This window comes from Strigops habroptila, chromosome Z, assembly GCF_004027225.2.
Source record: "Strigops habroptila isolate Jane chromosome Z, bStrHab1.2.pri, whole genome shotgun sequence".
Lineage (NCBI taxonomy): Eukaryota > Metazoa > Chordata > Aves > Psittaciformes > Psittacidae > Strigops > Strigops habroptila.
In genome coordinates this window covers 269,022-341,110 of record NC_044302.2, presented here as the reverse complement: position 1 = coordinate 341,110, position 72,089 = coordinate 269,022, and the positions used below count along the sequence as shown (strand labels likewise).

The following is a 72,089-nucleotide window of genomic DNA, read 5'->3' as shown; positions in this document are numbered from 1 at the left end:
AGATGAATAGCAAGGTAGAGTTTCCTCTTCCTGCATAATGCTTTTACCGTAGAGTTGTGAGTTGTAGTGACAGAACATCTTAGGCACACAGCTGAAGTGGTGTGTCCTCCTCCGCTTTTTTTCTTAACAATTGCACATTGTCCTTAAGGGTTTTTTTATGTCTTTTTGGTTTTTAATGATTTTTCTTCTTCTCTTCCAGATAAGAGCTTTTTCATTCAGTTTGTAATACTACTATTACACACTGTGATGAAAATCAGTTGCCATATAAAGTTTAGTTTGTTTTCAAATGCACTGCACAATTCTCAGCTCTATGTGGTATTGTTTTGGCCTTACACAGGCACTAAAAGGGATCATTCAAATTCAATTCTTGTTTCAGACCTTTTTTTTGCATTCTTTATATGAAACAAATTTAATTTCTTTTTTAAGATGAAGCATTTTACATTACATTAAATGGTTCTTTAGAAACTAAATAAGTACTGATTATGTTTATCACTGGAGAATTGGAAGGAGATGTTTCATCTTACTGCAAAAGAAAAATAAACCCCTTCAAGTTTATTTATCAAGTTATTTTATGTGTTTAACATGGTTTTACCATGAAAATATACGCAGGTGGCACTGACTCCTGCTTAAATCTAATACTATATAATCAAATTTTGATTTTTAAAAAAGTACTCTCTTTCAGCACTCCTGAAGAAGAATGTAGTTACTCTGTGAACAAATTACAGAGCCTACATGGCCATTGCTTTGAACCTTTTTGGTATCAACTTTCATCAAATAAGGCAGTTTGTGTATTGTGCACACTGTCTGTCTGATTTCTAGAGTTTTTTGGCTATGGAAAGAAAGCAAGCCACTGAAGAACAAAGAACCAGAAAATCATAGAGAATTTTAAGACTAGCTAACTGAAGAGCCTGCTAGAAAGCGAGCAGCTGCCTGTGCGGGCGGGTGTAGAAGGCGCAACAACCAGGACTTGTGTGCTAGCCAGCTGTCCCCTTGCTGGTCAGGAAGAGCAGCCTGCCTGCCCCTGCCTCTGTTCTTCTGACCAGGGAAGTAGGCTGGATGTTTGTGTTATGGTTCAACAAGTTCGTTTTATAGTCCTGCCCCAGCTGTGGTGATGAAACTCAGGGCTGCCTGACAGGTACCTCTGTGCAGCACCAGTAACACAAGTTGCATACCTTATTCCTTTTGCCCTTTCCTGGCCCTCATTTTTTGCTGTCCTTACACCTCTGTTTGTCCACCCCAGTCTCCTCCCAAATAGTCAAACCACCCTTAATTACTTATTCCCCATTCGTCCCAGTTTTGTACATCTGTACTCAGATTCGGGTAATTTAGATAATCTCAGCCTTATATGGTATTACTGATATGGTTACCTAGGTGCTGTTCGCCTTGCATGACTTAGCTCACTAAAAGGTCCATAGTAGTCCCTTCCAATCATCTCTGATGTTCGTTAATTTCTCCTGTAAGTGCCCCTTAAGCACCTGTGGGATCCAGCCACTCTCACAACACTGTCTGTAACTTTTGTCACCATCTCACAGTGTTGTTTTTAATTCCTAGTGATACTTTTTCATGTTGTGTCCAGTAGCTTTCCACATCTCACTCAACTAACTGAATCTCATGCCGAAACCTAGTCAGGGGCCTGTCATTTGCTTGCAACCCTAACTGAGCATAGCTGTGTCCTGGGTTCAGCTATAGCAGTCATTTTTCTCCTTCTTAGTAGCTGGTGCAGTGCTGTGTTTTTATCTTTCAGCCTGGGAACAACGCCGATAACACCGATGTTTTTAGTTGTTGCTAAGTAATGTTTATTCCGACCAAGGACTTTCTGAGTCTCATGCTTTGCCAGGGAGGAGGGGAAGCCGGGAGGAAGCAGAGACAGGACACCTGACCCAAACTGGCCAAAGGGGTATTCCATACCACAGACATCATGCCCAGTATATAAACCGGGGGGAGTTACCCGTAAGGCCCAGATCACTGCTTGGGTCGGGCTGGGTGTCGGTCGGTGGGTAGTGAGCAGTTGTATCCTCTCCCCTTGTTATTTCACTAATCATTATCATTGGTGGTAGCAGTAGTGGTTTTGCATTATACCTTAGTTACTGGACTGCTCTTATCTCAACCCGTGGGGGTTACAATCTTTCGATTCTCCTCCCCATCCCTCCGGGAGCGGGGGGAGGAAGAAGAGGGGGGAGTGAGTGAGCGGCTGCATGGTTCTGAGTTATCGGCTGGGCTCAAACCACGACAAGCTGATAGAAACCCAGAATGTTATAAATAATATATTTAAAATATGATCTGAATTCAATAAATAAATACTTCCTTTTAACTGAGCGCTATGCATTTTTCCATTACAAAATGAAAGCAGGTATCAGCGAAGAGGGGAACATTGGCAGGTAGCATCATAACAAGCTGAGAAGACTGTACTGTAGGAGTCAGTTAAGGAGAAGGGAGATAGCTTAAGGGATTTTCCTTCTAGGTAGCAAGAAGAACTTAGGGGTTCCACATTTTTAAATGCCAAATTACACAGGCAGTTGAGCTCTACTAGATGTTTCCATCTAGTAGATGGAAGGATATGTGCGAATCTTTTTTCCTTGCAAGTGGAGTGTTTTGAGTTTGGATCTAGGTTTCGGGATGTGGTGTCAAAGATCACAGAGCAACATGGGGGAAGGGAAAGAGGTTTAATTTCCTTCTCACTAAAGAGATTTCTGTATGATCAACAGTGTTTAGTATTATGTATAGACCTTTTTGAAAATTGCAAGGGGATCATAGAATCATAGAAGAGTTAGGGTTGGAAAGGACCTTAAGATCATCTAGTTCCAACCCCCCTGCCATGGACAGGGACACCTCATACTAGACCATGTCACCTAAGACTCTGTCCAACCTGGCATTGAACACTGCCAGGGATGGAGCATTTATCACTTCTTTGGGCAACCTGTGCCAGTGCCTCACCATCCTCACAGTAAAGAACTTCTTCCTTACATCTAAACTGAACTCGCCCTGTTTAAGTTTAAACCCATTCCCCCTTGTCCTATCACTACAGTCCCTGATGAAGAGAAAAAATACAAAGAAAAATCAACTTTATTTTTTCTCTTCCCAATAAACTCTTGGTCAGGTACCTTCCTCTGTGAGCCAGAGCAAGATAAATTGAAAGATTCAACACTGGTTTGGCGCACAATTTCTGAGCTAAAGTTATGAAGTACTAAGGTTATAAAGCTGAATTTGGTCTTTAGCAAGATGGAAAGCTTTTTTAATAAGTTCAGGAGAAACCTCAAAAGAATTGTTAGTTTATCCAATAGTAAAAGCTGAATGAGTAAAGTAAAAAAAAAAAAAAAAGCATGTGCGTAGATAAAAAGCAAAAAAGTGTGCATATGTATATACCAAAGAATTGACTTTGGAAGCAGTTTCCTTCCCCATTTCAGTTGCAGCTGCTTGGAACCCATATCATTGATTTCTTTGTAATTTTTGTATTGTGCTAAGCAATGTCTTGTCTTTGTCTTGTACTTTGCATTGTACTAAGCAATGGCTTAGACTGTGTATTTGCATCCATGCCTATGCCTTAACACTGGATAAGCATTGAACTCACTAAGATTCCAGCTCGTTATTCTAAAGAGTTTTTCTTGCCTGTTGTTCCTCATGTGCTAAAACTGTGCTTTTGGGGAGATTTTTGTGGACTACAGAGCTAATTGCAATAGGAGCCTTATACAAGTAAGTTATATGAATGTTAGTAGCAAGCAAAGGTGTTGTGAAAATAGTTTTGGCAAAGAGAGCAAAGAGTGAATAGTACAAAAATTTATTCACAACTCAAATATACACCGAATTTTTGGCAAAATAATTCCTAAATTTCAAAATCATCATTTTATTTAAAAAAACAAACCGAAGTTTGGAGGAAAAGGAAAAATCATCACTATTGCTGCTGAAAAAAATCAGCTAGCCCTGTTGCGGTCTCTCTATCATTTAAGTTCCTGAATGAGGTCCAGATTCCTTCTTTTTCTCTTGTAAAGATCTCAGTGTTACTGGGAATCTTACGAGACAAAATGTTTTTAATAAGGTTTGTCTTTGGAAAAAGTGTTTCAGTTTATTAGGAGGTTTATAGTGCATGTAACAGCTGAGATTTAAGACCCTTGACATGGTGTGAAGTAGCCTTGTCCTGAACTTGTCCTTGAACTGAATGAACTCAGTGAACTTTATAGGGATGGTCCGTGGACTAAGGAATAATATCTGTCTCTGTGTGTGTGTATATATAATTTATTTATTTATTTATTTTTAAAAAGAGCGAGGGTATACTGACAAAAATTGCAGCATGTTTCACATACATTAATAACCTGGGTGATAGTGTCCACTGTTAAGTCCACCCCTCAGTCACAAGCCCATATATATGTTGCATCTCTGCCTTGATGGCCTGAGGTGTCATGGGCCCACCGGGCTAAAAATAACTCACCCTTATATTGCCAATCTAAGTCCATCTGAGCCACTTCAATCTTAGCAGCCTGATCCACTTCTTGGTGGTTCCGATGTTCCTCAGTGGCTTGACTCCTGGATACATGAACATCTATGTGGCATACATCCACCACCAGGTTCTGCACCTGGGCAGCAATATCTTGCCACAGTGCAGAAACCCAGATGGGTTTACCTCTGCTCTGCTAGTTACTCTGCTTCCGTTGCTGCAACCACCCCCAAAGGGCATTTGCTGCTATCCGCGAGTCACTGTAGAGTTAAAGTGCTGGCTATGTTCCTCATTCAGCAATGTCCAAGGTCAGCTGGATGGCTTTCACCTCTGCAAACTGGCTTGATTCACCCTCTCCTTCAGCAGCTTCTTCAGCTTGTTGTAGGGGACTCCATACAGCTGCCTTCCATCTCCGATGCTTTCCCACACCACGGCAGGAGCCATCAGTAAACAGGGCCTGTTGCTTCTCACTGTCTGGTAGGTTGTTGTACAGTGTTGTCTACAGCACACATCACCTCCTCCTCTGGTGATATTCCAAAATCTTTGCCCTCTGGCCAGTCCATGGTGACTTCTAGGATTCCTGGACTACTGGGATTTCCTATTTGAGCTTGTTATGTGATCAGTTCAACCCACTTCATATAGCATCAGTTGCATGATGTGTAGAGGAGACCCTGCCTTTGAACATCCAGCCCAGCACAGGCAGCCGGGGTGCCAGGAGGAGCTGCACTTCAGTGCCAATCACTTCCGAAGCAGCTCGAACCCCTTCAGAGGCTGCCAGTATTTTTTTTTCAGTTGGTGTATAGCTGGCCTTGGGTCCCCAACTCCAAAAGCTGAGAGGTCGACCTTGAGTCTCCCCTGGAGCTTTCTGCCAGAGGCTCCAGGTAGGACCATTCTCCACAGCTGTAGTGTAGAGCACATTTTTCATACCTTGCCCAGTCCAGACTGGTCCAAGGGCTACTGCATGAACTATCTCTCGTTTAATTTGTTCGAAGGCTGCTTGTTACTCAGGGCCCCATTTGAAATTGTTCTTCTTCCAGGTCATGTGATAGAGAGGGCTTACAACTAGACTGTAATTTGGGATGTGCATTCTCCAAAACTCCACAACACCTAAGAAAGCTTGTGTTTCTTTCTTATTAGTTGGTGGCGACATTGCTGTTATCTTGTCGATCACATCTGTGGGGATATGGTGACGTCCATCTTGCCATTTTATTCCCAAACCCTGAGTCTCCTGTGCAGGTCCCTTGACCTTACTCTGTTTTATGGCAAAACTGGCCTTCAGAAGGACTTGGATTATTTTCTTCCCTTTCTCAAAAGCTTCTTCTACTGTATCACCCCACACAATAATGTCATCAATATACTGCAGGTGTTCTGGAGCTTGCCCCTGTTCCAGTGAAGTTTGGATCAGTCCATGGCAGATGGTAGGGCTGTGTTTCCACCCCCGGGACAGTCAACTCCCAGTGTACTGGATGCCTCTCCAGGTGAAAGCAAACTGTGGCCTGCACTCTGCTGCCAAAGGGATTGAGAAAATGCATTGGCAATACCAATTGTGCCATCCCACTTGGCGCCTTTGACTCCGGTTCAGATTGAAGTTCCAGCATGTCTGATAGGGCAGCAGTCAGAGGCAGCATGACCTCATTCAGGCCACGATAGTCTACTGTTAGTCTCCACTCTCCAATAGCACAGGCCATATGGGACTATTAAAGGGTGAGTTGGTCCTGCTGGTCGCTCCTTGGCTCTCCAGTCGACGGATCAGCTCATAGGTGGGAATCAAAGAGTCTCGGTTGGTGCGATATTGCTGCTGGTGCACTGTTGTGGTCGCGAATGACACTTGTTGTTCTTCGACCTTCAGCAGCCCCACAACAGAAGGATCCTCTGAGAGACCAGGCAAGGTGGACAGCTGTTCATTTCCTCTGTCTCCAAGGCAGCTATACCAAAAGCCCATCAATACCCTTTTGGGTCTTTGAAGTACCCTGTCCTGAGATAGTCTATGGCAAGGATGCATAGAGCCTCTGGATCAGTCACAATGAGGTGCTTTTGCCATTCCTTCCCAGTCAGGCTGATGTCAGCCTTCAGTACAGTCAGCTGTTGGGATCTTCCTATCACTCCAGAAATACAAGTGGGTTCTCCCCCTTGATAGCTTGATGGTATCAGGGTACACTCTGGACTGATGTCTGCTAGAGCCTTATACTTCTGTGGGACTGATGTGCCAGGCCATCTGATCCACACAATCCAGTAAACCCGATTGTCCCTGGCTGCAGGCAGGGCCCTTCTAATAGTGATCATAAGATTCTTCACTTCTTGTACAAAGTGATTAGCATTCCTATTCCTAGGAGTCAGAGTAAAATCAGGTCTTTTACTCCATCTGGGAAACTGCTCATCAGAGACTGGAGCAGCAACTTTCTTGGGAGGATCACCGCTGACCATTGTTTTCCTTTTCAATTCACGTGCCTGTTCCTCCAGAACTGAGGTAGGTTTTCCATCCCACTTTGTCATGTCTTCTCCATGATTCCGCAGGTAAAACCATAGGGTGCCCCATGGCGTGTACCTCCTGTATCATCCCTCTTGAGGTGCCTTCTGTTAATAGCTGAGGTGTGGGTCTGTACATGTGGGGAGCTGGATAGATCGTCTCTCAGTTGCTTGAACTCCTGTGACAGGAGTTTTTCTACAGCTGAAATGATGGAAGGGGCGAGATTGTCTTCAAACTCCCGGAGCTGATGACTCACTTCATCCGCCACTGGTGCTGCTGCTTCCCTCCAGCTCATTGATGCCAATGAGTTGGCATATGATGATGGCGCACTCCATGTAAGTTTCCGCCACATGGGTCGTGTGCATTCAACTTCATCTGGATCTACAGGTACATTCCTGGCATCCGGCTGGTGATAGGTCATCTCTAGAATGGCTAAATCCCTCAGGTCCTGGAGGCCTTTATTGTGGTCCACTTGCTTGGGTGACATATAACATCATTCTTGTAGGGATACCTTTCCTTCACAGTTGCCAAGAGTCACCTCCAGAGGCTGAGGACTCGTTTATCTTTCACAATCACTTTGTCAATTCCCCCTTCCCTAGCAAGTGATCCCAGCTGCTTGGCTTCCCTACCTTCTATTTCATGACTGGTGGCCCCGTTGTCCCAGCATCGGAGCATCCAGGTGATGATGTGCTCATTTGGAAGACAGCTGAAATCTTTCCACATATTCTGCAGCTCAAACAAGGACAGAGATTGAGAAGTTACCTCTTGTTCTCCCTCTTCCTCTGTTTCTTGTACTAATTCCTCTAATTCAGGTGTCGCCCCCTCTAGTTCTGGCAATGAATCTTCTTCATCTTCCTTCACTACATGAGTTGCTTTTCATTTGCTTTTCCTCTTGCTTATAAGGGCAACTGAAAGTGGCATGGATTGGTCCTTTGGTTCAGCTGCAGTGCCTGCTGCCGGGATTGGAGTGGCTGCAATGTCTTTCACTGGGTTGGAGTGGCTGCTGTGCTTGTTGCTGGGGGATGGAGTAGCCATGTTGTCTGTTGCTTTGCCATCAGATCCAGAGACATCTTCTTCCTCTTGAGGGTACTAGATAGTGTTGAGCAGGGCTCTGTAGGCATAGGCCAAGCCCCAGCACGCTGTGATTTGTCCCTCTGTGGTATTGCCAGGGTGACAGCACACCTTGTCTAAGTGTTTTACTAGTTTTTTGGATTTTGCTCTTGTTCAGGGGTGAAGTTCCAAAGCACTGGAGGTGCCACTGGCCTAGGTGCTTGCCCATATGATCCCACACACCTTTCCACTCATGACTGTCCAGCCTTGGGGAAGATCTCTTGGTGGTATTCTTAGTTATTTAACCTTAAACAAGACCTCAACCATATTCAGCAAAATGCTGGTTCCCAGCAAAAGGAGCAGGCTGGTTTCAAGGGTATTCACAATCTTTAGAATTCTCAAATGCTATTGTAAATAGCCTGGTGGGGGAGTGGAACGTGCAGGCGGATGTCTCCTCCATAGGTTGGCCCATCAAGGCAGGGGGGAAAAAGGAGGTGTAATTGTTAACAATTCCTATTACATGCCTCCCAAAGTATAGAGGCAATGACCATGCTGGGAATGCATACCAGATCAGTTTCATGATCAATAATTCTATTGTTTCACAAGCCATTACCATGAAGCACAGTGAAACGAGAACCTTAGCCCAGGCCCCAAAGCCAATAAACGCTAAAACAGCAAATACTGGCTCCAAGTAAGGTGTGACATAATGAAACTCTGAGACCAAGTGCAACAACTCTGAATGCAAATAAATCAACATTGTGGCAAGTGGCTATTAATCCAATACAGTGAATGCTTATCACAAATTCATTTTGACACACTCTGGTCAGATCTGTCGTTATTTCAACCCTTCGTGCCCTGTGTTGGGTGCCAAAAAGGACTGTCGTGGTTTAAACCCAGCTGATAACTCAGAACCATTGAGCCGTTTGCTCACTCCCCCTTTCCTCCCAGGAGGGTAACTGGCTCTTTACAGTATTTTGAGGCTAGGATATGTATAAAATGCAATGAAAGTATTCTGTAGAAACAATCAGCTATTCACTCAATAGCTTATTTATTCTATGGAAGAAACCACAACTGTTCATTAGCTTACCAACAATCCATCAGTCAGTGGCTGTCTTAAAAGAAGCCAGTCCATCTTTTGACAGAACCTTGTTCTTGAACAAGGTAAATACATTCCTGAAACTGTTGCTGAATTCCAGCTTGAAGATGGCTTGTGACTGACCATTTCCTCCATGCTTTGAGGAATGCTAATTAATCTTATTACAGCCAAGAGTCAAATTATTGCTAGATAATGACTTTTATAATCAGGGTTTAGGAAATGCATACAAAATTTATTAGAAACTGTTGAATATCAGCTTTTTATAAATATTTCCATTGCACGTGCTTTTTCCAGTTAAATTGTGTCTCGAAGCAAATAATTTAGATGAAATGTTTCACTACAGTTATTTCTGTGAGTGCAAAGACTGCAGAAGAAATAAGAGAAAATAATGCTTTACCTTAAGTTATGAAAGTATCTGCATTTTCTTTCTTCCTTTATGTAGACAAAATTTTGATGTCTAGAGCTATGTGTTATTTTGGAGAGAGATCATTGGGTAAAAGTTTTATGTACAAGATAGATCTTAGTGTTCAGATAAATGCAGAGGATTGTCACATTTGAGCTTTCCAAAGTGAAACAATTTTACAAGCTGGAGCAGTACTTCTCAACCAACTTAAAAGTGCTATTTCAAAGCTGTGCACTAAAGGGTACATCTATCCTCATATATAGATTTTTATGAGTTTGTTTAACCATCCACCAATATCTACAACATTATTTGGTTTAGTTCTAAAGGTTACTTCATAACTTTAACTTCAGTCTTGTTCCAGCTGATCTCAGTCTTACTGTTGATTTCAACAGAAGTGGAAGTCTGGAGCTTTACCAAATGTCTGTCTAAGCTCTGCCAATTTGAAACATGGTTGAACAACAAGTTAAAATGTGAATAGCTTTTCATCTGTTACTGAATTAATAATGTGAACAGAGTAACTGAAAGTGTGAGATGTCTGCCTTTCAGCTACCGACAAACTCTTTAGTCTTCAGGAACAATATGTAACTTAGTGGAGAGAAATACTGTCTTGCAGTTCCTCTGTAGTATTAAAAGTAGAAGTTGTTTATTCATCTATTACCTTTGTACTCTGTGAAAGTCTGAAAAAATAACTGTTAACTTGTCATCATACTCTTTCGCTTGAATAAGGACTCATTTCTGACTTCTTATAAGAAGTTTGGGAAGGAGGAAAGGTGAGAAAATAGAATCTCTTCATTTGTTATTTAATGACATTTTTATGCAATTGAAGTGGGGCAAAAAGGTCTGAATAAAAACCAAAATGATTTGTGAGAAACAGTTATACTCTAAGATTTTTAGACTTAGAGTCCTTAAAGGTGTGTCTGATTTGATCATACAGTTCTTGTAGAAGACTGGGAGATTTAAGGTCATCTAATCAAACTTATGAAGTAAAGGCCAGCTTCCTGCTTTCTCATCTAAATCTATTTGCAGCATAATAAATACTTCTTGTCTACTAGAGGTCTGAGTCTTGAGAAAGGTAGACTTCAAGTCCAGAGCTTTTCCTTGAGTGCTTTCTAGCCATCTCTGATTAAAGCCAAGAACAGTTCTTTTGGATCATGTGCTAAAAAGGCTGCCATCATCAGGCGGTGTGCTTTGTGTTACATTACATGTCAGCGGCTCCCTTTATGAAAAGTCTGTTGTAACGGACTTCACCTCTTGCCTCTTGCTGCTTACTGAAGCAAGAAAACATTTTTTGTGGATCATCAGAAATTTGCCATGTGGAGGTTAGGCAGAGACAAACTGGCTCTGTGTTGAGGAATGTGCGTATTCCTAGTACTGTATTAGAAGGTGAGGTGATTTACTGCTACACTGAAAATAGCGCAGAATGGCCGTGCTGTCTTGCAGAAGTCTTCCTGTTATCAGAGAAACAGTCATGCTAATAAAAGAACAGCTGTTGTGGTTCTTCTTGGATATCTTTAAGATTCAGAAGTTTATCTGAAATCTATTGTTTCTATCAACAAAGAAATTAGTCCCCTAAAGCAAGATGAAATGAGGGCAATACTTCATTACTGAATAAAGCTGAAGTGTGAGCTCAAAGAACGCTCATGATCCTTTCTCATTTTTATTAGCAAGTCTTGAAAAAAGGGAGAAAAGCCTGGTATTCAAAGTGTGGCACTCTTCCAAATCTAAATGGTTTTGTTGGTGGCAATGGCTTTTGTTTATTTTTTTAAATACTGCATGTGCTGTGAGAGTTTGTGGTGCTGCTGACCTCGGAGTTGAATTCTGTTGCCTTAGGGGTACCTTATGAACTTCCTTATGTTCTGGTTACTATGTTGTCCCTCTTAATCTTGTATCCTTTCATTAAAGGAATTATTTTTCCTCTGTCATTATTCTTGTAACTGTCTGGAGAATGAATGCAATAGGCAAACGAGGGAGAAGGTGAGTGCTGTAAGCAGGTCTTCGCTTTCATTATGGTGTCACCGGCCGCCTTTCTTGTCGCTAGAGGGAGCATTTGCTCGTTAAATTATTTTGCTCCCACCTGTACGTGCCTCTAACATGCCCCTACGTAAAAGTTTCTTCAAAAATCAAACCAGAACAAGCCCTTCACTTTGTCAGACGAAACAATTTTCACTGAAATTACTCATCTGAAACTGTCTGTCAGTTATGGCAGAAATATCAGGATGTTGAACTGTTTCCATAGTAACTTAGAAATAGATGTTTAGGAACACAGTCTACTAAATAAACTAAATAGGAACACAGTCTACTGAGAGTAAATTAAATTTGGAATAACTTTGGTAATTATAGTGAGTTTAGTGGGACTTCTGTGAATTCAATAACATGTCAGTTTGAGGAAAATCTGTTCCATACTGCCTTGTCAGCCAACTCAGGTAGTTAGCTATATTGTACTATGTGGGAAACCTTTTTGAATACAAGCCAGTGCTTCCACTTGTGAGCTGGTAACAGAAATAACAGGAAGAAGAAGGAGGTCACGCTTTCAAAAAAATGAAAATAATACATTTTGAAACGTATAGATAACAGCTGAAAAGGAGGAGAAAAAAAAAGATCAGTAGATGCCAGACATTAAAATTAGAGGCTGACTTATATTTGCTATACATCTTAAAGTAAAAGGAAAGTTTAGGTAAGTGCTGTGTTGTGGCGAGTGGCTGCCAAAGCTGCTTTTATGTTTTATTTAATGCCAAATGTAATCATCTTTCATGATTATCTCATGAAAAAAGCTAGGACTTGTGACACTATATTGTCTTTTAGTATTGAACACAGCTTTGTGTGTTAAAGGTCTTTTCACTTCTTGGTCCATCACTGAGGAAACAGAAGGAAAAACTCACTCCTTTAAGATTATCTCCTAGGGAATGAGAAATAAATTTATGAAGACACCTGTAACTCCTAACCCTCTTTTATGTTACTTAGGTGACTTTTATATGGAGTAGTTAATCAGAAGATAATTTTGAACACCTAGAATAAAAATTTTCTGTTTTCCTACTGGTCTCATTGATAAGCGTTAATGAAGAGAACCTGTTCTATCTTGCAGTTCTGTAACCTGTAAATAAATATTTTGTGGAGCCTTCAATTTAACTTGGAAGATGAAACTAAGGAACTAAATGGAAGGCAGAGGAAGATTTTGCCTAGTATCCAAGAGACACATTTGGCAATAACCCTGGAGCTTCTGATTACTAGCTGAAAGGAGAAACTTAATAATTTAAAGTACAGCAGAAACTGAGAGGAGCTTTTTCTGTAGTAGTCTTGATTGTAGGAATGTAGTCTGTCATTTAACAGAGATAAAGCACTCCACTGTCAAACCATTTGATGGGGAAAAACAGAAATTATAGAGTAAAAAGTGTGAGGACGAAACAGGATGATGCACATTTTTTAAATTCTTTTACTGTCTCTTTTTAAAAAATGAACAAAGGAACAATTTCAGTAATATTTTGTAGAAACCATATTGCTTATTTCTGGCCATTAATATCAGCAGATCTTTAAGGCAGCATCCTGACTGAGTTATGCTTGCTAAAAAATGTGACCTTTTCATTTTAGAGTTATAACATACAATTTGCTGTGAAAATTTTTATTTGCAGGTGAGTAGGTTAGCATCACCTCGGGTATAATTTCAAGGGAGTTCAGATATTGTGGACAGACTTCTATAAATACATCCTTTTAAAAGAGTCAGCTTTAGTCTTTCATCTTTCATAGCCTATGTAAAAATGCAGCTAAGATTTGTGGACAGATCTTCTTTTTTGATATTGCAGCTTAGAACTAGTGTAGTAGTGGCTGCAGACTGGTTTTCTAGCTATACTCACTCGACAGTGAAGAAGAGCTTTTTTCACCTGCATATGGGAAGACAGTATGTGTGTTGATAAATGTTTGTTACCTTATTAAGCTTAAAAACAGTTTGGCTTTCTATACAAGGAAACAGAACAACAAATCCCCAACATCTGAAAGCAGCTTAAGGCCTTTAATTTATTCAGTTTTATTAGCTAAAACCAGAAACAATCACAATTAATCAAACAAGCTTATATTACTCAATAAAATTACAGTATATAGATTGGGTATATGGATTTGGCATACTGACAATTCAGCACGCAGCTGACTTACACCGAGTATATTGAGAGTCTCAGAAATAAGATGCCCTGGTGGAGGTAAGGTCTCATAACAATAAATATGCTGTTTGCAGATGGAGAAGTGACTCATGAGCCCCGATGCCCTTCAGCATTGCTCAAGCTCACATTCTACCTTCAGCATTGCCTTTTCCTATCAAGTGTAGGAACCTCTGGGCAATAACAGCTCAGTGCTCCTGACAGGAAGCACCTCGGCTAATGATGTATGACAAAGGGCTGTATACTAGCACTGCCATAACATGTAGGAGAAGGAGACTTCATTGCCAGTTCTGAACTGACAGAGAGAGCAAAGAGCCTAGCTACAGCACAGCACCAAGATGAGCTAAATCAAATAACAGTTTCCTACTACTACTGGCAAAAGCTGTATCAAAAGAAGGGTGATATGACTAGGGGAGATCGGTAGAGGAGGGAGTTCATCCCTTACAAAATGATTTAGTAATTCTTCATAAAGAAAATGTACTGTGTGAGTCCTGAGAGACAAGGTACAACATATAAAATAGAAATGTGAAACATTTCTAGAAAATAGAAATATAAATGTGAAAAAGGTGTTTTGTTTGCTTTTTTTTTTTTCCCCTGTAACTGTTTGCATGAAGTCTTGCTAAGCTAAAGAGCATGATTGGAGCATATCTGTATATGTGGGTTCTTATTCGCCCCTGCTAGTTGGGCAGCGATGCTGAACAGACATGAAATTACTCAGCTGAAGTGAATGTTGAGTAACTAGGCAGGCTTTCATGAGGTAAAATGTATGAGAACCTCTGTCTCTGGAACTAATGTATTAGTGAAGTGTTCAAAGCAGATGGTAATGTGGATTGTAGAGTGCTTTACAAGCACAATAAGATTTAGGGCTTCATAAATTTTTAGTAAATGCTTATCGCCTAGGGTTGTAGTGTCCTAAAGGATGAGAAATCATAACAAACTGCCTTCCCCACCCCTTGCCCTGAATTAGGATTTTATACCTAGTGTATTCTGCTATCCTGAATAGTTACAGTGAGTTCCTTAGGCCTGTGCACTAAGATTCCCATCACTTCTACTCAAGTAGTAAATAACTTATTTTTCAGAACAGTAGTGAAGTGATTTAAAACAGTTACTGAGGTAGCTTAAGATCTCTTGCACAGCCAGCTACACTTCATTTTCCACTCTGGCCCAATATCATGACTGATAGCAGTAGCAAGATTTACAATTTGTTTAATGAGAAGGAATGATGTTATGCAGATAAGATACTACATCAGGTATAGTGCAGGAAACTTGCTTCGTAAATACCAGTTACGTGCAAAACTGTACAAATAGAATCTAAATTTCTTCTTCACATAAATCCAAACCATATATTTTTTATAAGCTTTTATAAATTGCCGAGGTGAGTATCTCCAGAGAGGACGCCTTTAACACCGGAGCGGGGGGAAGCACAGCGTCCAGGAGCCTCAGTTCGGAGCGGCAAGAGCGACCGACGGAGCCCCAAGTCCTCGACAGGACTTGCCCAGGAGCCAGCAGCTCAGCTGACACGAGCAGCTGACTCACAGGGGGCGGTGCCAGGAGTGGCGGCACCAGCCCTCAGTGGGTAAAAACCCACCCCAGGGAGCGCGGCGAACAGGAGCGCGGCACGTCAGTCAGGGCGTGGCGCGGCAGTTCGCGCAGGCAGGGCGAGCGGGCACCGAGCGGAATGGTGAGCATTCGCGTCAGGACCAGGGCCCGCTCTGGGAGCTCTGCCCCGGCGGTGGCCAGCGTAGGCACCCAGACAGAGCCGATGAGAGGGGAGGCTGCGGCGCAGACCTCGGAGTGTAGAGAGTGCCTCGACTGGTCTCTTGAGGCGAGGGTGCACAATGGACAGGGCTGCACTCGGTGCGCCCTGGTGGAGGTCCTCCTGCAGCAGGTGGCTGAGGTGCGGGAGGCTGTTGGAGAGCTAAAAGATGCCAGGGAAGCTGAGAGGAAGCTGGGCTGCTTGCTCCAGGCCCAAACTGTGCAGGGGCTGCAAACGTCCAGCACTGCTCATATAGGAAAGAAGGAGGGCAGCAACCCAGGAAGCTGGGAATTAGTCATGAGAAAAACTAACAAAAAAAGGAGGAAGAGGACAATTAACGACAAGGGGCTTCCTCCTAAATCTGATGTCCCTGCCCAGAACTGCTTCGCAGTTGTGCAGGGGGCTAACGAGAAAGCACCCACCACACCTAATGAGCATCCTGCTGATGCACCAGTAAAGAGGATCACTACTGGTGCCTCCAGGAAAAAGCAGAGGGTCACAGTAGTAGGGGACTCTACTTTGAAAGGCACAGAGGCACCCATCTGCCGGCCTGATCCAGTCTCGAGGGAGGTGTGTTGCCTGCCAGGGGCTCGGATCAGGGATGTTGCTGAGAGGCTGCCTGCTCTAGTAAGTCCTGCTGACTATTACCCCCTTCTAGTGGTCCATGTGGGTGCTAGAGATATAGATAGCAGTAGCCTGGAGAACATTAAGAAGGACTACAGAGCCCTGGGAGAGGTGGTTAGGGGCTCTGGATCTCAGATAGTTTTTTCATCGATTCTCCAGGACAAAGGGGAGGACCTTGAAAAAGCTAGGCGCGTTTGGCAGGTTAACAAATGGTTAGAATGGTGGTGCCATAGTCAGGGGTTTGGCTATTTAGAACATGGGGCTCCATTTGGGAGGCCAGATCTACTGGAGGCTGGTGGAGCTGGTCTGACAAAGAAGGGGAAGAGCTGTTTTGGTAGGAGGCTTGCCAGGCTGGTCAAGAAAGCTTTAGATGTGTTGCGGGAGGGGAGCATTGATCCATCCCAACACTCCTGGTCAGTTGCCAGCACCTGTAATAAGTGCTTGGAGCAATGTAGGGATGTTTCAGCTGCCCCAGCCATTGAGTCGGCTTCATTTGGAGCTCGGCTAAGGTGCCTCTATACCAACGCCCGTAGTATGGGGAACAAGCAAGAGGAATTAGAGATGTGTGCAAGGCTATGGGAATATGATGTCATTGGTATCACAGAAACATGGTGGGATGGCTCCTATGACTGGAGTGTCGGAATGGAAGGTTACAGGCTGTTTAGAAAAGACAGGCCAGGCAGACGGGGAGGGGGCGTTGCTATCTATGTCAGTGATAGGCTAGAGAGTATGGAACTCTGTCTGGGGATGGGTGATGAGTTAACAGAGTGTTTGTGGGTCAGGATCAAAGGGAGAACAGCAATGGGGGACATTACGGTGGGGATCTGTTACAGGCCACCTGATCAAGAGGACTCTCTGGATGAAGCGCTCTACAGACATAGGAGCAGCCTCACGCTTGCAGGCCCTTGTCCTCATGGGGGACTTCAACCATCCTGACATCTGTTGGAGGGACGGTACGGCCCGGCACAAGCAATCGAGGAGATTCCTCGATTGTGTGGGAGACAACTTCCTCTTTCAAGCAATAGAGGAGCCGACGAGGAGAGGTGCCATGCTTGACCTCGTGCTCACCAACAGGGAGGGACTGGTTGGAAATGTGACGCTCCAGGGCAGCCTTGGCTCTAGTGATCACGAGATGGTTGAGTTTGAGATCCTCAGGACAGTGAGAAGAGCATGCAGCAAGCTCACTGCCCTGGACTTCAAGAAAGCAGACTTTGGCCTCTTCAGGAACCTGCTTAGTAAGGTTCCATGCGATATAGTCCTAGAGGGCAGGGGGGCCCAAGGCTGCTGGTCGATATTCAAGGATCACCTGCTACGTGCTCACGAGTGTTGCATCCCGACTAGAAGAAAGTGCAGCAGGAGGGCCAGGAGACCTCCATGGATGGACAAGGAGCTGCTGAGGAAACTTAGAGGGAAAAAAGAAGCTTATAGAAGGTGGAAGTGAGGACAGGCGGCCTGGGAAGAATATAGGAGCATTGCCCGGGAAGCTAGGGACCAGGTTAGGAAAGCTAAGGCCCAGCTAGAATTAAGTTTGGCAAGGGATGTAAAAGATAACAGGAAAGGATTCTATAGATACGTACCAAATAAAAGACAGACTAGGGACAACGTGGGCCCTCTCCGGAAGCTATCGAGAGAACTGGCTACCATGGATTTGGAGAAGGCTGAGGTTCTTAATGACTTCTTTGCCTCAATCTTCACTAGCAAATGCTCTGACCACACCACGAAAGTCTTGGAAAGCAAATGCAGGGACTGTGAGAATGAAGACCTTAGGCCCACTGTAGGAGAGGATCAGGTTCGAGACCATCTTAAGAACCTGAACGTGCACAAGTCCATGGGACCTGATGAAATCCATCTGCGGGTCCTGAAGGAGCTGGCGGATGAAGTTGCTAAACCACTGTCCATCATATTGAAAAATCCTGGCAGTCAGGTGAAGTTCCTGATGACTGGAAGAAGGGTAATATAACCCCCATTTTCAAGAAGGGGAAGGTGGAAGACCCGGGAAACTACAGACCAGTCAGCCTCACCTCTGTGCCTGGCAAAATCTTGGAACAGTTTCTCCTGGAAAACATGCTAAGGCACATGAAAAACAACGAGGTGGTTGGTGACAGCCAACATGGCTTCACTAAGGGGAAATCCTGCCTGAGCAATTTGGTGGCCTTCTATGATGGAGCCAGGGAACTGATGGACAGGGGCAGAGCAGTTGACGTCATCTACCTGGACTTGTGCAAAGCGTTCGACATTGTCCCGCACGACATCCTTGTCTCTAAATTGGAGAGACATCAATTTGATAGATGGACCGCTCGGTGGATAAAGAGCTGGCTTGATGGCCACACGCAAAGAGTTGTGGTCAATGGCTCAATGTCCAGTTGGAAACCTGTAACGACTGGTGTCCCTCAGGGATCAGTGTTGGGACTGGTCCTGTTCAACATCTTTGTCGGCGACATGGACACTGGGATTGAGTGCGCCCTCAGCAAGTTTGCCGATGACACCAAGCTGTGTGGTTCGGTTGATACGCTGGAGGGAAGGGATGGCATCCAGAGGGACCTTGACACGCTTGTGAGCTGGGCCGATGCCAACCTTATGAAGTTTAACCAAGCCAAGTGTAAGGTCCTACACCTGGGTCAGGGCAATCCCAGGCACTGCTGCAGGTTGGGCGGAGAAAAGATTCAGAGCAGACCTGTGGAGAAGGACTTGGGGGTGTTGGTTGACAAGAAGCTTAACATGAGCCAGCAGTGTGCGCTTGCAGCCCAGAAAGCCAACCGTATCCTTTTGATGGGCTGCATCAAAAGAAGCGTGACCAGCAGGTCAAAGGAGGTGATCCTGCCCCTCTACTCTGCTCTTGTGAGACCTCACTTGGAGTACTGCATACAGTTCTGGTGTCCTCAACATAAAAAGGACATAGAGCTGTTGGAGTGAGTCCAGAGGAAGGCCATGAGGATGATAAGAGGGCTGGAGCACCTCCTGTATGAAGACAGGCTGAGAAAACTGGGGCTGTTCAGCCTGGAGAAGAGAAGGCTGCGTGGAGACCTCATAGCAGCCTTCCAGTATCTGAAGGGGGTCTATAAGGATGCTCAGGAGGGACTCTTCCTTAGGGACTGTAGTGGTAGGACAAGGGGTAATGGGTTCAAACTTAAACAGGGGAAGTTTAGATTAGATATAAGGAAGAAGTTCTTTACAGTGAGGGTGGCGAAGCACTGGAATGGGTTGCCCAGGGAGGTTGTGGATGCTCCATCCCTGGCGGTGTTCAAGGCCAGATTGGACAGAGCCTTGGACCACATGGTTTAGGGCAAGGTGTCCCTGCCCATGGCGGGGGGGTTGGAACTAGATGATCTTAAGGTCCTTTCCAACCCTTACAATTCTATGATTCTATGATTCTATATGTAACACAAAACCTAGCTAGTGTCAACTCAATAATGAGTTTCATGTAGCTTAAAGTAGTTCATCAGCTGGTTAATTCTTTGCCTTCATTTCGTGTTGTTAGTCTCAACAGTGGAAAAATGTCAGAAGTCTTAGGGTCATTTCTGGCATCGAAAGATCCTAGTGGCTTTATGTCTTTGGGAGATAGGTTGGAAGTAAGATTGGTTTAGAATATTTTTTTCTTATTTTTTCTGCTTACAACAAAGAAAGAAGTATATGATCTGGAATGGTATTTAGAACTTATGTAGAAAATCTGGATTTCATATAAAAATATGTATAATTGTATACCTGTTCTGCATGTGTTATACAGACTCCTCTTGACTGAACTAATAGCTATCCTATTCACTTTTAGTGAGGACGTGAAGACTATAGAGATTATGAGATTTACTTTTTTCCTGAATGACCTATTTTCTTTTCAATACTATTCAATAACCTTTCTTTCACTGTCGTTTGCTTTGTACATTAAGGCAAAATTGATCCCTGAACAGGAGGTTGACGCAAGAGTTACATGCCTTTTAAATTCTACGTAAACTCCACCTGGTGAATGGGATTTATAATGATATTTTGCAAGGAGCTGAACTTCACCTTCAAGACATGGTTAAAGCGTTCTTATCTTGATATAGTAGGCCATTTGTGAGGAGAGATACTGTTTAATACGAGTTGAATCAAACTTCACTTTTTTTCATCCTGAATTTCTTGGAATTTTGAATAGCAGTTGTAAACAGTAATCCCTATTTTCCCCTTGTCACAAGACTTTGTTCTCAACATCTGTTACCTCATACCTACCGACTGACAGGGACTAAGAAGGTATCATCTTTATGTTCAATGTTATTGTCATACTAGATCAGACTATCATTTTGTCTGTCCCTAGGTCCTGATTGTTGTGATGCCTATAAACAAACTCCTGAAGAATGTGTATCCTTAAAGGCTGAGTTCAAATATGTAAAATTTGGGGATTTAATTAAAATTTGAAATGGAAGTTTTTATATACTTTGCAATCCACTTACATTGATGAGTATTTTAACTTGGACTCTTCATCTGTGCTGTCAGTCAGACATGCTTGATGTGCTTAACTGGTGGTCTTAATAAGTAAGTTCCACAGCTGAACAATCATCTGTTCTTATGAATATGGGCCGATTCTTAAAACAGGACATGTTTTCTGCTTTTGCACTTGCTTTTATTTACTAGGGTGGGGGTCTTTGGTCTCATTTTTGCATTAGTTCTTGTACCCAAGGCCAGAATTTAGTCCAAATATGTATTAGTATTAATTCCAGATGAAAACAGTGTGGAACAAAGTAATATTTTCGTTCACATAAAGACTTCAAGTTGCACAATAATATCTACTATTTTATTGTACTGTCATTATTCAGGAAATAAAGTTTGTGTTAGCTTTTAAAAACTAGCACAATAAATCATATTATAGTGAAGGAGTTGAAGCTGGCATGGTCTTGGATTCCAAAAACATACAAGAATCTATTTCCAATTTCTTTTTTCTGCAATCATGAACCAGTATAAGCACTGGAAGAGTACACACAGTAGCTTTGCAGGCAAGAAATTTAATTAGAACTGGGTTTCAAAAATTTAGACCTGTGCCTATACATAGACACACGTGTCTCCTGTCATTATTAACAAAATTGCCTTTAATAGATTTTATGAAAGCTAAATGAGCAGTGGTGATTTTCACTTTGGTAAATTTGGACAAATGCAGAGTATTTATAAGTATTTGCAAAAATAGTTATTTGAAAGCATAACTGAATTCATGGTTCTGACAATGCTTTTAAAACAGCATTCTTGTAAGGCTTTACTATCTGATCTAATGTTGTCTAAACTATGAATGGTCTTGCAGTCTTCCAAGACAGTTGCTCAACTTGTTTCAGGGCAAGCTCATTACTACTTTTCTGACCTTTATCTATAGCTGGTTCCGAGATAATATCTTGGAAGGCTTGCTGGCTAATACATCTTTTTGACTTAACAGGATATCCTTGGTGTTCCAGGCTTTTTTCGTTGTTGTTGTTGGTTTATTTTTTTTTCTGTGAGCTATCCCAGCAGCACATGACTGCCAACACAGCACATTTTAGCTGTGTCCAAAGATATCCTAAATATTCTTCTTACTTCTTCCTATTTACCATGGAGAAAAACTACTTGTCTGATTCATACAGCTTAGTTCTTCAGCTCAGTTTGTGAAATTGGCAGCCTTGGTCTCTTAGAGTTCCAGGTCTAGAATCAACTAGATAAAGCAGATCAGAACTGAAATGTGTGGACAGAATTTGAAGATGAAACTTGTATAGCACCCATCAGCAACTCGCCTGCTTTGAAAATGTCACTACATTCATTAGTGCTGATCTGATAGTTGAATAACTGCAGTTAAAAGTTATGATAAAGGAACAATCATCCCCTCTAACTTTCTGTAAAAACCTAGCACAGAAAGTGCATCAGTGGTTTGCATCTCTGTGCCTTTTGGACTGTATGACAGCACAGAACAAGAGTTACAGAAATAACTTCAGACTATAAATAAAATATATTCAGAAAATGATTAATGCTTTATAAATCTCTATTGTCTTGACAACTTTATGTGCTAAAAGGGAATTCTTATTTCTATAAATATTAGTGGCTTAGAGTTCAAACTTCTCAAAGTGGCTGCTTCGGGGTGATAGCAAGATCTAGTTGCGTAGTAGAGGCCTTTTGTTTTAGCAGAAGTTAAAAATACTGTACTGAAAACTACTCATAGGATATCATCCAAGTCTGAGATAGCTATAGATAAATGTTACGGTTAGCTTCTAGTATATTTATTTTCTGTCTGTTCCAAATCTGAATATATGTCATACAGGAGGAAAACAGCATGACCCAAAAAACTTTGATGCTTCATTTTTGAAGGCACTCTCAGTCGCTGTGCTGGGCTCCTAGATCATCTGGGAAAGGTGGGACAGAAGGTCTGTTGTCAGCTTACTTTGCAGTCGTGTGTCTGCTGACTGCATACTTTTGAATAACTTTCTCCAGCTGAGTAGCACAGATAATGACTGTTGATATCTTTCTGCCCCTATCTGGACTTTGATAACTATCACATTCTTTTCTGAGTCTGTTTGAAACCCTTAAAGTGTATTTTCCCAGCATCCTGTAAATTCTAGATCTCCTTTAACTTGAATGAGTTAGGGAGGGAGGGCATAGAGCTATGATGATAAGCTGATAAGCTGTTTACTGTCATATGCTTTGTAAGTTCAGCGTCCTTTTTCTTGCCTCAACATTGTTTGTAGCTTATCTGTAACTAATGCTGAACCAAGAAAAAGAAAATAGAGACAAATAGCAAAGAGTTTTATCCCTTTTTGTTTTAAAACATCATATGTATTTTGGGGTTGCTTATGCTTAGGATACATTGCTTCACAGTGTACTACTTGGACAGATGTGATATATAGTGCTTTGCCAAAACAAAGTCTGTAATATTCAACTATCTTCTCTAAAGCTTATGTCGGAAGGTTGGATGAGGTAGCATTGAGACAGTTTTGTTTTGTCAGGGTTATCTGGAAGTAAAATTTTTAAAGTAACAGGGATGGGGAATGTTGTATTTTAAGTGCATGAAAGCAGCATTAGTAAAATTTGCTTGAAATAGCTTATGGTAGTCCATATTTTGTTTTCACTTAATACAGTATAATTTAGAGGCATTCTTTTTACAGGAAAAAAGGGGGGGGGGACGGGACCAAACCCAAGGCAGAACCACATCTAGTACCCAGTTTTCTGGGAAGAAAGAATCCAGGGAGGCAAAGGGGAGGCAGATAATGCCTGTTTTCAAGGAAGTAGTACTGAATGAAAAGAGCAGGAGACCCCACAATGTTTGCAAATGGATTTATACTTTGTGTTCAATCAGTGTAACGTACTTTGTTACACTAATCGTGCATGGGATGTTATAACAGAATTATAAACTCCATGAAGGAGTAGCAAACTGCTATGACAAAACCAGTCGTGTAAGCAAAGCATCAATCTGCTACTATTCAGAAAGATAATAATGTGGCCTCTTGCTTGGAGGTATGGATAAGAGTAGGGTAGGATAATTTGGCCCAAAATGCCTGCTGACAGGAGAAGAAAGCCTTATCCTGTGCCATCCTTCCTCCTGTCTTCTCCAGAAGCCCCTCCTGCTAGGTCTTACAGAAGCTGACAGATATGGGTGAAAAATTTGTTTTGTTTTTGTAAAGGAACCACATTATTCCCTGATCCTGTGGAAAGAAAGCAAGCAGGTTATTACAGGGGTCATTTTTTCCTTATGGAGATGGAGTCATTCCATAGGATTACTGCATAGAATCTCTCGCTTTTTAAGGATGAGACACGGGGAGAGGAAGGAGCTCTAAGCTATAAAACTCCACAAATTCACCTGTCAGAATCTCTGTGTAGAGTTTACCACTCATAGATATAGCAGATGGCAGCACTATTGCGAGTTGGCTGCCTTCAACAGCCTCTGGATTAGGCAGCCGTGTGCTTTGCACATGCCTAGAGCTCTCTCTGCTCTTTGGTTAGAACATGCAGTTATTTTATGAGCACCTGAAAATAAGTATTTCATTCATTATAAAAACTATATTTGTTTTCCACAGTTGTTACTTGTGTGAGTAGATTCATCAAAGACAGTAGACTTAACTGCACAGCTGAGTAAGTCATAATATATCTCTTATCTCTTGTCAAGCAGCTGGTATCTTCAATTGAGAACTGCTATAGACATTTAATTACCATAAGTGATTGAGACAATAATTATTATACTATCTTGTATTTGAATGTTCTGTCATTAGAAATAAATGTAGAACTGCTTGAGAATTATTAAAGGATTATTTATACTAGATTTTATATACTTCTTAGATTGCTGTTAAAAAATATAATCCACAAATTGTTTACAATACTAAACCAGTTTAAAACCTATTATATATTTAGTTTGTTTATTTGTTCTTTTGATATTTGCTGATAAAAAACCCCCAAATCCCAGCCTGTTGTTGAGCCATGTTTTGAAAGGGTAGGTATCATCTTTAGAGTTCAGGATTTTTATTCTAGCCCTCTCCCTGTGAGAGCAAAAATGTGCGTGTGGCCTTTTGAGCCCTTTGTGGCTCAGGATATGCAACAGTGGAACTTGCAGCCTTTCATCTTCTTTTTTTTAACCTGTTTTCATAGCCAGGTATAAATGAAGTCTTTGTTTCCATTTTCTCTAATTTTCTGCTTAGTTTCCCTCAAAACAAGCTCTTTGTAGAGGCTTTAAATAACCCATTACTGTGATGCTTTTTTCTTGAAGTGTTACAGGCTTTGTTTCACCAGAGAATGGACTATATGTTTTGTTCAGTACTGTAACCTATAAATTACTTTCTTTCTGGAAGTGGTTCCTTTACTTTCAACTGAGGAGATGACTGAGCATTAGATATAGACAATCATTTCCTGCCTCATAATGTAACAGTCCCAAAACAGCAGTACCCAGAGGCAGCCTTGTATTTCACAGGTTTCTTAGTCAGCTGCCGTACGCCTCTGGAACATGCGCAGCCCTGTGCCAAGTGCTGCCTCAGCGTGACTCTCATGAGCGAAAGCACCGGCTTGTGGCTGTCTTTTGATAGATAATATCAAGTAGTTGTAATGGAGTATTTCACTCCAAAGTAAACATTTCTGTAGACATTATCCTCATCTATAGTCAGTGTCAGGTGTGGGAGAAGACAAGGGAGCAAGATATGCATGGGAAAGATCCCAGTTAAAATTTTGTAACAAGTTTTATATGTAGTACATTACATACATTTAGCAAACACCCAAATTTGTGCAGTGTTCCCATGTGGTAGTTACTTTGGCCAGAGATGAGCTGGATCTGAGCATAAGAAAAAAATAACAACCCAGCAGCTGAATGGATTTAAGACAGCAAAGTGAGATTCTTCAATTTAATATCAAGTATAGTAACTAACCCTTGCTGCCATTCTCTGTGACCATTCCAACCTTTATGGAATTGTGTTATTTAAATAGAATAAAAATTCAAAGTTACTACAAAGCCTGGAGTTTCGATGATGCTACAGACAAGATGTTTGTTCTTTTTTCCCACCTTTTTCCTGGTTTTGGTGGGTTTGGGGATTTTTTTGCTTCTGAAAGACAAAGGAAACATAATTCACCTGGCTTTATTAGCTGCCTCTGCTCCAGAACAGGTTTTTCTCATTACTGTTATCCTCCTTTCTGTGTTTAAACAGTTTAATATACCTTGTGACTATTTTTTTCTTTGGTATTTCTCATATCATCCTCATTAGAAGTGGAGAAATGTGCCCTAAACCAGATTACCTAAGTGTATTCTTGGCCAGGAAATGGCAGTTTAAACAGTAATTTGTTTACAAATATTTACTCTAGAAAAATATGACCTGAATAATGAACATCACCTGTTCATATGCTGCCAAAAAGCTACCATCAGCATCATCCCTATAGCAATAACAGTGCCAGTATTCTGGTTGCAAACAACTTGGAAAGATCTAACACTGATGTACTTGGTGTATTTGCAATTTTGCATGGATAGTAACTTCTTTTTTTCTTTTTAATCTAGGTTTCTTACTAAATACATCCTGAAATCTCGTATTTCAGCACCTGGATAAAAGAAAAAGTAGAGAGAACTTAGAAAAGAGCTACATAGTCAGGACTAATGTCTTCAGACACCTTAACATTTTGGCAGAAAGTTGTATTTACCACCTTGCTGTTTGGTTGTTCACTTTGGACAGTTTTAAACCTAACTTCAAAGACATATTCTGTTAGTTACTTTCCCCACTGATTTGTCTTTTTGTTTCTTTAAACTGTCAATTTTCTACCTGTGATAGAGACTTGTTAAAAGCATCATGCCTTGCATAATGAAAGAGACATTGTGGTAAGATTTTTATTTTTTTTTCCTGCTCTTTGTTGCTTATATGCCACAAAACAATTACAATTCTTTTTTTTTTTTCTTGCAGCACAGATGAGAGCAGTGGTTGCACTTTGCCCAGAGACAGCAGGAACTAGTCATACATATCAAGTGGAAAATGGTTAGCTATTTGGTAACTGCTGAACTTTTTGTATGTTGGTAAGGTTTTTTCTTCCCTTCCCTCTAGTCTAGATAAAGCAGTTATTTGTATGTGTTTTTTTAATCCTCCTCTTTGTTGTTGTTTTTTTTTTTTTCTGTGCTGGAAAAGTAGCTCTGGCAAATTGCCACAATCTTGGTTTTGAGAAAAATATAATAAGGAAAAATGCAGTTTCTTTTCAGTGATGTGCATGCTGTTTTGTATCAGGAGCACAATGCAGTCTAAAGTTGAAAACGCTAAGAAGAATCTTCCAACTCTCCTGTAACATTAACAAATTGGATCACTTGATCTCAAATGACCAAACCATGAAAATGCAGCGAACAATGGTAGAAATGGGAAAAAAAGCCATGACTCCTGGCATAAAAGTTAATGCTCTATCTTTTGAATTTGGGCTTCATCAGTATCCCTTTCCAATCAGTATTATTTTGGTATTTGATTGTAGTACAGTTGTGAGCTTAAAATTATAGACCACAAGTACAGACAAAAATAATCTTGAAATTGTTGAAAAAGTTGATGTAAAAAGGCACATACATAAATGCAGCTTTATTAATGACCTTTACTAATTAATTTCTGAGTCCGCTAATGTAATGGGTACTGTAATTATGCACTTGACAGATAAGACTCTTCTTCCATATTAATGCTATGAGTTAGTATCAGTTATTACTAGAACATCACATCACTGCAAGTAAGTTTTTCCTGTCTGTTCTTTGCTTATTTATGTTGCCCCCAGTGTGCTTTAGCTGGTGTTAGTGGAGGAACATAAGTCTTTCATTTGTATGCTTATCAGGCTGTAAAGAATGTTTTGCTCTCATTTTGACCACCATAAGTTGTGACCAGTCTAATGAAGTAAGTGAGCTATGTAACCTCGGTAAATGAAGTCTTGTTAGTAGAATGAGGAATTTAGATACATAAATAATTTTTCCACAGTCAGAGATGGGAAAAATTATTAATACAATTGCAAGGGGGCACAGCATGACTTTTTTTCTCAATGCACTTCTGCCTTGGCCCCCTGACTTGAAAGCCTCAAATGTACATTGGTGTAACGATTCAGTGAACTACTGTCCAGTGAAACAATTTTCTAAAAACCTCTGTTTTGGTAGGGCTGTAATTGAGGCATTATTCCTCCTTCCAGAGTAAGTCAGAATTTAGAGGAATTTATTATTTTTATTATTGTTGTTGTTACCTCTTTTTCTTTGTACGAGCTGTGTATCCAACTTAAAGGATTTATTAAGAAACCTTTTCACTTGTGTTTGGGGGGGTGTATGTGTGTGTTATTTCTTTGATGATCCCAAGCCTGAAGTAACTGTTCCTTATCTTTTGGGGTTTTGGCATTGTTAATTTCTGTGTAGTCCTATGGTAAGCATAATTTGTGATGTCTATTTACAATTCAAATGAAACTGGATTCAATTACATATTTTTCCATTGATCACTCTGCGTGTCTCTGTTGTTTCTAAATGATGCATGAACTTTTTAGGAATGGGAAAATTAACGTAGAAATACCTTCTATGATCTTTCTACTTCTCATTAATGTTCCCCTAAGCCTCGAGGGCTGCTTGTGAATTTGAGCTCCCTGTTGGGTACGGTTGCTAAAGAACAGCTCGTCATAGCCTTTAGTTGTGTTCCTGGCGGAGGAGAGAGTATGGAAAAAGAGTTGGGTTTGTGCTTTTTATTTCATAGAATCATAGAATCATAGAATAGTAAGGGTTGGAAAGGACCTTAAGATCATCTAGTTCCAACCCCCCTGCCATGGGCAGGGACACCTTGCACTAAACCATGTCGCCCAAGGCTCTGTCCAACCTGGCCTTGAATACCGCCAGGGATGGAGCACCCACAACCTCCCTGGGCAACCCATTCCGGTGCTTCACCACCGTCACTGTAAAGAACTTCTTCCTTATATATCTAATCTAAACTTCCCCTGTTTAAGTTTGAACCCATTACCCCTTGTCCTACCACTACAGTCCCTAAGGAAGAGTCCCTCCTGAGCATCCTTATAGACCCCCTTCAGATACTGGAAGGGTGCTATGAGGTCTCCATGCAGCCTTCTCTTCTCTAGGCTGAACAGCCCCAGTTTTCTCAGCCTGTCTTCATGCAGGAGGTGCTCCAGCCCTCTTATCATCCTCGTGGCCCTCCTCTGGACTCGCTCCAACAGCTCCATGTCCTTTTTATGTTGAGGACACCAGAACTGTATGCAGTACTCCAAGTGAGGTCTCAGAAGAGCAGAGTAGAGGGGCAGGATCACCTCCTTTGACCTGCTGGTCACGCTTCTTTTGATGCAGCCCATCAAAAGGATACGGTTGGCTTTCTGGGCTGCGAGTACACACTGCCGGCTCATGTTAAGCTTCTCGTCAACCAACACCCCCAAGTCCTTCTCCGCAGGGCTGCTCTGAATCTCTTCTCCGCCCAACCTGTAGCAGTGCCTGGGATTGCCCTGACCCAGGTGTAGGACCTTACACTTGGCTTGGTTAAACTTCATAAGGTTGGCATCGGCCCACCTCACAAGTGTGTCAAGGTCCCTCTGGATGGCATCCCTTCCCTCCAGCGTATCAACCAAACCACACAGCTTGGTGTCGTCGGCAAACTTGCTGAGGGTGCACTCAATCCCAGTGTCCATGTCACCGACAAAGATGTTGAACAGGACCGGTCCCAACACTGATCCCTGAGGGACACCACTTTTTACAGGTTTCCAACTGGACATTGAGCCATTTACTACAACTCTTTGTGTGCAGCCATCGAGCCAGTTCTTGTTGACCGTTTCTCTTGTTGACCATTCGTATTGGCCAACTGTACCATGGCAGCATTATAGGTGATGCTGAAATGTTATCATTAAATCCTGATGTTAAACATCTGGCAACGTGGTGTAATGTAAACTATTTCACGAATGCATGTAATGTAGCTTTTGATGCTTTTATGAATCGACATTAAAACCAGGTATTTTATAATTTTAAACACAGTAATGCAATATTTAAATCTACCTGTTATAGCTCTTTGTAGGCAAGAAATCCACGTGCTTACTTTAGAGAGCATTTTATCTTATGGTGTTAATGTTGTTAACCCAAACAACTTAATATGTGTTTTCTAACAATTAATAAGAAATGAATCATGTTTAGATTCTGCTAGTTCGAGTAAAGAATGTGTTTCCCTTCTGTTAATGTCTGTCCTTGCTCCTCTTCTGACGTGGAAATTGCGGTACAGTAAAGCTTTCCACGTTTGCAGCTTTATTAGTTCTGGATCTTAAAGGCAAATAACTTAATTTTGCTGTTATTACTACTTCTCCTGCACAGATTTAACATTTGAGTGCTTGTATTCAAATTTGTCAAAACAGACATAAATGCAGAAACGTCTGGGAGAATATGGTAACCTTAAGAATCATACAGAGCTCAAAATATTACCTAAGATTATTTGAAGTATCCATTACTTTTTGATTTGCTTACTACACACTTGAAATTTTCATAGATATTTTGTACTGTTCTTGTATATTCCAGAATTCCCTTCACTGTTAAGGATAAAACTTAACCATGACAGAAGATGAAATGGCCTGTAAGAATCTTTTGCCTCTGGGAAGTGCAAAGCAAACTTCTTCACTGTACTAGATCTCTTTGGTTTTCATTACTATGGAAAAATGAAAATAATTTGGCTTTGCTTCAGGCCTTCCATTGCTCTGTTGGGTTATTAAACATACAGTGGAGAGCCAGTAATGACTGGTATTGCTTATGTACCTTGTCTGTTCTTTACAAATAGAAGATTCATTACACTGTTTAAGACACTTGGGATTTATTGACTTGTCTTTCTAAGAATCTCTTATTCTCATAATTGCTTTCAAGAGTATTTTCCTGCTTTTTTCACCCCCATTAATCATTGAATCATCTTTTAATATCATAATCAGTAGTAACTGAGAATGCTATCCAGTAAACTTGGTACTGACAGCTGGCTTCTTCCAAATTATTTGGAGTATTAGAGATGTTTAACGAAGTGAGGGAACCTAGCATATTGGTTAGGTAGAATTGAGTGCTTTATTACCTTGAGAATAGTTGGAGAGTGTTGAAGGGTGAGTTAAACATTATATCAGAAATGTCCAGTGGTTAGTATTTTACTGTATCCATTTTGTATTTGAAACAAAGAATTCTTTAATTTTCAACTCCTCTCCTGACTCTGCAAATAGCTTTTTAATATTTTTGTGCAATCTGATGTGCTTTGCCAGTGGAACTGAAAGGAAGCTTAGCTCTGGATTTCTGTGTTATTCGCAGGCCAATGTAGTAGTTACTAAAGACAAGTGTTATGAGCAAAGAGTGTGATAACCAAGGGCAAACAACCCTTTCACATAAAAAACATATGCTCTTTTAATTCTGATATTCCCCATAAAATACTAAACCTTGAGTATTGGAACATTGATGTACTCTGTTCCAGTTTAGCCATATTCATTTGAGGTTCAGGAGATAATCCTGTGAGCTTTGACTTTTCCTTGTTGTCTCTTTTCAGGTGAAAAATAAGCTGCAGTATAAACTCAGAAATTAACATAATGCTTAAACTCTGAAATGTTTTATTTTAATGGTAAATACTGCTACAATATAGTTCTTGCTTCTGAATGCATCTGGAAGGATGACAGAAGCAACCCTTATGTAGGTGATAATGTACATTGAGTTTAATTATAAGATGTAAATAATATATTTCTACACATAAATTGATCAAATAATGAAATAAGATTTAACACTTTAAAGACATCTAGGAAATCTGTGTTTGGGAGAAGCAGTTGTTCAGAGAAGATGGTATGTTGTGCATCCTTTAAGTACGCTGGCAGCATTGACCAGCTATTAACATAAATTAAGTGATGGTAATGAAAAGACTTAAAAAGACCTCATGTTCTTACTTTGTTTCCCCCTAAGCCTAGCTCTGTAAGAACAGGCTTATAAAAATTAAGTTGGTTTATCTGGTAAATGGTAGATTATCTTCAATAGCTAGATAAGCGGGAACAATTTGACAAGTCACAAATGGCTGTTGGTGATGTATTGAACAGATGGAAACCAGATTTTTATTAAGCTGATTCTGTAAAATGGAGTGTAGCAAAGGAATTTGAATGTGAAAATAATCTTGAAGTTCCATGGTGACACAGAACCACAGATTAGAGCATATTGACATGTGATTTGTTTGTGTATTTGTAGGGGAATTTATGCTACACAAAGGTGGTGATTGGAAACCACAGGAACAGAATTCTTAAAGGTAGTAGCTTTTACATTGTTAGATTGAGATAGATGCTAGAAATACTCATTTTCAAGGCATGAATCAACTCAAAAAAAGGTTTTTGATTTTTAAAATCCTTTCTCCCTGAAAGGATTAATTATTTTTTATTAATTACTTTATTATTTATTAATTATAATAATAAAGGATTAATTAATTTTTATTAATATTAATTTTATTAATTAATTATTAATTAATTAATATTCAGTTGTAACAGTGTGATCTCAAAAAATGTAAAATCAACATCTTCAGGCTGAAGATAAAGGATTATACTTAAATAGTTTGGAAAATTAAATGTCATTATGATCATTGTTTTATAATCTTTTTTTAAGGACTAAATTTATTTGAAAATAGGGCAAGCTTTTTTTCTCATTTAGAAGAGTTGCTGCTAATGCCCAGAATTCTTTGTACCAAGTACAAAACAAAACAAAGTGTATTTGAATGACTTGACTTAAAAATTCTGTGTTCACATGACAAGCACCTTTTCTTGTAAGTCAGTGACAGCTCTTTTCATAACCTTTCTTTGTATTATTAGTTTAGTAAAAAAAGAGAGTAATTCTTATAATATGCCATTATAATTTGTATGTACTGTGAGGGCCATCTTGTCTACAGTAGACAGGACACTTTTTATGCACTTTAAGTACAAATTAGTATTTCTGTTGTCGCTGACCTCGTGCTCACCAACAGGGAGGGGCTGGTGGGGAATGTGACACTCCAAGGCAGCCTTGGCTGCAGCAATCATGAAATGGTGGAGTTTGGGATCCTCAGGGTGGTGAGAAGGGCACACAGCAAGCTCACTGCCCTGGACTTCAAGATAGCAGACTTAGGCCTCTTCAGGAACCTGCTCAGTAAGGTTCCATGGGATAAAGCCCGAGACGGCAGGGTGGCCCAAGACTGCTGGTTTTGATATTCACGGATCACTGGCTCCAAGCTCAGGAGTAATGTGCCCTGACTAGAAGGAAATGTGGCAGGAGGGCCAGGAAGCTTCCATGGATGGATAAGGAACTGCTGAGAAAACAGAAGAAAAAAAGCAGCTTATAGAAGGTGAAGCAAGGACAGGTGGCCTGAGAAGAATACAGGGACATTGTCTGGGAAGCTAGATACTAGGTCAGGAAAGCTAAGGCCCAGTTAGAACTGAATCTGGCAAGGGATGTGAAAGATAGCAGGAAGGGCTTCTACAGGTATGTTGCAAACAAAGACTAGGGACAATGTGGGCTCTCTCCAGAAGCTATCGGGAGAACTGGCTACTCTGGATTTGGAAAAGGCTGAGGTTCTCAACGACTTCTTTGCCTCAGTCTTCACCAGCAAGTGCTCTGGCCTTGCTGCTCAAGACTTGGAAGGCAGACCCACGGACTGGGAGAATGAAGATCTTAGGCCTGCTGTAGGAGATGATGAGGTTCGAGTTCATCTTAAGAACCTGAATGTGCACAAGTCCATGGGACCTGATGAAATCCATCTATGGGTCCTGAAGGAGCTGGCGAATGAAGTTGTTAAGCCACTGTCCATCACATTTGAAAAACCATGGCAGTCAGGTTGTAGGCTTAAATTGTGGGTTTAAACTAACGATAGTGTGTATGACTTTAACATAGCAGAATAGAGAAAACTGTTCTAACTTGCTGACACGTAGAGAGAAAGGAATGTTCAGCTGATGGGGGAAGGAACATCACGGGACTGATAACAACTAAGGGCACAGTAAATAAGACCAAGGTTGCTAACCTTCAAGATAGAGTGGCGCCCAACATGGAGTGAGACTGGAACAGAGCAGAAGCAAGGACATACCAGCTTCTAACTCAGCACTAGGACCTTGAGAGCATGCACAAGCACTGAGGTCATTCAGTAAACACTGTGAGGAAGACTATCAGCGACCACCAGAGACCCTCACTCAGCAAGAAAGTGTGTGTGTAATTAGAATGCACACATTATAATTGGTTCATTAGAATCTCATGAATATGTAAAAAAATTTCTGGAAAAGCTGTAAATATGCATGCGTATGCTAAATATATAGCTGCTGCCAGCAAGTAACGGGCACACTCACCTTTGCGAAAAAAATTGCACATGTGCCCAGAGCTGCAATAAAGAATGCTGCTTTCAAAAACTAAATTGAATCTTAGAGAGTTTCTCTGACCAACTTCTATGGTAACAAGGTGAAGTTCCCTACAACTGGAAAAAGGGAAACATAACCCCCATTTTCAGGAAGGGGAAAATGGAAGACCCAGGAAACTACAGACCAGTCAGTCTCAACTCTGTGCCTGGCAAAATCCTGGAGCACATTCTCCTGGAAAGCATGGTAGAGCACATGAAAAACGACGAGGTGGTTGATGACAGCCATCATGGCTTCACTAAGGGGAAATCCTGTCTGACCAATTTGGTGGCCTTCTATGATGGGGCTGCAGAACTGATGGACAGGGGCAGAGCAGTTGATGTCATCTACCTGGACTTGTGCAAAGCATTTGATACTGCTCCGCATGACATCCTTGTCTCTAAACTGGAGAGACATCAATTTGATAGATGGACCGCTCGGTGGATAAAGAGCTGGCTTGATGGCCACACGCAAAGAGTTGTGGTAAATGGCTCAATGTCCAGTTGTAAACCAGTAACGAGTGTTGTCCTTCAGGGGCTAGTGTTGGGACCGATCCTGTTCAACATCTTTGTCGGCAACATGGACAGTGGGATTGAGCGCAATCAAGTTTGCCAATGACACCAAGCTGTGTGGTTCAGCTGATATGCTGGAGGGAAAGGATGGCATCCAGAGGGACCTTGATATGCTTAAGAGGTGGGCCAATGCCAGCCTCATAAAGTTCAACAAAACAAAGTGCAAGGTCCTGCACCTTGGTCAGGGCAATCCCAGGCACAGCTACAGGTTGGGCAGAGACGTGATTCAGAGCAGCCATGCGGAGAGGGACTTGGGGATGTTGGTCGATGAGAAACTTAACATGAGCCAGCTTCAGTGTGCACTTGCAGCTCAGAAACCAACCGTGTCCTAGGCTACATCAAAAGGAGCGTGACCAGCAGGTCAAAGGAGGTGATCCTGCCCCTCTACTCTGCTCTTGTGAGACCCCACTTGGAGTACTGTGTGCAGTTCTGGTGTCCTCAACATAAGAAGGACATGGAGCTGTTCGAGCAAGGCCAGAGGAGGGTCACGAAGATGATGAGGGGGCTGGAGCACCTCCCATATGAAGACAGGCTGAGAAAACTGGGGCTGTTCAGCCTGGAGAAGAAAAGGCTGCCTGGAGACCTCATAGCAGCCTTCCAGTATCTGAAGGGGCTGCAAGGGTGCTTGGGATGGACTCTTCATCAGGGACTGTAGCGATAGGACAAGGGGTAATGGCTTCAAACTTAAACAGTGGAAGTTCAGGTTAGATATAAGGAAGAAGTTCTTCACTGTGAGGATGGTGAGGAACTGGCACAGGTTGCGCAAAGAAGTGGTAAATGCTCCATTGCTGGCAGTGTTCAAGGTCAGGTTGGACAGAGCCTTGGGCAACATAGTTTAGTGTGAGGTGCCCCTGCCCATGGCAGGGGGGTTGGAACTGGATGATCTTAAGGTCCTTTCCAACTGTAACTATTCTATGATTCCACAATTCTATGAAACATTTTGGAGTCAGTGTCAAGTCTGAGTTTCCTATACTGCTGACATCATATCTGTAAATGCAGACCTCTCCTGCCAGAACTCTCACCATGGTTCTCAGTTGCTTTTATTTTTGTCTTGGCTGCAGTTTACTTCTGCAACTTTTATCCCCAGCAAATCTTTCTTCATGTTCTGTACTTTGATGTCTAAACTACTAAGATAAATGGATTATAAGTATCAAAAAGTAATTAATGCTGTTGGCCTCTTCCTGGCCCATGTGTGTCTAGGGACCAGGTGTTAACTAGGCAGGAGTATCTTATCTTTATTTATCCTAAAGACAAAAACCCCGAGATTAAACAGCAAGGAAGTGGGGAAAGAGAAGCTTGTAGAGCTGGGCTTCTGAATATTGGAAAAAGTTCTGCACAGAATACATGACTGGTTATGGGAGCTCACCTCTACGCTCTGGGGTAGCCAAAAGCAGCAGTGTTCTGACCATGTAATCAAAAAGTTACAACAGAGACTGAAACATTTTTCAGACCATTTGGGAACATCTTCAAGAGAGCTTCCCCCCTTTTCTCCACAGAATTGGGCTTTGCAGGCTTGCTATTTATTTTATTGTTACTGGTACACTGCTCAAAGACAACATAACTTAGGCAAGAATAGGGATCACATTATTTTTACCACCTGAACAAATATACCTTAAAGAAAACTTAATCATGCACGACTAGCACTTACAAGAGTTATATGGATAAAAATGACCTGTGTAAAACTACATGTTACTTGTTGAAAGAATCTGGAATTAACAGACTGTCACAAATAACATTCTGTATCATATAGCTTGTGGTGAAATATTTATTATTGCAATCAATGAGAACTAAATCTATCAAGAAATGTTTTAATTACATACTCAAAAATTTTCAACTCAAGTAGATTTTTTAACACATTTTCTGCATGAAGTGCATCTAAAAATAATGCCCATTTTCATTCTCTCAAATTGAAATACATTCTGGGACCAGCACAAAAACTGACACCAGGATACAGCCTTACGGGTCTGATCTACAAGCTTCTGATTAAATTCTTTCTAGATATCTGACTGGGTTAATTTTGAAGTTGGGAAGTGTTGGAGGTACGCAATTCCTCCCATTTTTTTTTTCCCTTATATTTCTTACATTCTAAGCATTTGTAAATATATTAAAAAAAAAAAAAAAGAATTCTTATGGTAATCTGTGACTACAGCTGTTGTTCATTTTTTATTTTAAAGAAAAGATTTTTCAGTTGCTAGGGTTGTATATTAAAGTTTTTGGTTTTTTTTTTTTGTATGATAGTCAGCACAGCAAACATTATGGTTTTACATACATTTGTAAATAAACGATATGCCTAGTGCAGGCTGGTTGGTCATGTTTAGTGAAAGGCTTCCTGAAAACAAAATACCAGAATAAACCCAAACAAACCAGGGACTAAAATGTAGGCTAACGTGGAAGTAATATTAAATATTCTTGGCAAATTGCAATGTACACAGCAGGCACTGCATGTTACTCTGAGCTGCGAACAGGGACACTGAAACAAGCCTGCTGTACAGCTGCTAGATTTTGTTTCAATAAATAGTCTGTACAGTATATCAAACTATATAAAAAGTTTAAAAAACACAATGAGAATTATTTTAAAAAGTTTTTTATATTGTAAAAATTTTAAAATTAGGTCCAAACCACCATTAAAAACGGTATGAAATGTGCAATTTTGCGAGTGGAATCAAGGGGCGTAACGAAGGTTCCAAGGGTAAATAAAGAGTTGCTTTGTGATTTCTCTTTGTGTGCAGTATCTTCATGTACCTGGTAGTCACACAGACCTCAGAGCAGTTCTCTTCAGGCAAGTAGGACATGAGCTAAAAGTATTACCACTGATTTCAGCAGGGAAGATTTGCTGCAATATGGAGTAAAAGGCTATTTTAAGAGGCAAATGTACAGTACAGCCTATTTATGTCAGTACTTGGAAAAGGCAGGAACAAAATAGTTTTCTAACTACAGAGCTGTGAAATCAGCAAGCCATATGGATCTGTAATATATGGCAAAGTATTTTAAAATCCCAAACCTTCTTGAAAGAATACTGTTGTAAAAGTCTGCATCTAGACTAACATGAGTACTTACTTGTGTTTAAACCACAAGCTGCAAAATTACGTATGTTCAAATGTACTAAAATTCATGTGACTCAGTATTTTAAAAGGCAGTAACCCTTTTCACTTATTTCTCACAAAGCACAGAGTGAGGAACTGATAATTAAAGGCAATATAAATAGTAGGCAAGATGAAACACGGCTGTAACATAATTCTTGATTCTTAACTGGCACTTAACACTACTTTCAATTTGACAAATACAATAAGACACCTATGTTGACATACATGTGGTGCACTTTACTTTTATTTATGTAACTGAGGTATTAAAATTGTCTTGAAAAGCAGACGTCTAAAGAAGAGAAAATTAGATAAGGAAGAGAATAGTAATCATTGTTTTCAGTCTTCAGTGATTAGTAGCTGTTGGGTTTTTTCTTCCAATATCCTTTACTTATAATTTCCATGCAAAGTCTGTCTTATTCCTCCACTAGATAGGTATCGTGGGAAGATGGGAGGAAATCCACCATTTCTCAGCAAGGATTAGTTACGCAGACTTTTTTAAAATGAAGTATAATAAGCTAAAAGTGTGTGCATCTCACACGCTGCATATAATAGACTTTCAATATATACACTGTCATTGTACACAAGCATCTTGTATAGACACTGATACCTTCACTAGGAAATCAAAAATCAATAGATAATGAACCTTGTGCCGCATCATCTCTTCCTCGAACATAAATTTCACATGGAATCTCCTCCATCACCCTATCTTCTATGACTTGCTCAGGGCAGTCATGCGCTTGTTTGAAAGTGTAAGTACTTTTCTTGAATGTGCTGTTAAATGTTTTCATTGGCTGAGGCTGCGCAAAGTCATTGCGGAAGGGAAGTTCCATGGAGCTGAGGTTTGTCCTGCTTTGTTTTGTGTTAGAGGCCTGGGAGCCACAGTGGTGGTCATGAATACATCTGGAAGCTGTTGAAGGGCGTCTCATTTTCTGGTAGTTTTCAAGTTCCTCTGATAAATCTGCCAGATCTGCAGAAATTTCTTTGTCCCTTAGTGAAAATAGTTCATAATGTGGAGGATCAAATACTTCCTGGAAGCCAGTTTTATTGAAAGCAGTCTTGCAAGCCATAACCTTTTTGCGAGGTTGCTTTACTTGTACTAGAATTGAAATGATGAGAAGTACTAAAACTATCCCTGATGTGATGCCAATGATTGTTCCATGAGTTTTGGTGATTTGTTCAAACAATCCAGTTCTTTTCTTTTCTGCAAAGAAAAAATGAGGATTATGATAAGGGTATTACGATTTTTCACATTTTTGATCATGCATTAAAACAAAGCAAGCTGTGATTGCCATACAAGTGCTGTATTAATTAAATGACTTAATGGCTTTGGAGACTAAATCTGAGTGTCGATGAGATTTATCATCCTTGTTCAGCAAGTCTAATTCCCTGTCTGCATTAGTGGCCACCACACAGTATTTCAGTGGCGGGTGGAACTCTGTGGCCAGGGTAGGCTGACTCAGCTGGGATGTGGCTTCAAGTCTGAACCTCTACTGATCAGCCCACATTCCAAAATGAACGAGTTAAGTAGGCTTAAATTGACAGCTACAGATGATGCTTCTCTTACCGTGTTTTGATCCTGCTGGTAACATGCCCACTGATGTCAGTAGAAGGAAACCTAGATTTAAAATGATCTCTTTTTTCCTTAAAAGGGAAATCTATTATAATAATAATGATCTGAAGGTGACTGTACTATTTGTTTTTGCATTTCTTGAAAAGTGAATGACTGTCTATTATGGAACTCGGTTATACCTTTTATCAATACAAGGAGCTTTAGCATAGATGTATTCCAGTTTTAACAGTCCAGTAATCAAATCAGATGTAAAAAAAAAAAAAAAAAGAGAGGGGCTGGAGGGAACAGGCACAGACAAACCAATCCAAATCATACCGCACTTCATATAAAGTTCACATAGTACTTCATATGAAACACAGAAGATGGCAGCATCAGAACAAGATGGTTTTCATACTAAAAATTCTTATTTGAAGATTAAATTTTTCCAGTTGGATTTCAGTTCTGTAAATGTACTTGTTTGGCAGTGTTCAAGTCCAGGTTGGATGGGCCTTGAGCAACCTGGTCTAGTGCAAAGTGTCCTTGCCCATGGCAGGGGATAGGAAGTGGATGAGCTTTAAGGTCCCTTCCAACCCAAACCAATCTGTGATTCTATGACTTTCCTAGGGGACTTACAGAATTCTACAGTGAGACTCTGCAATGTCCTCTACTGGAGGAGGAAAGCATTTAAGACTATGTAGAAGAAAATACAGTAACCTAGATGTTGCATATTATGTTCAGATATCTGGCTCCTGGATATCTGTATTATGCACCTAAGTACTCTGCACACAGTCCTTGGAGAGAGTCTATACCACCCTATACAGTTTGAAACAATCCATATACTAAACAGACGCCATGGGAGTTGGCTAGTAAGAAATTATGTCTGAAATACAGTTCTACTTCAGACCGTTGACTGTCTACTCTGAGTTAAACTTGTACCTTTAACGTGAAGGAGGCTATCTCCCTTGTCCTGCTGTCATGGTTTAAACATGCCTAGCTTAGATCTCAGTGTTACCATACGTTGTGGGATGTATGAATTTCAGCACTATGGCATTTTTCTCATCTGTGTCTATGTTTCTTAATTCTTGGAAGATACTCTGGTGAAGAAGCTGTCATGCAAAAGGTGATGTCTTCTTCAGTCTCAAATAAATAGCACACAACCGACTTTCCTATCAATTTTTGTGCCACTTGGCTCAGTTCACAATATACTCAGGTTTTGGTAGCTATCAGTACTGACTACATGAGGACTCTGGGTGCTGGCAGGAATTTTACACAACTGTGAGAAGTTTCTTTTTAAGGCTAGATATTGCTTATTTGGCTGCAGCAGCCTCCCTGCAGTCTGCCTAAGCTGGCAATATGGATCCAGTCTTCAGCTGTCTCTTCATTATCTGCTGTGCAAGTATTACAGTAGAATTTAGATTGTATTAAGCATAAAACATGGTAGGTTATTCAGCACCATTACAGCAATTTACAAATACTGGGAAAGACGCTTTCTTCATGCTGCGACACGGTTTTAATGGAATTCATTTTTTAAATACTGCAGTATGTGAGTGAAGTGTGGATTCTAGGCAAGATTCTAGAAAGTGGTTGGTAAAGATGGGAAAGACATCTGGAAATTGCACTTAAGAGGGAATGCTGAATATTAACAAAGCTAAGCATTGTTTAGAGGAGCTCACTTTTACACTGAAAACTTGGGAGTTATGGATCAGCTTTGTTAACTGGAAAGCTTCCAGAACATACCTTGCATTTGAGTATTTATTAGTGGTGTGTATTTTTTTGTTTGCCCCAAATGAAATTTCAAAGGAAGTTTTTTAATATGTATTTACTAAAAACTTAAGTAGGATTCGTGTGTTGAAAAGCCATCTGATTTCAAGATTTTCTGTAAAGAAGGTTTTGACCCTTCCTGCAGGGTCAGTTTCTCTTTGAAATGGAGTTCGTATTTAAACCTTTCTGGAGTCATGTGTTCAGACCTATTTACGCCATTCTTTGTCAAAAAAAACCCAACCAACAAACCACCCTGCTCACATGTGGTTCCTTTCTTGGTTTCTTTTAGCAAGATCTGGTGATCTTACTTTGTTCCAACTCTGAAAATTCAGTGATTGTTGAAGCACAGGTGAATATATTTGCACTTTAGCAGAATAACAGTTTCCTCATATCATGAGAATTTTTCCTACAAAACCTGATATTGAGACACATTTTTCCTGTAGCTGTGATGATTTAAACAACACTCCTGTGCCCCGTGTTCTAAAAGCAGTGATTTACATCTGTTTTCCATAAGCGATGACTTCTGCTTGTTAAACAATTCTTCCTACCCATTCTCACACTATATGCAGCAGCTGCATTTACTCTGAGATAGCCTGTGATTAGCAACTTAAAATAAGTATTTTAAAATTGTCTTTCTCTTTGAAGACTGTTGCTTGAGAAAGTCCTTTGCTTCAAGGCTTGTCTGTCTTTTTCAAGCTCTGTATTTTTTTCTCTAAAAGGTATTACCTGTCCCTACAATCTTTGCTTCATTTAAAGTTCAGAAATGGATAGGATGCAGCCTGGCAAATACTAAATTCTATTTCCTATTAAGCTGACCCTTTTAAATTAAGATACTTTATGCTGAGGCTGAAGTAATATAATTATAAAGCAGTAAGATCAATATTCAAGATGCTTGCACATCTCCTGAGTTTAAATAAACAATTTGGAACACCACCCTTCTGAGATTAGTAGAATAGCTGTCTTCAGCATATTTCCAGGAAAAAGACATTTCATTACTTTCTTGAAAGGCAAACTGACCAGCCTAGCTCACAAAGGCTATACTTTGGACAATATTCACCTCTGCAGTGATTTTCATCCCAAGGGTATGCACAGTTCTGAATGCCATTGCACACTAAAGAATTATTGATGCACATGTTGCTATGGCAGAAGTAAGTGTTGCCTGAGCAGGGAGCTGAAGGAGAGAAGAGAAAGAAAACATTAGGAATTTTCAGTAATCGATGCACAGCAATAAAACTAGTAAATTCCTGTTGTTTTTTTTAACATGCGTACTCATTTTTTATCTCCATTTCAAACACAAAAACTTTTCTTGCACATCACTAATTACTGGATGATTTACTCCTGTCATATGATTTCTGGCAAGGGCATTATCAATGCTACAAAAAAAATTCTTGCTCAAAATGGGTAGCAGATAGAGACAGTCACACACCACAGATAACAGAAGGCGGCTTTAATACTTGTCTTTAAAATAATACTTTAATACTGGGCTTTAAAATACTTGGCTCTAAATACTTAAAAATCGCATGCTCACCACCAGTTACATATTTATTCAGTCTGCTGTGCATCTGCTATGTAGATGTTGTGAAGCAGTTCCTGAACATATGCATTTTAGAGCCCATTAATATCTTAAGGCAAATCAGATTTCAGCTTGTGGAGGACTGTTTCAGTAACTGCAAGAGATTTCAGTAACTTAGATGGAGGCATCTAAGTCATTCTTGTTTGTGAATCAAAGCTCCTAGATCCTCCTGTTAGAGCTAATGCAGGGATTGCGAGAGTACAGTTTAGCTTTTTATCTATTTGTCTATATATAGTTAGACATTTGAAGAAATAAATTAACTAGAAAGTTGCCCTAAAGATTTTATGTTTCTGTAAATGTTTGGTACAGCTCCTTGACATTAAAAAAATATTAAAAATAGTAATAATTCTTTTCAGGATGTTACTTAATATGCATAGGAAATTCTTTATGAATTCTGGGCACTAGTCAAGAAATTTCTCTTTGTCTTTGTAATGTGGTATTTTTTATGATATAAATGTCTATTATCAGTGGAGTCAGTTATACATTAAACAGCAAATATGGTAGATGTTCTCCTTGGTTTCATAGAAAGAATTTATTCTTCAGCAGTCTGGATTCTCTGAAACACAATACAAAATCCAAAGGGTAGAGCAGAGGAGGGTGACTAATCCTGAATAAAGCATTTCTCACTCCTTCTGTGAGGCTTCAGAGCCTCAGTGACAGAAAAAGGAGTAGGTAGGTTCTCCTGAATTTGGAAAGAAAGACTGCACAAGCTTTACTTTGTAAAGGATAAACAGGCTCATCATTTAAACACAATAGCTTAAAAAGGCTACGTATGTAATAGTCTACAATACCTACTGAAGTATTTCTGACTGACATAAAGGAGGATCTATGAAATTTGTGTCCAGAGTGGTTGTCATGGATCCATGTGTATCTGCTGGTGTTCCAATATAGATCACTATGGAGTTGTTGTTCTTTTGGAGGGAGAGGAAAAATTATTATTAAAATTATTCCCTTAATTTCCCTGAACAGGGTCATTTGTTTCATATATTTGGATGATGCATTCTGCTGCTGCTTCTCCATCTGCCTGCACAGTCTCTATCTTACATTTCTGTGTAGCCTCCTTAACATTTTTTGGGGATGGCTTTTGTTCACAGGTTCATAAAGATGGGACAAATAGACTTTATTTTCCTGTCGTTTATCTGGGGATTAAGTCTACAAGTCACAAGGATTGACTGATTCCACTCCATGGCTTCAAGGACATAGCTGGGCTCGTAACGGCTGCCTAAGACTGGTGCAATGTTCACAGTGTTCTTTGTATGTAGCATTATTCATGTTATATTGAATTGAACCACAGCCATTCAGTTATACTGAATTGAGCCACAAATCAAATACATTGATTTTTAACATTGCTGTTAGCTGAATTAGTCAAATCTGCAAGCAGTACTAGGTGTGTGTTAGGTGACTGTCACGCACAATTAGTTCATTTATGTAAATCTTTGCAGAAATACTGATTGTTTTCATGGTTGGCTTCATATAATTACAAATCATTAGAAAGGTAGAAGAGAAAAATAGCCTAATGATCTGAAAATAAGATAAGCAAGGATTCACTTTTTTCAATTAGAAAAATTGCTTATCACGAGATGATTTAAAAATACACGAAACATTTTTCAGACACATACCTTTCCATTACCCTACCCAATAAAGATGGTATCCCAAGTTAAAACATAAATAAAAATCACAACATACCTTTTCAGGTTTTCTTCTGCCAATGACTTTTGAATTGCTTTAAAATTGTAAGTTGGCAAAGTTATCTAGCTTTAGGAGTAGTTACTGTTTCAACCTCTTGCACTCAAAAAAACACCACAAAAAGAACCCCCAAAACCTAAACTCAACGGAAGAAAAACCCAACCCCATTCCAGTATTTGTAATATAAACAGATAATTTCCCTGGAAAAATTCATAGCATTTTCTAGATTGGAAGCTGGAATAATTTGCACTATCACTAATATCAATAACTGTATTGAAATAAATGCTACTGGAAAAGCAGTTCTCAATTTTGCAAGTTGTGAATTGCAGTAAACACCAGTTTTAAGCACAGTATCTAACTGTTATTAAATTGCCTCTTGTAGCTTAAACAATAGACTAGTTTGAACCATGCAATTGTTTATTACACCATCTAGGCAACATAAGCAATTAGCTATTTCTCTTAAGTCTCTTAAGTCTAACTTTTAGCTTGTGTTAAAATTTTACTGTTTTATGGAACAGAATATAAAATCCACTTGCTATCTGTAACCTAAACTTTTTTGCAAGGTGGTGACCAGGATCTCTTTCATGACTGGCTACAGACATGTTAGTTCTGTCTAAAAAGGTATTTTGACAGCAAATCTGTACTACTTATTCTTCAAGCAGAGCTTTTTGAAAACCTTTGGCACAAGCATAGGTCTGATTTCCTGAAGTGGCAGATATGCTTCATTCAGCTCTCCCCATGTATCGCAGATCTGCTCTGCAGTTCTGAACTTAGTCTACTTTAGCCCTGAAGATGCCACTCATTTTCAGGTTCTGCAAAGTGGACGATGTCGTCCTTTGTAAATATGTGAGGCAACATATTCCAGTAAGTTCAGAGACAAAGCACTTCAAAGAAAATCTCACAAAAAGCACACTTTTAAGAAACATCTTCATTTACGATGCGAATAAAGACTATCTCCACCCCAGGCTATGGGATCCAAACAGAAATCCAGTTTGCATTTACAGCTCTGCTTTTAATACAGCCTTCTTAAATAGTTTGAATTTAACTGCTTATCCATGGTTGTGCAACACAACTGGACTTTGCTAAGGGAACACGTGTGGGATCGCTCCAAGCCACATGCAGCTGAGAAGGAGGTAGCAGCTTAGGTGTAGCTGGAGTGCGTGTACTTCCAGATCCGAAACAGGAGGTAGTTCCAGACTCGGGGGGGTCACGTGTTCTCTAGCCTTCTAAACATCCTGTGTGGGCTTGAGAAGAGCCTGTTGTGGAAGCTGGCAGGGAACTGGAAGATGAAGGCTAGTGGGACAGCACACTTCAGTCACACTGCTGTCTTTTTTAAGCAAGACTGTGCTCATCTGTATAACTCTTTGTGAGAATAACATAGCCTAGAGCTGTATTATTACTGACTTAAAATGAAAAATAAACCTTTTAAGAATGGAGGAAAGCCTTTCTTCAGGAACTGTGCTTATAACTGTAATAAATCAAGTATTTAATTTAGACACCAGTACATGAAGGAAACAGAAACAATCTTTTTCATGTGTTCCTGCTGCATAATATATAGCTGATGCTTTCCCTAAAATACCTGAAGTATCAGGGAGAATAGGCACTTCAAAATATACTTACGATCCACAAAGGAAGTGAACAGCATTCTGAATCTGCTTAGCCTACTGCCTTCGTCTGCCCACATTCGCACCACACCCGTCCCAGTCTGCAGCATGACATCGTTTGCTACAGTACTGCAGAATTTTGCCTTCAGGTTTTCAATAGAACTACTTCCATCATACACAGCAACAAAGTTTCTTTTGCATTCATTTGAATGCTCCATTTGATAGTCGAGAAATCGCATATAAATCTGTTAGAAAAGAGAAATTAAAGTCTCTAGGAAAAGTAATACAGACAGTCTTTCTTAGCAGATCTTGGAGATGTGTCCCCTTACATGTGTAACTCCCAATACACAGCACTTTTAAACTTACATTTTCTAATTAAATGTAAATGTGGAGTTTTACTTGAAGTTTGTTTTAAGTGTCTATTTCGCTTCACCCCTTCCCCAGAATAATCTTTACTTAATAATTTACTCTGATACATTTCTACTCCCCTTTGGGGAAAAAAAAAAAAGGTAAAAACTAACACACTTGTTGAAGAAAGCCCTAAAGAGCTCTGCTACATGTGCAGCCTATTACTCTAGAAGAGATATGAGAAACACATAAATGTGCTGAAAGAATTTTAATAGTATTTTGACTGTTCTCTTTTCTTTCAATTCCTAACAATGTTAAAATATGAGGGAAGGAGTCTAGTCAGAAAGGCTCTGAAGAAAAAATAAGGAAATTAAAATTTGTTGCTTCAGAATGAAAGCTAATTATCAAACCATAGCACTGTTATGGAAGACACAAGCCATGAAGTCAGGAGAAGTCTGAATAAAAATGGAACCAGAAGAAAAGTAAAAGCTGGCTATCTAGGAAGAGTTAACAAGTTAAACCAATCTTAATTCCTCCAAAAGCAGGACTCTAATTCAAGAGAAGGCAGCATATGTGTTAGAACATATGCAGCAAGGAAAGTGGAAGACCAATATGGCACTTGGAAAATAAACAAATAATTTATTTTGCTGAAGCAGGAAACTTATGCAAGATTGTAATTTAGCTAGAATTACATGAAAAATCACAGGCCTTTTTAGTCTCTGGAATGGTTGTATTGGGATTCTCAAAATTCTAGGGGAAGTTAAATGAGCTGTGTAACTCAGTCACCTAGGCATGCTGCAAAGGCCATCCTTAAACTTTAAAAATTCCTCAGATAGCCATTATTTTGACAGAGAAGAAATCTACCCATGTGGAAGCAGAGGTCTCCTGCTCCGTGGGAGAAGGCTCCTCCTCTACCCTCAAGGTCTTCAGTATGTTCCTCAGATAAGGTGTAGACTGGATGTATTTTGAGTGACTACAGCCTACAACTGTCTCTCAGGCTGCTAAGGACCTTTTGCACAGCGTGCTTTTTCATGCGTCTACCTCATGACAAACATCTCCAGCTCTTGTTTAGCTTGTGAAGCAGGGGAGACAAGAGTAGATTAATACCACACTTACTACTTCTGTATTACCTATTTTTCCTGCCCTTTTGATGTATCTCTCTTTTAACCTCAGCTACAGCCAAAGCCTTTTAAAACTGAATTGTAAAGAATTCACTAAACCAAAACCAACCAACTTTATGTGGGGAAATAAAAAAAATATTCCTCTCCTAAACACACTTAACAAGCTCTATTGAAAACATGGTAAAATAGCGAGCACAGAAAAATGCAGGAAACATTGGCACACTTTTCCTTTCCAGTGTTTTCCAGAGGCAGGTTGCCAGCTCTGTCTCCCCTTGCACACTATGAAAAGGTGCAGCCTGTGCCATATTATCTCATGCTTCATCGCGCTATTATGTGATTTTCAGTACACATTTTTTTTCTTCCTTTTTTTTTTCACTCCTGCTGTCTTTGTTCTCAGCTGCATTGAGAACCTGTCTTCCACTAATGTCTTATCTCACAAACATGGGTGTGAGCTGTTAAGTGCTAGTATATGGGCTGAGAGATGGTATTTTCATTTAATAATTGACTTCATCTATCTGCTGTGAAATTACAAGGGAAGCTAAAAATAAACTAGGACACTTTATTCTCTGTATGTGTAAATATCTGTTACGTAGATTTTAAAAGTCCTTTCATTGCTGCAGTTGTGTCAGTTTTAAAAATTTATTTCAAAATCAAATTGAAGAAATTAAAAATGTCTATGCTTATTTTTCTCAAGAGACTGCACCATATCAGATCTAATGGATTTTATCATCATAATTCTGCCAGATTTGAAGCTTGAGAAACTACTCTCAGAATACTAAGAATTATTTTTCTGTAATGTTTTAGCTCTGTAATTTAGGATGATGATCTAATCGCAGGACTGACCCAACTATAACTCTGCCTTCTGGCAACATTCAATAATTTATTAAAATGCTTAAGCATAAGACCTGGTGCACTCAAGTGGCAATGTAGGGAGAAAATGGTTTTATTACTGTTTCTGGAGGAACTGCTACTATTACTTAGACTAGTATAGGGCTCCTGGGAGTTGAGTCACTTCCTCAAAGGCTCAAATATATTAACGAAGTTTTAGTTTCTTTCTTGTCTTGTCCTCTTACTACCATCTTTTAGGTTGCTGGTTTTAAACTTCTAATTTGGAAGTTGGTTAATAGGACTGGTTAGTTAACCACTGTGGTACGTAGGAAGGCATAGAGTAGGTTTGTCATCTTGGCAGCTACTGCTTAGAAATAATTTTTAATTTTTATGTACACACAAGCAGTGATGTGTGCTTTAACACACATACAGGAGAAAAATGAAAGATGTGTATGCTATATGGAGAAAAAGTATGTATTCTTCAGTGCAACTCCTAAGTTATTAACCATTCCATGTCTCCTAAAACATATAGCTATTGGTTTTTGTTGAACAGGCTATATTTGGAATTATGAATAGGATTTTATTCTTTTCCTTGCCCAACAATAAAGCTCAAGTTGTTTTTAATGGGCATAAGATAGTGATGCTTTCCTAAGCAGCCTCTAGTTCTGCACGCACAATCACAAATACCAGGTACGCAGGTAATGTGTGCTGATTTTTGGCTTCAACAGCTCCTCTGCCGCTTTAGGGCTTGGGCAGAAAAGCTCTAGCAAATTTTATTGTAGCACTTTAAGAGGGTGTGATCCTATAGCTAAGGCAGAAGAGAAGGAGTGACAATTCCTCAGCTGCTTCCAGCTAAAGCTTTTCATTTTAGCTAAGGCTACTGTTGAAAGTGGGGTTTAAGGTGCTGGATTGTGAATTACACTGGAGAGGAGCAGATATGTGTTCTTTTGACTTTGAACAAAACCAAATTTTCCAATAGAACCACTGGAGGCAAAATTTTAAAATGTGGCAGCAAGATTTAATGAAATTTATCAAAACTGTTAGCTAGCATCTTTGCCTGCCATCTTCCAATAAAACCAGACTCCAAGTCAAATGCCCTTGAAAATTGTTGCTTGAAGAGTGTTCACAGTTATTTTGTATTTTAAGTTTCAAATAACCCTAACCCTAACCCTTGTGGACTTGCTCTGTAAGTTTAATTTCAGGAACAATCCTCTATCTGGATTTCCTAAGCCACCGATAAGTAACTCGTTTCAGTGAAAGTGAGAAATTATGCAAATCACAGCTAGTGACTATTACCTGTTACTAATGACTTGGTAACCCATTATATGTTGAATGATAGGAATGAAACCCACCTTAGCATTTGGAGTAGCTTTAATTGTCCATATGCAGTCAACTGCTTGTCCTGGTTTTGTTTTTCCTTCTTGTTCTACTTGACTAGAACGTACTATTCCATCAGCTCCTGAGAGCTCAAACTGGCAGTCTAGGGAGAAGATACACCTTGCAGTCAAATGCAATATGATATTAATTTAAAATTTAATGTATAAAGAAATTGTTACTGTAATACTAGACCTGGGATGGGATTTAAAATACCTCCTAGGTAAGTGAAGTCAGGATCTGTAATAGAAAAAAGTCATAAATCACATGGGCTATCAGTGCTTGAGAATCACTTCAAGTTTTAGTATAAGCTGAAGATTATGTCTATTATTATATCACAATAAAAACTGTTTACTGAGTTGATTGCAAGGCATAGAGACAGATTTCTTCTTTCAGATAACATTATTCCACAAAGATTGACCTGATCTGAATAAGGTAATTCTATACTGACAGCACAGATTTCCAGCATAACACAAAACCCACTATTAGGTACATTGTTCCTACATTACATTCTGAAGTTTTCACTGAAAATTTTAACTTTTTTGTGAACTGAGTGGGGGTGTATGTGCATGTCCCCTTCCATTTTCACAATCTCAAAATATTTTACCACACTCCATGTAAATGTAGAGGAAAGAAAAGGGAAAAAAAAAAATAAAATTGGGCCTTCAGTTGCTACAACCTATTGCAAAAATAATACACAGTTTATATGTACATTTTAAGTTCCAGCCTGGAACTAGGCTAAGTTAGTTTTGACAGTGATGTTAATGAAATGGCTTTGGAAATGAACTTAACAAAACACTTAAGTACTGACCCTATGAAAACATTTTAGTGTGTTACTCCCAGTGGACTGTTCACCAGTCTTCTTAATCTGAAGAGTTTCCAAGTTTAAATCCCTAGTAAAGTATACAGTTCTATGAGCAGTAGGACATAATCATGTAGTGTTTTCATGTGCTGTAGAGGTAAAGACCAGTTGAGTAAAGGTGACATTAAAAACTTATGCCTGTGTATACATTTATAGTAGTAGTAAAGCTGACATTTGTATATGGCCTTTTGTCCCATAGGACAATAAAATGCTGATAACTACATGTGTAGTATCTATGAAGGACAGCAGTCAAGCACTGCACAAGGACACCACGTCAAATTTTCCTGTAAAAAGAATGCCCTGCCAGTTTTAAGTGGCCCCACAGAGCAGATGTACTTTTGTTTTAATAAAGGCACTGTCAGCATATTATCTTCTCTTCCATACCCTGTAAACTACACAGTACTTTAAGCAAAGAACAATTCTGTTGTCTGAGCTTGTGGGTTGAGAGAATCTAGTTATACTGAGAGCTGATGCTTGGACTGTGTAGGTATTTCCTCTGGCTTTTCAGAATGGAGATTTAAAATGCTTTGCATCTGGCTGGAAGTGCTATTGTAGATGTGCTTCAGGTGTTTTTCTCATAGTATCTTATATTCCTGGACGATAGGCTGTTGAAAACGACAGCTATTTGCCTACATAAATGCTCTTTCCATTACTAGCACTGGCAAAGTACTGGTACAAATCAGAGTAGTAACAAAGAGGGAAGTTGGTAAAGCCTTCAGCACAAACAAGATCGATTGACTTCTCTAGCAAACTGCAGACCTGCAATTTCCTTCAGTCAATTATTTTCCAAAGTGGTTTATAGTTAAGTATGCTGTAGGATTAGCAGGATTGAGACTCTAACTATTGCATTGCCACTTTGCCTTCGTAAGCACTTAAGATGAAATACAGCTCTGGAGTGCCAGCATAAACACATCACAGAATTCCATGGGAGCGGACAGTCATTAACTCAGTGAGAATGTTAGGCATCTTTACCTGGTATAAATGAGTACTTTGCTTGAAATCCCTTTCCTTCCAGCTCCTCATCAGAAGTAAACTTGATCCACATAAATCTCCCTGTTGATCTAATTAGTGCAGGACTTTTCAGACCACAGTAACGATTAATGAGAGGGGAGAAACCGAAGGGTCCATCTCGAACCTCCAGATGATCAAAGCGACATTCAAATGAAGGTTCTATGTAATAAGGTTCATCAAAGGTCAACTCAATTCTCTGTCGTGGAGAAGCTAGACAGAAAAAATCGAGCAAAAGATTAAATGAAGATCTATATAAAAAACAAATGAAGACATGAAATAATGAACAGACAGGCCTCCAAGACAGCAAGATAAAAAAGAGACTGGAAACTTCTCAAAATACATCTGGCAGTCTGCTACAAAACCTCAGATATACTGTAAAAAAAAAAAAATAAAAATTATTGTGTAGGAAATCCTTTTTCATGGAATTTTTTTTGCTTGCTGATCTTTATTGTTGAAAATTCAGAAATAACATAAATTGAATTCAGCACATGTAACAGATACTAACATATATGCAAAACTATTCAAACAAGGTTTAATATTAAATATAAATTAAAAACAGTATTCTGTGAAAGCAAAGTACATTAAAAAAAGGACAAAACATTGAGGGATACAGAAAAGAATGGAAAAGAAAAAGATATGAAGAACTGCTTACTGGTACATTTCCAAAACATCAAGCCCAAATTTGGAGATCCTTTGGCAGGAGACATCTTTTACTAGAATATTCAGAGAAGTGTAAATGCTTCATATACATTATTAATATGCAGGTGACTACTAAGTCTGAACCAGTGGCAGTCTAACATCAGGACTTGGATCAGACCCCTAAGTCCTGAGGAGATGCAGCTATGGCTAGTTTGTGACCAGACTTCCACATCTGTAGTTCGGAACTGTGACTGTATATCGTATGAATAGCATAAGTGTTTCTTGTTCCTGTCATCTATTAAGCTACATGAACTTTCAGATACTAATTGGTTACTTGGAATGACAGCATTAAAGAACCACATGCTGTCTGGTGCTTCTGAATGCAAAAAGGATTTACTTGTACGTCTCTAACACTTTGTTTAGACCTTACACATGAGTTAAAAACATTCATAGCTGCACATATTGACAGAGGTCTGCAGGAATATTTTAGCTAGAAATTGCGGAGGACCTTGGTCTCACTCAGGAAACCATAATTTTTCTGTATAAGGACTGTGAGGCTTTGTGCCCCATGGAAACTGCCTCGCACCAGGGAGATCCAGCAGTGGGTCTGGTATGTCCCAATGCTGAAGATGGACACATCTGCTCCCCTGTGCCTTCACTGGCAGGAAAGATGCAGAACTTCAGATGTGCATGCATACAAGCAAAAATGAGGGTCTGTGAACCACTACTATACTGTACATATAAAACCTCACTAAAACATGTTACTTGAAATATTTCAATTAATTGATATGAATCTGATCATTAACCCGACTAACATTTTTAGCTGACTTCAGTGGGTTTTGGGCGTATTCTAGTAAGAGGAAAAAATAATTAGTGTGTCCCAAGTCTTGCAGCCTTTACTCAAGATATTCTTGTTGGAATGTGGTTTTATTCTAGTTAAGGATTTTTTTTTTGTCCTCATCACGTTATTTTAGTAGTGACCTCCACAGTGCTAACAAATCTCCACATTTTTCGTACACTTCTATGGCAGTCAGATATGTCTTTTTTTATTAACAGAGGACAGAATAAAGATTTTCTGCTTGTGGGATACACTTTGAATAATACAGTAGTCTGGTAAATGTGAAGACAGTCTTCATGCATCTTTTGCTTTTTATTATCAGCAATATTGGAAGTGATATTAAGATGGCAAGTCACAGTTTTTATCTTAGCAGTTCTGTGTCTTCACAGATTACAGTAGATCTGATGCCACTTTTTCTGGCCATGACGGTATGTATTATTCCATACAGGTAATTCTGAATGATAGCATTTTCTATTAATGTGTTGTTATTACTTCAGAGAGCAAATTTAGTTTCTTGTTTAACCAAATGACTGCAGAATTTATTATTTACCAGTATGGCTATACAGTATTTGAGAGTATAGTAAGATGACACAGTTTTAACAGTTCAGGATTATCCAATGAACAGTAAGATTACAACACAATGAAAGAGAAATACAGCATGTACCTTCTAATATATAGATGCACTCTTGATTTGGTGGGTACATATTAGGGTAGTTTGGTGAAGCAAAATGTCCGCCATTGCTTGTCCGTACCCAATTGTCACACTGGGTAGGAGGAATACGATTCATGCCAATATTTTGCCCACCTTAAGTGGAAAAAAAAGAGATCAAATAAATTTCTCCTGCAAGCATGCAAGTTTGGTTTTGCAAAAAAGTAAAACACTGATATAACCCATATCCTATGAAAGAAGAAAGTAATTTATTTTGGTTGAAAAGCCTCTTCTATGTTGCTTGCTAATATCTAGCAAAGAAAATCTTATTTTTAATTTAGTGATGTGATATACCCTAAAGAGATCACAGTTTCCGAATATCAAATATGTTGAGTAATCCTTGGGAAGGGAAGAGAGGGAGTATATTTTTTTTACCCAAGTCAGTTTAGACTTTTTGATGCTCTTCTTTCTAAGTCGAATAGAGTGGCTGCTGATACAGCAGCATTATTTTATGGCTTATGTCTTCTCCATTCCTACACAAATAATATAATCAAAAATATTTGTTAGCTTTTACTATTTTTGCCGTTATTCCAGATTATACTGAAGTATGTGGCCCTTAGGCTAAATATCTATTTACAGTATTTTTTTTAAACACAGAATGCTTGTAACAGAACAAATTATGATTTGTCAAATACACTAAATACATCAATGGTAGCTAATAAAATTACTAGCAATAGGTAGTTTGAACTGGTAGCTAAGGGTCTCATTTAAGATCAAAGCTCTTCTGGATGTTCAGGGAAATATGGTCCTTGACTGAGATTATGCAGTTTACTAAACTACTGCACCATGCTGGACCATTTGCAGGAGCTTTGTTAGTTCTGATTTCCTTATCCAAAGGGAAGGGAGTTGGGAATAGTATGATCTCTGACATTCTTCTCAAGCACATTTGGCCCTTCTCCTTTTTATCAGCGGCACTGGACTGAGTAAGACACAGGATATGTGGTTTCTGCGAGATTTTTCCTAAATCTTACAGGGTGATCTCATAATGTTATTTATATTTACACAGTTTTAATTTGCAGACCTTTGAGTGGGAGTCCATGCTGATTAGGTCTTGGCTGCCTCCAGTAAATTATATCACCTTCCACTGGTATCTTGACAGCTTTTGGATTTATGGGGGTGAAAACTTAGTCTCTACTGCAGAAATTGTTAAAGGAAATTCTGTATGTGTCATTTCTAGGAATTCTTCTCTCCTAAGCGTGGGTTAATCAAGCATATAAGAAAATAAGTTTTGTGAAACTGATGCCTTCCCCACTCAGCAAGCTTCAAAAATGGTTGTGGGTGGACTATTTGAAAAGCTTATCAGATACAGAACACATGAATTTCTGTGGTGCTTTTTTCCCCACTTCTAAGGTCTAAGCCCATACAATTTTAACTGGGTAACTTGAGCTTCCACGTTCTTTGTGACTGAATGGCTTTGTTCAACTGGAAAAAAAATGTAGTAAATAGGGGGAAAATTGAAAATACTGGAATTCATATTGATAATTCAAGAGCTATTAATATCTGAACACAAATACTTTCTTTCACTTAAATTACTTATTTAAAAATGAGAAAACCATTACATTTTTTGAAAGAAAATCATCAAACCAAAATTGTACCTTGTGTCTTCTGTGCAACGGCAATCCCTTCCACTACAAAGATTGTTACTAGTAACACTGATGAGAGAAATTGGACAGGAAAAACATCAGTAATTCATCAAAATTATAGACCATTTTCTGCAGTCCTGATTCATGCAAATCCTAGAAATCACTAACCATAACAACTTGGAACATACAAAAATACATAATGCATTTATGTGCTTTCTTAAAATTTCAACTTTAGGAAACTAGTGCAGTCTAAGTGCGGTGTCAGTTTTTCCAGGTTCCTTAAGAAAGCATATGTAAGAATAGTAATCTTTATTGTTTGAGGGAACTTCAAGAATGTTTTCTAGATTGTCTACTAATTTGCAAGCATTTTATAAAATTATATGGTACCTATCTGCTATATAACTTTTATATCCTGAAACAAGATGCTTCTCTGCTATATTGAACCATATTTATTCTAAACCTTCATTTGTGTAACGTGTACAAATGACTTCTCTGGCTTCTGAGAAATTAATCAGGACCACAGGAGACACTTCATGGTCTTACCCCTACACGGACTTTAGGTGCACGGTAGAACTGTGCTCGTGAGACTGGTGGTTGAGATGCAGTCACAGTAGCACAGAAATTCACTGATTTCTGTGACTGATATGGCAGTAGAAAACAAGCGGATACAAGTTCTAAGAATGAAGAGACTTACTCTGAGCAGTCACAACAGCTAGGATATGGACACTGTTAGGATGTACACTGCTGCAAGCATTCTGGTTTGCTGGAGCGTTGTTAGTCTCAGGTGTTGACATGCTAGTGTTTTCTAGATTTGAACTGACTAAATATTAGACCTGTTAAAGATTCTGTTATACTCTTTCCTCTAACCCTCTTTCTTCTTTCCCTAAAAAGAAGCTGTCTAGGTGGTTTTGCATTTGGCCTTTACCTTACGCTTCCACTTCTCTTGCACCCAAGAAGCATCGGTCTGAACAGCATGTAGTGAAGATTCCATATTCCAGTATTCATCAGCAGTTACAAAGCAAGTTTAATGTCCAGGTTTTCCTAAAATGCTTTGTCCCCTCAAATTATTAGGGATTACCAGGAAGGGAAAAAAGAATGAAGTAGAGTATATTAATTACACCAGTCTTCAAATCTTTCATTTGCTTCTGTGTTGAGTATCTCTACAATTCTGGACAGGTATTGGAGAACTTGCTAAGTAGGGCAGCACTCTGTTCTGCACAGCAGCTGGCTGAGAGGAGACAGGATACAAGTTATAAAATCTTGATTGTCCTCGAGATGGTGAATAGAGAGCAACTACTTGTTGTCTCTTCCAGTACAGGAACCAGAGGTATGAGACAAACCTAAAATGAGATTTATTTTTTTTTTTTTAATGCTTATACTTCATAATATGTCTTTGAGGTAGAAAATTCTGTTTTGGAAACCCCTTAAGTCATAAGTTATTGGAACTCTGGGATACTATTTGGGGAAAATATAATCTGCTCTACTTTCATACTCTTTCTGCTTTTCTATCTCTGTGAAAGAAGAGATCCAGACTAGATAGACCTTTGATTTGAGATGGTGTGGCCTTTCCCATGTTCTTAATCTAGTTGTTAATACTAAGTCAGACAGGCGTAGCCTTACCACTGCAGGGAAAAAAAAATCAGCAGGAATTTTATTGTCACATTCAAGAAGTCCATTTTATTTTCGCAGTTTTCCCCTATCATTGCTCAGGCATTTTATTGGCTCATGCTGAAATGGCATGTTCTCTATGATTTTCCCTGAGTTGCTGTTAGACTTTGAGCCCTTCAGAGAGTTCCAGAGTAAGCATGCACTCACTGTGAACTACAGTGAGTTCAACTGAACACATCTAGATGCAATGCTGGCATAGATACATTGTCTTGGGGAAAGAGAAAAGAAATCAAAGTCTGCCCCTGAAAGTGCTCTTCTAGTATGTATGGTTTATTATGTGTGTTTCTGATGCCCTTTTTTCTCTCTCTCCATACTAAAACAGGCCACATGTCATTAAAAGACTTTCCTCCCTTGTACATCGAGTTCACAACTGTGAGTGTTCTAAAATACTACATGGGTCTTGCAAACAAGTGATATGTTCCTGGAAGTTCATTTGATTTTTAGGGATGGATTACAAGGTCGTAGGTTAAGACTTAGGTATCTGTAATAATTCCACATTTTTAATATACTGAAAAATATACTCCCTATCCCAATACAAAGTATCAATCGTTAATCATTGCTGACTCACCCTAGATTGAAAATTCATCCTTCAGAAGAAAGTATCTAGTACCCATTACTGGTCTTCAAGTTATGGATGTTCACTTGTCTTTAAAGCATATAAAATAAATACATATCACATCTTTACTAACATATGATTGACATTAGTTTTCAGATATTTTTATTTAGTATTTCTTCTATAGAAGCCACTATTTCAAAATTATTTGCAGTTTATTTTTGCGGCTTCTGTGTTTAAACTGTGAACTCAGAAGATTGGAGTTTAAGTGCATGAACTTGTAATGCATTTGTACTCCTGAGATCACTTGCCCCTAACAATCTTATTTGTGGTTATAAAGTGGTCTATGTATTTTCTTTGGGATTTTTTTTTTCCTATACTGGTTTTGGAGCAACACTGCGAACTTGGTTTTTATCATTTAAGTAAATGCAGTTTCCACAATCCTATGTAAACCACGTGTCACTATGTTCTTAAAGATGTGCTGTGCCCACCCTCTGTTTTGCAAACACATGGCAATCTCTGCATACTTGTTGTGATGCTTCTAAAAATGTGAAATGGAGTTTGTCTTTATTTTTTTCTCAAAGCAAACACACACAGAAATGTGAGTAAAATAAATACTTTACTGACTAACAAAATTAATGCAGATATTCACTTTTAAGTGCAAAATCTGGGGGGTTGTTGGTTTGCTTTGGGTTTTTCTAGTAGAGCTATCTACTATGGCTAACACTGTTACAGTATACCTTTTTTTCTCTTTTTCCTCTTTAAAATATCAGTAAGCATCTATGTTTATTTCAGTGGTTGTGGTCTCTTGTACAGATGCAGTAAGAATAGATGTTCAGTTACACTAACCAGTGATTTCCCTTCTTAAAATTATGTGGGTACAAGAACAAAACTCCTAAAAGGAATTCAGAAAGTCTGATTGGCTTTCACTAAAGACTGTGCCGTTTCTATAAATAGTCCAGAGTATGTGTGTCTAAGTACAAAGGAATAGTGCATATTTCCTATTGAACAGCATGGATATGCAGGTAATTACAGAAGATAAATGAGCTGAATATTTGCCTTCCTATCTTCCTTTTGTCATGTTATATGGATGAGTGGATATACTAAGTATGGGCTGCCACCTCTTTGTTCCCTGCCCTTTTCATCCTCTTCATTTTTAATCTCTTCCATCTCTTGCCTTTCCCTGGCAATTCCTATCCTTCCCATGCTCTCAACAACCCTTAAGATGTATTCAGGGCAGGCAGCAAATGTTTAAGGGCCTTTCTTTGCCATTAGTTTTATCCCAGATGATAATATGATAAAGAAAAGAGGTGTCTCTGACTAATACTCTGTATGTGTGCTGTCATTATCTCTGTGACATTGGTAGCAAAAAAGTATAGAGAATTGTATGTGTTCTTCCCGAGAGCACTGGAAGGGAGCCTGAGGGTAGTAGTGCCTTAAACATGCATTTACACGAAGCAGTATAGATAGCAGACAGGAGGTTTCTGGCTGAGAAAACAAGGCCTATCAATGTTCAGGATGAATGGAAAAGAAGGGAAAAAATCAATTAGGATATTTTTAAACTGGTTCCATTAACCCATTTCTGTGTGTTTTAAAAAAAAATCAAAGCAATGGCTTGGTGTACTAAATCCATACCACTTCCTCGAAAAATATTTTTGATTCTCAAAGACTAATTTGGAGTATACAAGTCAATAAGAAGGAAGGAAGATGTCTGGGAAGAGCTAAATCCTGGAGCATGGTGCAGTGAAGAGCTAGTGCTGAACCACTGTCCTGGTACTATGTATGCAAGGACACAGACACAATTAGAACAGACATGAGATACTGAACTGATTTCACCAGAAGTCTTGTAGCACTTCGAGAAGATGAAAAGTGATCTTGTTATTTCTGATGAACTGAAATTCAAACAGTTATAATGCTCCTTCATTTTTCCTCTTTTAAAGTCAACTTCATATCACTGTGACATGACTGTTCTTCAGTGTGGATGAAAGGTAACTCTAGACTTAGCTCCATGTTCTACTATTGTACAGAAAGCAGAAGTAGTATCTAAAAATGCCACTTGCACATGGCTTGCTAATGTGAGCAACAGCACAAACAGTGCAGGACTGCATGACTGCACTGAATATCAAAGGGATGGAAGGGTGGGTTCGATTGTTTCATTCTTTTCATTGTTTCCTTAATTTTTAATGGAGGAGTGTGTTGAGAGTTCTAGTAGAGGACACTGAAATATGGGAGACTGACCTTATAAAGTCAGAGATATTTAGCTGGTAAATACACTAGAAGTTAGTGTTTCCACACCTTATATTGAGTTTCTGCTTTACGATCTTGTATGTACACTGTAGAAGAGGCTGTCATTAAGCCAACAGCAGCACAGCCACAGATGGAGAGGAGTTTCTTTTATTCATGAATCTGGTATTTGCTACAGACTTTTATTCTGTGAATTATGGTGCATACTTTTGTCCTACCATTTAAAGCTCTGATAGTTTTTACCTGTGTGAACATTAACTAGAAATAAAGAAAAAGCAGTGACCTTCTGTCTATGCTTTTAAAAGAATCAATTTCTCATTTTCTTCACTTCTTTGCATGAAATATTTTAGATCACATAGCCTGCAGACAGCTGTGTAAATTTTTAAGAGTGAAGACAGTAATCATACATTGCAAATTCTTGTTACTATTCTATTGTTGAAATAGGCTTATGGAATAATATAAAAGAATCCCCTGAACTGGTGTAATAAACTATGCATTGTTTGCAGGAGTCAAGATTTTCTTTGGTAATTTGTGTATTGAAGTATATATAGAGAGATTCACACAGGAGTGACTCTTATTTCTCTTTAAATTAGAATAATATAGCTAGTTTTATACTAAATGGGTACTCAACCCAACATTGAAAAATCAGTGTGTTGCTTAAGAAAAACAAGTGCTTTAGGCTGCAGATCTGACATCTGCTTGTACTTCCTGGCAAGATGAATTCTTCAGATTTCATGGGATACAGTACTGCTCCCAGCTCCCTATGGTAAGTCTTTCCTCTGCTTTTTCTGCATGCCCTCGGGATCTTCACATATAGAGAAAACAGACTAGATTTGCTGTGTAGCTCAGAGCAGTGTCTGTCTTCAGTGATGACAATGGGAGATCTGTGCATGCAGGGCAAGCTGAATATGAAACTGGGGAGTGTCATGCACAACTGAGAAAGAGAGGAGAAAATTCCACCTATTTTTTAAATAAAGACTTAATCATTTCAAGTATTACACATTCTTAGTATAGTGTTAGTCAGAATCCCAAGGATAAAGATGACAGACATTGCTTAAAGCTGGATTCACTGTTTTATCTCTGTGCTATATTCCCTGGATTAAGCAGCATCTTGTATACATTTAGTCCAAATAGACAGTAATTGGCAACACACAGGTCATGCTTTTTAGAAAATCTTGACAGGATGCCTGCTCCTTTCTGGCAGACACAGCCTAGAGTAACAAATGCTTGATCTTAATTATATACTGTGTTTTGCCTTATGGGAACAAATCCTTTTCTGTGTACTATTCTTAAACCTAGCTCCTAATTTGCCCTGTGTGCTGAAATTAATGTTACATTCAGTAACTGCTCATCACAGTATCCCAGCTTTTCCATCATTTTTTTCCCCCTCATATGTCTAAACATTGTTAGCTATTAATGTGGTGGAAACATTTGTGAGGTCATATCCTATCTTATTCTCTGGCCAAGATTATATGTACAACATAAATAACTTTCATGTGTTTTGGTTGCATTTAAGGACTCTGATCAAGTGTAGGGTCCCATGCTGTTAGATGCTGCACAAATTCAAAGTGATTGACTGGTCTTCTTGTAAAGAACTTCTGCAATTTAGACAAGTAAAGTGTCCAGACACTCTGGGTTTTATGTAATTCTGTGTGGATGGTCACATCTTTTTCTTTCAGAAAGGTATTTAAGTGTGTTTCTGGTTTAAGCCATTTTTATCTCAGAAACACAAACTGTAAATTTCCAGGGAATGAGATTTTTCTCTCTCTTCCTAGCATTTGGTGACATTTGCTAATTGATAAAAGGAATACTAGCTCGCATCTGCTGCTGCCTTTTCAAATTTCAAAACAATTCTATTGCTGAGGATGAAAACACAGCAATTTTTGAATCCCACATGCTCTTATAGTTCATAGTCTGTGTATAAACCCTAATCTCTTGTCGTCTCAACGGGATATCTGCAGATTGGTAAAATGAGTATCAATGAGCAGTTAAGGTGGCCGCCTAGAACTTTTGCCTGTTAACAGCTCCAGCGATTTCCTCGTATTGGAATATCCTGCAGGATTGCCACAGAATAAAGTAACAGAGATGGAAGGTGTGCATCAGGCAAGACACATTTAAGCTGTTTGTATACCCTATGCAGAGCATGCTAGAGGAGCTGCCAACCCATTTTTAATCCTCCTCTCAAAAGCCTGATAGCAGAAGTGAGCTTCACCAGCTATTATCAGTGACTCTAGCTCCTTTCCAGATCCAGATCTTGTTAGCCATTAGCATGCCAGCAGGATATCTGAATGCACTTAGGTCTATTCTCAGATACAACTGTTTCATCTCACTCCAGCTGTTTCCAGTAGGGAATCCTCTCTCTAAAATTGCCAAAGAAACAAAATAGGAGTCTGTATCTGCAGAGAAACCAGAATAACTAATTCAGGAAGTAAATGCAGTTCTCCCACATCCCTTTGATAAGAATCCTCTGCAGAAGGATTCATGCTTGGATGGATCTGTGACAGAGTCCCCTCCAGGTCTGCTCAAAACATTTAACATTTCTGATCTCTTCCTCCATTAGAAATGTATAAGCAGCTGTGGGCTGCTTCATTTTAGTTGCTCTACATGCTGTTAGTTAGAACCCATTCCTGGCTGTGTTTCCCAGAAGAATGGTATCTTTCCTTTTTAAAATACAGCTTTCCTTTTTATATGGAAGATCTTTTTTCATCTCCAAGCTGTGTGCAGCAATAGGCTGATGAGAAAGCTGCACGTGCAAACTACGTTGATGAAGGGTTCCAAAAACCTTACTACAATATATACACCGACTTGAAAGTTCAGATAGTTTCCCTGTAGCTGACAGAACTGATCCTGCTGTACGACACTATTCTGAATACATCTTTCCCAGATGTATTCTACTTAATCCTAGAACACCTGGATAGTGATATTTTGACTAAAACCAGATCAGATTATACCAAACTGTTCTTTATTATCAATATAGTGTATTTTTCAGTCTATATCTTTTCAGGAATGTCTGCAGTGGGATTAATCTGTCTTCTGTCACGACTGACAACAATTTGTGTGCAAAGTATTCTTTTTTTTTCTAGCTTCATACTTTCAGTCCCTTCAAAAGAGACTTCTCTGTGTTCATGGATTTTATTGTACGCTAAGGAGGTTTTGTGAAATGTTAACACACTGGCAGTCCTTTCCTGCTGCAGAGTGGGTCAGCTCTGTATTAACAGAAGATGCAGTGAAATACAAACCTAACCTAAAAGAAAATGGGATTTTTTAAATGAAAAGTTACCTGCTGAGTTTTTGTTAAAAAATTTACACTCCCCCACCCCAATCACTTGCAGTATTTGTGGTGGTAGTTGTCAGTCATATATGGATCGAGGTAGCAAGCTATTTAAAGGTAGCAAGCTATTTAAGTTGATGAAGACTCTAAGTGCTTTATCAATTAAAAAAAAAAAAAAAGGAATATAAGACAAGAAAGCAGCAAACTTGTTTGCAGAGCTAGAAGCCCAACTGTATCCATGACACTATATTTTAGATTTTCCTTCAGTCTAGATAACCATGTCCATTGCTACATGTGTTACTTACTTCATATGTAAACATGTAGAAGAGTTTGCACACTTTCTGCTCTAATTGCAGATGTCTGTCAGCACTCTTTGCCATTCCTGCAATAAATTATATTGTGAATTTCTGATAGCTTCATAAATGATGAATAGCGTATGAAGTTTCATTCTGAGGTTAATTTTTCTGTCTAATCTCTCTTCGTGAATTAAACTTTAGGCAAGGTGCTGAAAATCTTAGCTTTTTCATTAAATAGAGATACATAATTCAATAGCTCCTTTAGCTTCAATCCTTTAGCTTCACCAGATTGAAGGTGCACCTTCTGTACTGCACCTACAACTATATGCCTGATTTATACGCTGAAGTTTTCTGTTAGTATTGATGTAATTATATATTAATATTTTAAATTTATGCTTCTCTGGGAGCAGTGCATTTTGGGTATTATGTTTGTATATGTAGTAAAGCATAGTATGCACTACCAGATACTTTTCTTGTCTGTAACACAGCGGGTTTTTGAATCCTGTTCTACAGTCGCTTGAGTTACTTCTACGTAACTGCTTAGCGGTGCAAGCTGTTTGATGCAGCAGAAAAGGTTGCAAGTAGATCCTGTTTTCAGTAAAAAATGAAATTCTAACTTACACTTGATACTGCCTGTATTAGGGCCACTGTAGCCTCTACAGTCAGTACTTTGCTTTTGGTTTCAGTGGACAAATAATGAAATCGTTAATACATTTTTAAATTATCCTTTTTCCCTGCTTGCTTTCAGTTTTTTGAGCCATTGTTACACCTTTTGATTTTGGAAACAGGAAGCCATGATTCCTAGCTTTTGTGTGGAAGGAAGCATTACTTCCTAACACTACTTGTTTGTGAGAAATTAGTTGTTAAAATCATGCCAAAATGCAAATGAAGGGGCTGAGCAGAATGAAGTTAATCATAGTAGTCCACATTCTTGCAACGTGCCATTGTTGGAAATAATTCTGCAGCTCACTGGAAGGCTGGGAATGTCGACTTTCCAGAAGTAGAAGTGATTTGTTCTAATCCTGGCTGTTTGTTAAATTATCAGGACAGAAATTACAGAATTATCTTTTCGGCTTTTTAAATTAATCAAATGTAAAAACTGAAGTGGTCCAAAACTAACGTACAGTTAGGATTTAACACAGAGTTTGTGGTTTTGATGGTGTTTTTTTCTTTTTCTTAATCAAATATCAGCATATGGAAATGAAAGAGGGGGAAGAATGGGAATAAGCACTTAGCAATCACATTTTGGGGGAATAGCAGGTAGAAGAAATTCCAGATAGATATATCTACTTCCAAAGCATAACAGGAACATGGATTTATTAAGAAAGCACCTGGTTTTCTCTTATGAAGTAGAATGTTATAATGCTTTACTGTCGTGGAGCAGTTGCATTTTGCAAGCTGTGTTAGGATTAAAGCGTGATTTCACTGTGCTTAAAATCTCATTGAGAACTGAAGATGGGAGGAAAAGGCTTTGTCTTTCAACAACCAAAGCACAGCAAGCACCTTGGCCTCTGATGGGTTACATCAACTGCCAAGGAAGCAGGTGGGCCTTGGCTGGGCTCCACCTCAGCAAAACCTGCAGCTACTGCAGGCTCAGAGCTACAGTGGCCCACAACTGCTGCCAGGCAGCACAGCTGGCTGAGAGAGATGCATGGGAGCACATCCTCACTGCAAGGTGATGGGATTCAGCCAGGAGACTTCTACAAGTTTTGCTGAATGCTTTGTGCAGAAGCAATAAGAATTATATTAAGATGTTTATTTAAATCAGACCATATTCTTGATAGCTGAGGAATAACACAGTGTAGTTCTGAACAAGCATTACAGAAGAAATCTGAATTGCCACAAAGTGAGTATGATGGGCTGTCTTCTGGCCTGAGGAACAGCCAAAAAATACAACCTCTGTGAATGACAAAAATATATATATGCATTCCATGTTAAGAACAGGAGATTAAACTGTTTCTAAGCATTATTAAAAGGTATGTGACTTTTCACAATATACTTAGCTTCATGGCACTTCATGTGTGGTTTAGGAGAATCTCCCGGATCTGCACACACAGTAATTTTTGCATGAAGAAAAAAAAATTACTGCCACTGTAAGTAGAGCTTCCATGCAGAACTTGAGATGCAACTTGTAAAATACAGAGACCTGCTTTGAAAGTGATTCCCAATAGTTTCCTTTGGGGGTTAAATCCCTGTGTCTATTTATAGGAATCTTTTTTTTTTTTTTCTTTCTGATTAGATGTAATAATTGGACTATATGAAGACTTCTAATGAAGAAGAGATAAAAGGGACTGTGCGATGCTAAGTAATGATAGGTGGTTTCTGTAGTCATGGCAAGTGATGCATTTAGAATACTAACAGCTTCTTGACTAATGGCTTTGTGCAATTTATAGATTATGAATAATAAAAAACTTCCTGTAGAGGGAATTAGTACCTGGACTCATTGTGTTTATAAAAGATTAGCATGAGGTCTGGTCAGGAGGAAGCCTGGACAGTGAAATGTGCAGCAAACATGTATTTCCGAAATGCAATTAAATGTGCAGATGTAGAAAGTAATTAAGAAGTAAACATGTGAGCTGTAATTTATGGGTATTTTCCAGTGGTTTAAATGCCTTTTTTCCCCATGTAAGGTTTATGTTCCTATGTTATCTAAACTCAGCGGATGGCTAACAACACCTACATACACAGACATTTATTGAGAGCGTATCTTCTGTCTCTGTTATTGTGCTAGTAACAGAAAAATATTTATTTAAACCCTCAAGACATCCGGCCTTCAGGCCAGAAACATGGGATTTTAACATGGAAACATTCTGGGTTTAAAACAGACTTCTGCACAAGTTTCATATGCGAGGAGGACTTTAGTGCATACCACTAACAGTTCTCCTGCCTACAGTAATGCCTTGTTGGCTTCAGTAATGCAAGCAGACACTGAGAATTTCCTGACAAAATAAGGGTGTTGTTTTTTTTTTAAATCCCTGATGGTTCAAGTTTGCTACTGCTGAAGAAGATACTGAATGCTGGAAAATAATCTCTTAAGGCACACGATTAACTGCCATATCTAGCTTTACTTCCTAAGAGAAAACCCTCGCCCATTGTCGAGCTATGCAAGTGATACCACAGACAAAGAAATGCTGGGCTGAGGAGCCCTCCTTAGTTGTTTACCTTTGAGCCTAAAGAAGTTAGAAACAAGATTTTAAAGCCTCGGGAGGAGAAGCACAGATAAACACGGGTCAGGCAGCAGCAGCAGCCTGTCACTCAGGTGACTCATTTTGTGAAAACCTTGCTGAAAAAAGATCCTGCTCCCGGCCACAGTACGATAACCCGATCGCCGTCAGGCAGCTCGTCAGGAGAGTTCCGAAAGCACAAAGAGCGTTTTTACTGTGAAAAGGCTGGAGCGTGACCAGGAACAGACCGGGTGCTAGGGCTGCCGCCGTGACCCGCAGTGCTGCAGGAGTGACCCCCCACCCTAAGAGCCGAGGCACTCACGCCGCTCGCCCGCGCCCACCAGAGACGGGGGAAGCCCGGGCTGGCCGCGGGTTCCCAGCCCCGCACCGGAGTCCCTGCAGCGCCCGCCCCGCAGCCCCGCGGCGTTGCCTTTCGTGCGGAGCAGAGCGGGGCCCGGCAGCCGCCCGGCCGGGTACCGAGAGGAGCAGCTCCGGCAGCAGCACGGCGGCCGCGCCCTGCGCAGCCCCGTGCCCCGCGTACCGAAGTTTCGGCCAGCGGTAGGAAGGCCAAAGGCAGGGGCCGAGGCGGGGGGGCCCGCAAGGGGCAGCGAAGGGGCGGGCGCCTCCGGGCGTACTGCGGAGGGCGCCGTACCGCCAGCGGCTCCTACCTTCCAGCACCGAGCAGAACGCGTGCAGGGCCATCATCTCCCGGCGGGGCCGCGGCTGTGACTCCGCGGCTGCGGCGATCAGCAGCACTCCATGACCACAGCCGGGCTTGGCGGCGGTCCCCCGCGAGGGCGCTGTGGCTCGCGGCTACGGCTTGGCTGGTCCCCGTCCGTCCACGGCCATGCCTGGGCCCCCGCGCGGAACGCGCACAGCCGCCCCCCTTAGCCACATCTAGAATGGGGCGCGGCGAGATCCATCGGGGCTGGCCTTCCTTGGAGGGCGGGGACGGGGGCGGGGGTTTTGGGGTGGGCTCCCGGGGGTCGGTTTAAGGAGTTTTGCAGCTCGTAGCCCTACTGGACTGGCTGTCGGTAGATGAGGGTCATTTAAGATATGAGGGGTGTTTGCCTGGATGAGCCGTTTGTACGCATGTGCTCGCCCCTCGCGGAGCCCCGCAAGCAGCCGCAAACGGCGGGGTCGCTGTGCTCCTCCCGCTCGGTCGGGCACGGGGCGAGGGGGACAGCCGTCCTCGCCCCTGCCCTGCGGGAACCGGTAGTGGCATCGCTGAGGCACCCGCTTCGGTCCCATGCCGTGGCCCTGGCCACAGGCCCCATCCTTCCCGCCCGCGGAGAGGGGCCCGGCGGTGCTGGGCCCCGTGCGGCCCCTGTCCAGACACGGTGGCTTCTGTGAACCAGAATGCCGGCTGCCCTCCTTTGTTTGGGATCTGAGCGGTGTCCCGGTGGGGCAAAAGGAGTCCTTCGTCTTCCGTTCCTCCCCTTTTCTCCATCGCTCGTGGCAGAGCCCGTGCGGCTACGGCAGCGCGGCGTGCTGCCTGCAACATGCAGTTGTGCGGCTGCTGTCTGACGAGACCGACAGCTGAAATGGAGCTATTACTTTACATGAAGTTAACGAAAAGGCGCACTTAGCTTGCTGCCTGCCCTGGCTCCCATACCCCTGGTTATCCATCACAGCGGGGTAGCTTGTGAGGGGAGAAGTTGCCTAGGGAAAAGGCCCAAAGTTGGGGCTGGTGCCGGTGTCGGTGGCCGGGTGACGGTGCTGCCGGGGAAGGGCTTTCGGCCGGGCTTACGGGCACCTCCGAGCTGGCAATGGAGCCGGTTAACGGCGAGAGCCGAGACTGTTCCGGACAGCCGCAGGAGAGGCTGCCGTGCTGAGGGGCTGCGTGTGAAATTACAGCAACACGTATAAACCCATGAGAGATTCTTTCAACTCTCTCACAGGAAACACGGGCTGAAGGATCTCCGGGTATTCCATAGCGGATGTCTTTCCCAGCCGCGATGCGGCGACGCTCAGCGCTTTCGTTTGGGGTTCCGCAGCACTGGCACACGGGGGTGTCCGGCGCCGTGCAGAGCGCACCGCAGAGCCTCGCGCAGCCCGAGGCCGCGGTGCCGGGCGCGGTGCCCCGTGCTCCGAGCAGGCTCCACCAGTCTTCGGTCTTCCCCCATCGCGGCCGTATACAACGATGCACGTCTGGCTCCCGAGTGCCTCCCGCGGAACTGCGCTCGCCGAGCTCAGGCGCGTTGTGGGAGCCCACTCGACAGACGCGATAGGTTTGGCAAGCGGTACATTAGATGCATAGTTGTAACTTGCGATTCCGTCTGCTTAAGGAATAGGGCCGCTCACTGCAGCCTCGAACATGATCGCGAGAGATGAAACTCTGATTTCCCTGTGGTTTGGTGCTGTGTGTTCGAACGTTGAACTCATACACTGTTCGAAGGTCAGCATATCCTGTTAGAAAAGATTATTCTCTCGGTTCAGATTGTCAATTAAATATTCCAGGCTCTTCAGGTCAATATGATTGTCAGTTAAGGCGAACTGGGCCGGCAGGAACGGAGGAGCCGCTGCCGAAACAGGAGCGGAGTCCCCCGGGCCGGGCGGTGCTCCTCGTCCGTCCGTCCGCTCCGAGCTGCTGCGCTCTGCTCAACCATGCGGCGCTGGGGAACCCCGGCGAGACCTCATCGGAAAGGTCCTGGGCTTTTCTGGGCGTTAAAGACCCATTTCAGTGCTCTAAGAAGCTTGATGAAGTATTAAGCTTGATGCTCTGGCAAAATCTCAAATTACATAATTATATTATTCCGCTTACTTGAATTGTCCTTTCAATTTCAAATAGAGATTATACAGACCTTCTCAAAGAGTAGTTTTCCCATGAATTGTTAAATAGCTGCTTCATTCCAGCAGTGGATAAAGCAATTTCTCTGTACTCACCTCTTAACCATGTATCTATAGTGGTGTGATGAAATGTTAAATTCTATAGTGAAAACTCCCTCACAAAGAGAAGAAATCATTAGGTGGATGTACTTTGCATTTTTTCCTTACTAAGGAAACTGTTATTAAACTCAAGAAAATATCATACTGACACATAATTTCCACTGTATCTGTGCACATATTTTTCTCCTATCTGCAAGCACATAAGCACATTAAAGTCTGACTATGCTTTTTGCAGATTGTTAGGAGACAGGGGGTTGGAGTTTTTCTTGTCTTTTTGGAATGCACAGTGTAGTCGATGGCAAAATTTGGCTCACGTATTTTTATTAGCTGTGATGATACACGAAATGAGAGAACAAGCCTGATCGTCAGACCTCAGGCTCAATTTGTGTCCTGGGTTCAGCTATAGCAGTCATTTTTCTCCTTCTTAGTAGCTGGTGCAGTGCTGTGTTTTTGACTTTCAGCCTGGGAACAACGTTGATAACACCGATGTTTTTAGTTGTTGCTAAGTAATGTTTACTCTGATCAAGGACTTCCTCAGTCTCATGCTCTGCCAGGGAGGAGGGGAAGTTAGGAGGAAGCAGAGACAGGACACCTGACCCAAACTAGCCAAAGGGGTATTCCATACCACAGCACATCATGCCCAGTATATAAAGTGGGGGGAGCTACCTGGAAGGGCCAGATCACTGATCGGGTTGAGCTGGGCATCAGTCGGCAGGTGGTGAGCAATTGTATTCTCTCCCCTTGTTATTTCCCTTATCATTATTGGTGGTAGCAGTAGTAGTTTTGTTTTATACCTTAGTTACTGGACTCTTCTTATCTCAACCCATGGGAGTTACATTCTTTTGATTCTCTTCCCCATCCCTCTGCGAGTGGGGGAAGGAAGAAGGGGGAAAATGAGCAAGTGGCTACGTGGTTCTGAGTTACCGGCTGAGCTTAAACCAGGACAGTTCTTTGTGGTGCCCAACTTGGGGCAATACAACAGAAGAAGTTTTTGAGAAACGGAGGAAAATAATGCAAATCCTGCTGAAGGCCGGTTTTGCTATGTAATGGAGTAAGGTCAAGGGACCTCCACAGGAGATTCAATTTTTGGTAATAAAATGGCAAGATGGACATTGCCAGATCCCCACAGATGTGATCAACAAGATAACAGCAATGTCTCCACCAACTGATAAGAAAGAAACACAAGCTTTCTTAGGTATTGTGGAGTTCTGGAGAATGCACATCCCAAATCACAGTCTGATTGTAAGCCCTCTCTATCACATGGCGCGGAAGAAGAATGATTTCAAACGGGGCCCTGAGCAATAACAAGCCTTTGAACAAATTAAACGAGAGATAGTTCATGCAGTACCCCTTGGACCAGTCCAGACTGGGCCAAATGTGAAAAATGTGCTCTACACCGCAGCTGGGGAGAATGGTCCTAAGCTGGAGCCTCTGGCAGAAAGCTCCAGGGGAGACCCCTGGGCTTTTGGAGTCGAGGATACAGAGGATCCGAGGCCAGCTACACTCCAACTGAAAAAGAGATGCTGGCAGCCTCTGAAGGGGTTCGAGCTGCCTCAGAAGTGATTGGCACTGAAGCACAGCTCCTCCTGGCACCCCAGTTGCTTGTGCTGGGCTGGATGCTCAAAGGCAGGGTGTCCTCTACACATCATGTAACCAATGCTACATGGAGTAAGTGGGCCACACTAATTACACAGCAAGCTCGAATAGGAAATCCCAGTAGTCCAGGAATTCTAGAAGTCATCATGGACTGGCCAGAGGGCAAAGATTTTGGGATGTCACCAGAAGAGGAAGTGGTGCATGCTGAAGAGGCTGCACCATATAACGAACTGTCAGAGAGTGAAAAGCAATATGCCTTGTTTACTGGTGGGTCCTGCCGTATTGTGGGAAAGCATCGGAGATGGAAGGCAGCTGTGTGGAGTCCTCTGCAACAAGTTGCAGAAACTGCTGAAGGAGAGGGTGAATCAAGTCAGTTTGCAGAGGTGAAAGCCATCCAGCTGACCTTGGACATTGCTGAATGAGAAAAATGGCCAGTACTTTATCTCTATACTGACTCATGGATGGTGGCAAATGCCCTGTGGGGGTGGTTGCAGCAAAGGAAGCAGAGCAACTGGCAATGCAGAGGTAAATCCATCTGGGCTGCTGCACTGTGGCAAGATATCACTGCCCAGGTGCAGAACCTGGTGGTGAAAGTATGCCATGTAGACGCTCATGTACCCAAGAGTCGGGCCACTGAGGAACACCAGAACCACCAATAAGTGGATAAAGCTGCTAAGATTGAAGTGGCTCAGATGGACTTAGATTGGCAACATAAGGATGAGTTATTTTTAGCCCGGTGGGCCCATGAGACCTCAGGCCATCAAGGCAGAAATGCAACATATAGATGGGCTCGTGATCAAGGAGTGGACTTGACAAAGGACACCATTGACCAGGTCGTGAAAGGTGCTGCAATTAAGCAAGCCAAGCGATTAAAGCCTCTCTGGTATGGAGGAGGATGGCTGAAGTACAAATATGGGGAGGCCTGGCAGATTGACTATATCACACTCCCACCAACCCGCCAAGGCAAGCGCCATGTTCTTACCATGGTGGAAGCAACCACCGGATGGCTGGAAACATGTGCTGTGCCCCACACCACTGCCCGGAACACTATCCTGGGCCTTGAGAAACAAGTCTTGTGGTGACACAGCACCCCAGAGAGAATTGAGTCAGACAATGGGACTCATTTCTGGAACAACCTTATAGACACTTGGGCCAAAGAGCATATCACATCCCCTACCATGCACCAGCCTCTGGGAAAATCAAATGGTACAATGGGCTGTTAAAAACTACACTGAGAGCAATGGGTGGTGGGACTTTCAAACATTGGGATACACATTCACCAAAAGCCACTTGGCTGGTCAACACTAGGGGATCTGCCAACAGGGCTGGCCCAGCCCAATCAGAACTTTTACGTACTGTAGAGGGGGATGAAGTTCCTGTGATGCGTGCACATAAAGAATTTGTTGGGGAAGACAGTCTGGGTTATTCCTGCTTCAGGTAAAGGCAAACCCACTCGTGGGATTGCTTTTGCTCAGGGACCTGGATATGCTTGGTGGGTGATGCAGGAAGATGGGGAAGTCCGATGTGTACCTCAAGG

At 40.6% G+C, this 72,089-nt stretch overlaps 1 protein-coding gene across 2 annotated transcripts; it reads right to left on the bottom strand.

Annotated features, from left to right (window-relative positions):
• Positions 1 to 35,800: 35,800 nt before the first annotated feature.
• On the bottom strand, positions 35,801 to 66,996 carry NETO2 (neuropilin and tolloid like 2). Of its 2 annotated transcripts, none has more exons than XM_030470691.1 (9): positions 66,736 to 66,996; positions 54,884 to 54,940; positions 53,244 to 53,384; positions 51,064 to 51,312; positions 49,425 to 49,469; positions 49,208 to 49,335; positions 45,575 to 45,803; positions 41,753 to 41,866; positions 35,801 to 38,586 (listed from the first exon to the last, which is right to left on the bottom strand). In XM_030470691.1, the coding sequence occupies exons 1-9, from the start codon at positions 66,770 to 66,772 to the stop codon at positions 38,006 to 38,008; spliced, it is 1,581 nt and encodes a 526-aa protein (XP_030326551.1). In that variant the 5' UTR covers positions 66,773 to 66,996; the 3' UTR covers positions 35,801 to 38,005. The 2 variants fall into 2 exon arrangements, with proteins under 2 accessions (XP_030326551.1, XP_030326552.1); XM_030470692.1 differs by lacking the exon at positions 66,736 to 66,996 and adding an exon at positions 55,797 to 66,416.
• Positions 66,997 to 72,089: the final 5,093 nt, after the last annotated feature.

Coding starts and splice junctions, on each gene's coding strand:
- NETO2 (XM_030470691.1), bottom strand. CDS start 66,772: ATGATGGCCCTGCACGCGTTCTGCTCGGTGCTGGAAG. Junction 54,941..66,735: donor GTTCTGCTCGGTGCTGGAAG/GTAGGAGCCGCT, acceptor TTCTCTCATCAG/TGTTACTAGTAACAATCTTT. Junction 45,804..49,207: donor AAGCTACTCCAAATGCTAAG/GTGGGTTTCATT, acceptor CTTTTCTAACAG/ATTTATATGCGATTTCTCGA.